General features: G+C 38.9%; 2 protein-coding genes and 1 long non-coding RNA gene across 6 annotated transcripts; 1 reads left to right on the top strand and 2 right to left on the bottom strand.

Annotated features, from left to right (window-relative positions):
* The first annotated feature begins 12786 nt into the window (after positions 1–12786).
* Positions 12787–17601, top strand: LOC104117229 (uncharacterized). The gene is made up of 2 exons (XR_691034.4): positions 12787–13078; positions 17179–17601. It is a non-coding gene; the product is annotated as an uncharacterized lncRNA (long non-coding RNA).
* A 2400-nt stretch (positions 17602–20001) lies between these two features.
* On the bottom strand, positions 20002–22115 carry LOC138906970 (uncharacterized). Its single transcript, XM_070196715.1, has 5 exons — positions 21977–22115; positions 21528–21865; positions 21353–21423; positions 21198–21262; positions 20002–20550 (listed from the first exon to the last, which is right to left on the bottom strand). The coding sequence occupies exons 2-5, from the start codon at positions 21534–21536 to the stop codon at positions 20369–20371; spliced, it is 327 nt and encodes a 108-aa protein (XP_070052816.1). The 5' UTR covers positions 21537–21865; positions 21977–22115; the 3' UTR covers positions 20002–20368.
* Positions 22116–22144: 29 nt separating this feature from the next.
* LOC104117227 (zinc finger CCCH domain-containing protein ZFN-like) lies at positions 22145–39663 on the bottom strand. 4 transcript variants are annotated; one of them, XM_033661560.2, is made up of 7 exons: positions 39314–39660; positions 37494–37651; positions 32023–32085; positions 26681–26800; positions 25509–25781; positions 24126–24455; positions 22145–22662 (listed from the first exon to the last, which is right to left on the bottom strand). In XM_033661560.2, exons 1-7 carry the CDS (start codon positions 39366–39368, stop codon positions 22378–22380), a joined length of 1284 nt encoding a protein of 427 aa, XP_033517451.1. In that variant the 5' UTR covers positions 39369–39660; the 3' UTR covers positions 22145–22377. The 4 variants fall into 4 exon arrangements, with proteins under 4 accessions (XP_033517451.1, XP_070052814.1, XP_033517453.1 ...); XM_070196713.1 differs by lacking the exon at positions 37494–37651 and having other exon boundaries at positions 39314–39663; XM_033661562.2 differs by lacking the exon at positions 32023–32085 and having other exon boundaries at positions 39314–39662.
* Between the last annotated feature and the right edge of the window lie 32426 nt (positions 39664–72089).

Here is a 72089-nt window from a genome sequence, read left to right as displayed (position 1 = left end):
ACTTAGGTTTCTAATTACTAATTCCTATAGTCAAACTAAGGAAAGAGGGTAAGGAAGTTGGGCCTAGTCTTATTGGGTTAGAGAGTAGATATACAACATTAAAATTTTGGGTTGGGCTAGGCAGTGTAGGAAGCATATGAAATTATTTAAAAATTTGATATTTCGGTATACCGAAATTTCAAGATCTTAATACCGAGGACCGTACTATTATACCGAAATACCAAAAATTTAATACCGAATTATACCGAAAACACCGAAAATACCGAAATACCGAATTAATTTGGTCCGGTTCGGAATTCAATTTTTCGAATTTTATGCCCACCCCTACTTGTGCAGCCACAGTGCTGCTTCTGCAGCTCTGCACCTGTGGCCAAAACCTCGCAGGTGTGGTTACACCAGATATGTTGCCACCAGCCTTCTCATAAGGTCAAATTCAATCCGTTAACCATTCGGAATCCACCCAAGGCCCCGGGACCTCGACCAAATATATCAACCAGTCCTAAAACATAATACGAACTTAGTCGAGCCTTCAAATAACATCAAACAATGCTAAAATTATGAATCGTACCCCAATTCAAGCTTAATGAACTTTGAACTTCAAACTTCAACATACGACGCTGAAACCTATCAAATCAGGTCCGATTGACCTCAAATTTTGTACACAAGTCATAATTGATATCACGAAGCTACTCCAAGGCTCGGAACCCCAAACGAATATTGATAACATTAAAATCCTATTTCAAACCAAACTTAGGAATTCCTTAATCTTTTAAAATATCAACCTTCCATAATGAGCGTCGAAACGCTCCCGGATGATCTGATACTCAACCCGAACATACGCCCAGGTCCAAAAATATCATACGAGCCTATTAGAACCTTCAAATCCTGATTCGAGGTCGTTTACTCAAAAGACACACCTTAGTCAATTCTTCCAACTTCAAGCTTCCGAAATTAGAATTTTCTTTCCAAATCAACTCCGAACTTCCCAAAATTCAATTCTGACCACACGTATAAGTCATAATACCTGAAGTGAAGTTACTCAAGGCCTCAAATCATTGAACGACGCACTAGGACTCAAAACGATAGGTCGGTTCGTTACACTACGTACCAAGGTGCTTGAACTGAAAATAATTATGAGTATACGTATCCCGTAGTTCAATGTAGATGAATGAATCTAACTTCATTATATTACTTATTTTCTTTTCTTTTTGTTTGTAATTTTTGTTAATTAACTGAAGTTGTCATACTATACAAGGTATTTTTCATGTCTTATGGAGTATCTTGAAGAAAGGGTACGAGATGAAGGTGATAGTTTTCTGAATTAAAGCTTAGTATGGAAGTAACTCCTTACCATATAGACAGGGATCTGTAAGTAGGATTTAAGGTCAATTGCACGTGAGCATTTAAAATATACATCATATTTTTCATGAAATATTAGAATTTAAAATATCCCATGGTATTGCTTTCACCATTACAGTACGTAACAAGTACTAATATATAGTGTACTTCTTACGTTACAATTTGTTTAGCAGTTGCGTTTGTTGTAGAGAGAATATGGAATAATTATGTTTTTCTTTCTCCAACTTCCTCAAAATGTTCTCTTAATTTGTTTGTATTTGTAACTGACAAGTTTTTAAGAATTTGACAGAATGAAGCACAAAGTAAATGATAATCCGCTGGCTGACTGCACTTTGGAACGAATAAGTACCAAAACTTGCTCCTAGCAGTTGTTAATTTTTCTCATTGAACTAATCTTGTAATTTTTAAAATGACAGGTAATATTCAGGATGCAAATCTATCATGTAGTGATACGAAGAGTGACATTATTTGAAGGGTATAATGGTCCCCAAGTATATGATGACTGTCACAACCCAATTTCTCACCCGTCGTGATTGCACCTATCTCAATACTAGGCAAGCCGAAAATCTCAATAAACCGCAATTTCTCTTAAGTTTGAAAATATAATATTTTAATAAAATCCACAAATCTTACAATTACCGATACAACCACTCCCAAAACCTGGTGTCATTGAGTACATGAGCATCTAATATGAATACAAGTCTGGAAAATACGGTCCATAACAGTCTGAGACCAAATACTGTAAATAAGGAGATAGGGAAGGAGAGGCAAGGTCTGCGAAACACGGCAGCTACCTCAGAATCTCCGTAAAATTAGTTGTGCGAGAGAATCAACACCCGCTATGACCGGAAACACCTGGATCTACACACGAAGTGCAGGGTGTAGTATGAGTACAACCAACTCGACAAGTAACAATAATAAATAAGGAACTGAAGATAATGACGAGCTACCCAGTTACAGTTCATTTTCAGTAATTCCAACAGAGAGTAGGTATGCTTTCAATTCCAAAAGTTTAAGCCAAATCAGTTTTATACAGTTCAAGTTCAGGTAATCAGGATATAAAATCTTTCAGAAAATTTCACAGCAATGACAGATAGCAACTAAGTGCAACAACAAATGAAAGCAAGTACAACCTCTCAGGACAACAATCACTCACTGGGCTCCCAGCCCTCAACACTCACACTCAATGGGTACCCGCGCTCACTGAGGTGTACAGACTCCGGAGGGGCTCCTATAGCCCATCGCTATAATCTACACGGACAACTCACGTGTTGCATTGACAACTCACGTGCCATAATATAAATATCTGGATCTGCACGGCCAACTCACGTGTTGCACGGCCAACTCACGTACTATAGTATAATATAAGGATCTGCACGGCCAACTCACCTGCTATAGTATAATAAAAGGATCTGCACGGCCAACTCACGTGCTATAGTATAATAAAAGGATTTGCACGACCAACTCACGTGCTATAGTATAATAAAAAGATTTGCACGGCCAACTCACGTGCTATAGTATAATAAAAGTATTTGCACGGCCAACTCACGTGCTATAGTATAATATCTCACAATCAGGCCCTCGGCCCCACTCAGTCATAAAGCTCTCCAGTCTCTAGGGCTTTCAACAATCATGAAATCAGCCCAAACAACAATGATATGACACATCAATAATTAACACTGACAAGTAGGCCGGTCCAGGCCCGGGACCGGTCCGGGACCGCGGGCCAAACGAGCCAGGACCGTTAGAACCGATTTTAGTGGGTCTAGGCCGGTCGTGGGCCGGTCCTATGCTTTGGACCCGTCAGGACCGGGACCATTTGGCCCGCCAGGGACCGGTCCCTTCGTGGGACAAACGGTCCCAACGGTCAACTTTTTAAAAAAAAAGTGTTCTATAAGATGTAGTACTATATATATTAATATTTAAGTTTTAGTAACAACATATGAATATAACATATATTAATATAGCATATGTTAATATAGCATTAATATGTTGTTGCTACAACTTAAGTATTATCTTTAATTATCTTTTAACTTTCTGACTGTGTAAATATTTCATGTAATGGCAGTTTTTGAATTCAAAGTTCAAACTCTTCTTAAATACAATATCAAAAGGTAATTTAAATAGGAGTACTAAACTTGAAAATGGTTGCAGGCTAACCGAATTTAAGTGAATCATTTCATATCTTTTCTTAAAAGCATCCAAAGAAGTAGAGATTTTCTAAAAAGAATAAGATGTTAAAAATAGTAAAAATAAGGAAAAAGTAAGTTAAAAAGGTTACTTTACTTAATTGATGTCTAATTGTTTGCTGAAGTGTGAACAATTGCAACCATTACCTCGTAAGTCTCATCCTTAGCATGTGTTAATTAAAGTCTCACAGGGCTCTAAACATTATTATAAAATAATTTGCAAAGCACAAGAATTTTCTTGATGGCTCTATAAGATTCTCAAGATTATTGTTAATTATTAGATAAATGTCTTCTGTCCACCAACCAGCAAACATGATATAGTTTAGCATTAATATGTATATGTTAATATAACATATGTATACATATCTTGTTGCTACAACTTAGATATTAATATAGCACTACATCTTATAGAACTATATATAACTTTAACATCCTTTTGTCTCTAATTTCTATTTAATTTTAAAAAAAAAAATTCGTTGGGCCCACTTAACCCATTTAGCCCGCGGGCCGGGTCCGTTTAGCCCGGGACCAAATGGTCCCGGTCCCGGACCGGTCCCTACAAAAAGATCATTTGGCCCGTTTAATTTGGGATCGGCCCGGGACCGGGACCGTTTGGACCGGCCCACTTGGCCCGTTTAGGCCCAGGACCGGCCCACTTGCCACCCTTATCAATAATGAACAATAGAGACTGAGACAAAATAATCAAGTAACTATGACTGAGTACAAAATAATAATTTAAGCAAATAATTCAACATGTACACAACCTCTCTAGGTCTCAACAATACCAACATATAGCCTAAACATGATTTTTAACATGACTTATAGTCAAATTTCCACAACACATAGAGAACACATAATTATCAACAAGTTATTCAACTTTACAGTTTTCACGGGACGGACCAAGTCACAATCCCCTCGGTGCACGCCCACACGCCTGTCACCTAGCATGTGCATCACCTCCAAAATAATCACATGATACGAAAATTCGGAATTTCATACCCTCAGTACCAGATTTAAAACTGTTTCTTACCTCAACCCATGTAATTCTTTATTCTGCTATGCCCTTGCCACGAGAATTGGTCTATGAAAGCCTCGTATCTCTTTGAAGCCCTAGTAAAATCCTTGTGAAATCTTCAAACCTTGAACAAGAATTGATGGATAAATGACTAAGTCTCCACTTTCTCTCTCTAAAATGCTCTCACCTCTCTCTAAAATATCAAGTAAAACCCTTCAAAATGACCCTCAATAGTGTTTTATAAGAATGGGATCGGGTTTATAAAATCAGAAAAATGAAGCTCCGGAACAGGTTCTGCGGTCGCATATGCGATCGCATAATGGTTATGCGGACCGCATATCGGTCGCATAATCGGTGTCCAATATTGGCAAACATTTGTTTGTGTATGCGGTCACTATGCGACCCGCATACCTGTTCTGCGGCCGCATAGTGACCGCAGAACTATTATCCGGTCGCATAGTCGACCGCAGTTTTCATCCAAACTGGCCCTCTTCTGCCTCACTTCTACGGCCATTATGCGGCCCGCAGAGTGATTATGCGGTCGTATAATGGACCGCAGAAACGTGTTTTTCCGCCGAAAATTTTCTTTATTTTCCGGTGCATTGTTCAACCTAAAAAGTCCGAGCCGTGGCTCGCAAGCTCGCCGCGAGAAATTTCTACAACCTTTGTACTAATTGATCTACCTCGACACCACACAACCTTAATTTCCTTAGCAAAAATTCTCCGGGTCACTACATATACGTCAACATCTGGTCAACCTTTTCAACTAAATTTTGAAACCTTAGAACTAGGTGTTCCAAATCATTCAAAAACCTCATCGGACCTGAACGAATTACCCCCGGCAAGTCATATAACAAATATAAAGCATAAATTGAGCAGTAAAGTGGGAAACGGGGCTGTGATACACAAAACGACCGGTTGGGTCGTTACAATGACAGATATCACAATATTTGCCTAAATAACTCGAGTGTAAGAATTTGTACGATATATCCATCAGACACATCTTATATATTCGTAGTGCTAGAAAGGATTATATTATGCTTGGCTTACCACACTTCTTCCTTCAATTAATTTTAGAAGGTCTTTCATGTCAATAAGGTGTTCTGAGCATTTACAAGAGTTTTCTTGATCTCACTCATCAAATAATAGTCTAATTTGTATTGCTAACTTTTTTTTAAAGGATATAATATGTATATTACCCTTAAATTCTCTTTATTCTCCTAATTGGAGGATTAATCATATTCCATCTTATTTACTGAATTTTATTAAATATTCATGACTAATTGTTTAGTTTCATCCGTTACAAAATGTCCTCTCTATTTATTTGAGTACTCTTCATAAATCTCATAGCCATTCACATCCCCTATCACCCCAAGTTTGTGTGGGTCGAGAAAGAAAAATATATGTCATGTGAAATGTGTAATTCATTTATAATTTTAGGAGTAGAGCTAGAGATTTTTTGGTTGTCGAATCAGAATATGAAGAAAAAAAAAAGTAGGTTTGAGGTATGCAAAGGAAAAGAAGAACAAAAAGTGATCCAATTAATATCAATGACAAGTTACATTTAATTGTTTTTCCTTTTTCCATTTCTTCTCTTTGTCTATTTCCTTTTGTGTCCTCCCCTTTTTAGTTTCTTTTTTCTATATCTCGAGAAACGGAACAAAAATGTGAATCATGTGAAGCATTTCATGGATTCTGTTTTATAAAAAAACTAGTGGGAACCAAGGGGAAGGCTTATTCATAAGAGGTAGATCCAATAAAAAAGATTCAAGTAGTGAGAGACCTAAATCAAGGTCAAAATCCAGATACAGAAATATGATATGCAAATATTGTCATAAGAAAGGTCACATTATTTCTAAATGTTTTAAATTGAAAAACAAAGAAAAACATACAGAAAAGGAAAATGAACACAAAAATACTGATACTGCCGAAACAAGTGTAGTTGCTGATGAGACTGGGGGAACTATGTTTTAGCAGTTAATAATAGTTTCAAATCTAACAATGAGTGGATTTTAGATTCGGGTTGTTCTTAACATATGTTTCCCAATCTGGATTTATTTACCACATATGAATCTATTGGAGGTGGAGTTGTCTTGATGGGCAACAATGCTGCCTGCAAAGTTATTGGAAAAGGTACAGTCCGAATCAAAATGCACGATGGTATGGTGAGAACTCTCATCGATGTTAGACATGTTCCTGACTTGAAGAAAAATCTCATCTCTTTGGGTACTCTAGAATCTCTTGGGTGTAAGTACACAGGTGAAGGTGGAGTTCTGAAAGTTTCTCATGGTCCTCTTGTGATCATGAAAGCACGCAGATCTGGTACGTTGTATACTCTATTAGGATCTACTGTTACAGGTGCTGCTGCAATTTCAATATCAGATAAATCAGATTCTAACATCACCAAATTGTGGCATATGCGACTGGGGCATTTGAGTGAAAAAAGTCTTTCCATCCTCAGCAAAAAAGGTCTCTTATGTGGCCAAAGTACTGGAAATATGGAGTTCTGTGAATATTATGTGTTCGGGAAGCAGAAAAGAGTCAGCTTCAAATCTCCACCGATTCATTGAACAAAAGATACTTTGGATTACATTCATTCAGATTTTTTGGGTCCTTCATGTACCCCATCAAAAGGTGGTGCCAGGTATATGTTAACTTTCATTGATGATTATTCAAGGAAAGTTTGGGTTTATTTCCTGCAAAATAAAAGTGATGTTTTCTTAAATTTCAAACAATGGAAAGTTTTGATTGAGAAGAAAACAGGAAAACAGGTTAAGCGTCTTAGAACGGATAATGGCTTAGAATTTTGTAATGATGAATTCAACGAATTTTGTAAGAATGTAGGAATTGCTCGACACCGTACTATGAGAATGACACCTCAGCAAAATGATGTGGCAGAAAGGATGAATATAACTCTTTTGGAAATGGCTCGTTGCATGATTTCAAATGCTGGGTTGACACAAACGCCTTTTGGGCAGAAGCTATCTCTACAGCTTGTTATATTGTCAATCGAGCTCCTTATACACCTTTGAACTTTAAGACTCCAGAGGAAATGTGGTCAGGTACTCCTGCTAATTATTCTGATTTAAAGATATTTGGTTGCCCTGCATACATACATGTAAATGACGGAAAATTAGAGCCAAGGGCTAAAAAATACATTTTCCTTGGGTATGTATCTGGGTGAAAGGATACCGACTATGGTGTCCTGATCCCACGACACCAAAATTTATAATTAGCAGAGATATAACCTTTGATGAATCCTCTATGTTACATTCTAGAAAAGAGTCGTCTAGTTCTTGTAATAGAGATGGAGGAAAGAGAACGCAAAAGCAAGTCGAGGTTGAGATTGGCATTCCTTCTGAGCCAAGCTCATCAACTTTGGAGCAAAATACATTTGAAACTCCTTAAGTTGAGCCAGAAGCTGAAATTTCTGAAGTTGAGACTCCTGAAGTTGAACCAGAAGAAGGGGAGTATTCTATATCCAAACATAGACCAAGAAGAGAAGGTAAACAACCATTAAGGTTTGGAGATTATATTGCATTTGCTTTTTCAGTTGCACAGAAAACTGAAAAAATTGGAGAACCATCAAAATATTCAGAAGCAATTTCTAGTGCTGACTCAGCCAAGTGGCTGATTGCAATGAATAAAGAAATTGAGTCTCTCCACAAGAATGGTACTTGGTCTCTTGTGAAGCCGCCATCAGAAAAAAGAATTGTTGGTTGCAAATGGGTCTTCAAGAAAAAGGATGGCACTCCAGGGGTTGAAGATGTGAGGTATAAGGCACGATTAGTTGCTAAGGGCTATAGTCAGGTACAAGGAGTTGATTTTAATGATATTTTCTCACATATTGTTAAATATAACTCTATTCGTGTCTTGCTTGCCTTTGTTGCCATATATGATTTGAAATTAGAATAACTTAATGTTAGGACAGCTTTCTTACATGGAGAACTTGAGGAATAAATATGCATGCATCAACCCGAAGGATTTGAAGTTGAAGGAAAAGAAGATCATATTTGCTTGTTGAAGAAATCCTTGTACGGATTAAAGCAGTCTCCAAGACAATGGTACCTTTCCTTTATGTTGGGTCATGGTTATTCGAGGAGCATGTATGATAGTTGTGTTTACTTCCGGAAGTTAAATGATGGTTCATTTGTGTACTTATTACTTTATATTGATGACATGCTCATTGTTGCTAAGGATTTAACAGAAATTCACAATTTAAAAAGTCAGCTGAAAAGTGAATTTGAGATGAAAGATTTGGGAGCAGCTAAGAAAATCCTTGGCATGGAGATCGAAAACCCAACAGGCTATTCCTGGCCCAGAAGAAGTACTTGGAGAAAGTCTTGGAGAGATTTGGCATGAAAGATGCTAAACCAGTTAGTACCCCTCTTGCTGCTCATTTTAAGTTATCAGTTGCTCAGTCCCCGCAGTCAGAGGAAGAAGATAGGTACATGGAACATGTTCATTATTCCAGTACAGCCGACAGTATTATGTATGCAATGGTTTGTACACGTCCAGACATTTCACAAGTAGTAAGCGTGGTAAGTCGGTATATGACTTGCCCTGGTAAAGCACATTGGCAGGCTGTGAAATGGATTCTCATATACTTGCGAGGTACTTCAAACACACGTTTGGGGTTTGGGAGAAATACTAACACTTTGGTTGGTTTTGTAGACTCGGATTATGCATGTGATCTTGACAAAAGAAGATCACTGTCAGGCTATATATTTTGCATTGGTGGTTGCGCTATTAGTTGGAAAGTTATATTATAATATATAGTAGCTTTATCTACTACCGAAGCAGAATATATAGCAGTGATCGAGGCAATCAAAGAAGCCTTATGGTTGAAGGGTCTATTTGCAGAACTCAGTTCATACCAAGGTGGTCTTACCATTTTCTATGATAGTCAAAGTGCCATTCACTTGACTAAAGATCAGATGTATCATGAGAGGACGAAGCACATTGATATAAAGTATCATTTCATCCGAGAAACTATTGTTGAAGGAAAAGTCTCTGTTCAAAAGATCAACACTAGAGATAATCCTCCTGACATGTTCACAAAACCTCTTCCAGTGTCCAAGTTCAAGCTTTGCCTGAACTTGATTGGCATTTATGAAGAATGATTTTGCCCATTGGGGTTTTTGCGGAGAAGGTGGAGTAAATTTACTATAAATAAGCCGAAATTAGGCCAAGGTGAAAATTTGTAATATGACCATTAATTTGGCTTCTTCTCAAGTGGGGGCCAAATTTTCATGACATTTGTCATGACATAATATCCACTATAACAAAATTTGTGGACCATGACATTTGCCATGACATAATATCCACTATTAGGCTAAGAATTTTTTGCTATAAATAGAGGAGCTTCTCCTCATTTGAAAACACACCAATTCAAGAGCTTTTCACTCTTGTCTTTCTTTCTCTTCATTTAATTCATTATAGAGTATTTTATAAGAGAGTGAGTGTTGGGAAACACTTGTGTGAACCCTTTCTTTGGAGTGATCTTGTGAGATTATTCTCTTGGGGTATTTGGAACTAATTAGAGTATTTGCTCTAATTTTGTACTCTCTTTTGTACTCTTGTTGGTATAGTGAAATTGCTTCTCTCCGCTTGTGGACGTAGGTCATCTTGACCGAACTACGTTAAATTTGTGTCTTCTTTATCTTCTTTAATTGTCATTATTATTAACTTGCATTGTCTTTGTCATTGTCATTATAATATTGTTTGGCTAAATTTCGCACTACCCGATTAACGATCTTAACAATATTTATATTTATTCTTACAATATTAAAAATTATAATCTTTGAGTTCCTTCCTTTACCTCAAATATTTTCTGTACATCAGATATTAATATTTCAATAATTCAAATGAAAAATTGGATAAGCAATTTACAGTGATATATACAAAATAATAGAAATATTAAAGGGGCACAAAGATAAATTATTTAATTTAAAACAATAAGACTTTACATTGCATATTAGTTTTTGCGTGTCGACATTGATCAATTTGAAACTTATCTTATCTCGAGAAGCTATAAAAAGTGGTGACTGTTAATGAACTGCAATTTGCTTCTTTTGACCATGCAGAAAGTTCCCACTTATAGATTACTAGAAAATTCATCTCCGCTTCGCGCGGTAATAAAAAACATTTTATCTTATAAGCATAAAAATTATAAATTTACTGGAAAATAAACTAATAAATAAAAATTAACGTTAATAAGTAAAATAAATGAATAGGAATTAATCATCGCATTTAAGTAGCCTAAGAGCATTTATTTCTAGCAAAAAAGTGAGATTTTACGATATATATATATATATGCGTCAAATGTACGGCTAACTTGCCAATAAGCAAGGAAATGAGATTGTTATTGTTTTACAATATAAATGCGTAAAAGTTGAACTAACATGCTAATTAGCAGGAAAAGTATACATCTATTACGGAAAAGAAATACAGAGAGAAGGAAAAATAAGAGGAAAATAATTAGTAGCATAACATAATGAAATTTAAGATAAAGAATAAATATTTAAAAAAAAGTGTAAACGAAATAGGTTGGATGGGAAGTGTAACCAACCTTGTTCTTGTTTTCATATATGAAACCCATCAGAATAGAAATTGGATTATTCAATATCATTCAAAGAATTAACTTATCGGAATGAAAAGATAATCACAATACCTCTTTAGTCTGGCCAAAAGCAAAGCCGAGATGTCACTCGCGTTTTTCATCTTCCTAATGCGAGAGAGATCACAATTGGCAGGAATAAAATATATAAAAAGAAAGATGCAGGTTATAACACATTATACGATTGGGGCTTATGGACTTGAAAAGTCATAATCCCCATAAAGAGGTGTGACCTATGGGTTTGGACTTTTTAAAATAGGATAAATGGAAAAAGTAAAAGGAAAAAAATAAATAAAAGGAGGGAAAAAATAAATAGGATTTCTACACCACAGAAGATACCACATCACCTCTCTTAAATAAAGATTAGATTTTTACATATGTTTGTCCTAGTTTCATATATATAGATTTTTGGGGCTGGGTGAAAATGAAGAAAATGATATTTCTTCAACAGGGTAAAGAGATGGGGGTTAACCCTTCGTTGGCAGAAAGAGAAGTAAGAAAGGAAGGGCAATTAATGAAATTTAAGTGGAAATATGCGACGTTCCAGTTTCTATTTTGTTGGTGTAAATGCGTGACTTTTCAGGTTTATTTTTCAGAGCACCTAAATTGGAAAATATCAAGGAAAACTAAAAAAATTGAGGAAAAAGATAAACCCAAATCCTTGCTTTTTTGGGTGTAAAAATACCATATTTTTGAATATTAGGAATGATTATACTAAGTGAACACACACACTCACTCACTCTCTCTCTCTCTCTCTCTCTCTCTCTCTCTCTCTCTATATATATATATATATATATATATATATATATATATATATATATATATATATGTATAGATAGATAGATAGATAATAAGCGTATCTGAATGCTAGGAGGAATAGGTTAAAAATAGTACTAAGATTTTTTAGAATTTTTCAGATAATAGGCGTATACGATAGATAATAGGATTGTTGATTTGATTATTTAAGGAAGAATAATGATTTCTGGTTTACAGAAGAATTAAAGAGTGAAATATTAGAAAATAAATTAAACAAGAAAAAAAATTAAAAAAATGTATTCTAGATACAACTTATACTATATTTTGTTAAACATTTAAATGTCTAACCTTTATTTTTAACTTCTAATTACTTTTATAAAGAGATGTGTGAGAGAGAGGATGAGGGGGGTATAATTAAGATTATTTAAAAAGTGATTTTGGACTTTTTTATATAGCACAAAATATAATATACGAAAAAAATGATCAAGAGAGAAAAATGACTTAATTAGTAATAGGAGAAAGGGGAATTGACTTAGATTATTTAAGGAAGGATGTGGAGAAATTGAATGATATGAGTATGAGAAAAAAGGAAGAAGAAAATTAAAAAGGAAAGCAAGGTGAAAAAAAATGAAAAGAAGCTTAGGAAAGGTCGGAACGGGGAGATAATATTGGAATGAATTAAAATAAATATAAGGTGTACATGAAGAAAATTATCAAAACAAAAAATGATAGGAAAAAAGGGATGGATTATTAAATGTTTAATTAGTAAAGATTAATTTTCTTTATAAAAGTAATGATATTAAAATTTAACTTTATATTAATTCTTTTAACGACCACAATGGAAAATTACCCATAAACTTTCTCATTAAAATACAGAGAATAGTGATTTTGTCTCAATTGTCACGTTTCCAAATTTATCAAAGGGCTGCGCATTTGCGTTCGTCCATTTCTTTTCTGTGGAAAATTAGGAAAGAAAGAATGGGAAAGAGGGTAGGGAGAGGTGGAAGAAGGGACGATTTGCCGTCGCCGTCGATCTTGAGTCGATCTGTAGACTCCGTATTCGATTTCGTCCGTTTTGCTGAGTTCGAGATCCTCTTCGTCCTCTTCTTCGTTGTAGCTTTTGTCATTTTCAAGGATCTGGTTAGCCTTCTTTCCCTTTATTACCACTTCTTTTTTGTGCTTTTTATTTGCTACTGATAAGTCTCTTTTTGAAGCCGGGAGGGGTAATTTTGATTGTTGTGACTCACTGACTTGTGATTTGTGGTAAGTGTTTAACCCAAAAATAGTTTCAGGAATAAGCAATTAAATTTATTTTTAAGAGGTCACTAGCAACAGGTTCGAATCAAAGTCTGATAGAATGAAGCAAGAGATTAAACTAAAAAACGCTGTGTATGAAGTAACGAAAGTAAGCAAGAATAAGTAAGAATGATCTTATTGATTTCAGCCGTAAGCCACAGTGCTTGCAAAGTGAAAAGGGATTGCCAGATGATAGTACAATAATCTTTTTTTAAGAGTGAGTACAGTGAATTCTCATGGATGTTACTAGCAAATAGAATAGGGGTATTTATAGCCTAAACCTAACGCTAACATGATCATCCCCACTTCCACACGCCGCTCCAAGTGGTTAGCAGATTCCGAGATCCTCGCCGGTTGTGGGTAATGAATTCGGCATAATGGGCGCAGATGAATCCCTGATATTTCGGGACCCGTTGAGGACCAATTCAAGCCCCGGGCCACAACCTTATTGATAGATCCCCGGAGCCGTCTTAGAAGCGATCCTCCATGACCCGATGCTTGCCTCCCTGTGAGTGAGTCACCGAACCACGCATATTTTCTATGCAGGTCGAACTTTGTGGCCATCTCATTCCTGGAATAAGATGTTGTGTCATCACGCGATCTGTCCACGTGTCAGTGTCGATTTTTACCAATACCATATGGATCTGCCAAGGTAAGATTACAAATGACCCAAAAGTATATCAGAGGGTAAAATCAAGATATTTCCATAGTAGAGCTGTAAATTTGGAATTTTTTCCCTCTACATTGATAGCAAAATAGCGTAATGAATGGTTTCAGATCCCAGCTGTAACTCAGTGTGAGCACTCGGCTCCAACTTTGATGCTTAGATTTACCCGCCACCTATGATGCAGGCACTGCCTGGTCGATTACTCATGTGCCTAAGCTGGCACAGATGTAATTGTCATTCATAAATTAAAAAAAGGGCGTAAAATAGTAGGATGGAAAACCCAAGCTATATGCCAGTGCTTCCTCTTGTTAAAAATACCATGCCAATTTGCAATTTTTCTTCTTTGAAGCGCCAACAATTTTAGCAATCAAAGCATCAGTTGGTTGTTGTTGTGGTGGTTGGGGGGGGGGGGGGGGGAGACTGTTTCTTGTATTGTTTTCTAGACAGAACAAAATAGATAGTAGGAGCAAGTGTGAGCTTCCTGAGCCAAGGTAATAAAGTTCTCTCCTTTAGAGATTTGCAGGCACCTGTTTAACTTTCTAGATCCTAAGACTCTAAATTTCTCTAGATTGGATAATCCTAGGCATGTATTTGCACAAATGCTTCAGATCAGGGCATAAGAAGGATAAGTGAAGCAGATTAAGAAGCATTACAGAGTTCACGAAACCATGTTGAATGAATCCATGATTACTGTAAAGTTATAGCCTTTGGGCCTAACTCAACCCAAAAGTAGAGGACGATTGTCTAAGACCATATAAGGAAACCACAACCAATTACCTCAACCAATGTGGACTTGACAACCCCCCCCCCCCAACCAACACACACACACCCAGGACCGGACAACTGGAACGTGGATAACATAATAGGGGGGCTTAACATTGAGAAACACCAGGATCAGTGAGTTTGGCTCCAATATCATGTTGAGGAATGGAAAACATGACTTATAGTAGTGCATAGTTGTAAAAGTTTTTGTTGATATAGCTTTACCTTGTTTTACTTCAGGTAGATTACCCTTTCAACTGCAGCTATCTCATAATAAATGGCTTTAATTAACCAATGGAGCTAAATTAGTTTTCTTGTCAGTTCAACTTATATTCACTTCCAAACACAATATCTACTCCCTCTATCAGATTAAACCAATTGTTCATATCTGTAAACATCGACTATGAGCTGCAAAACTTAACATGAGTTTTGTGTTTGACATGGATGAACACGTGAACATATCATCTTTAGAAACAAAGATACAGTCAGAAGACCTTTTAGAATTATGTGGGGGAAAAGATATAGACATTTACCGTTTATAATGTATCTGTCAGTGTATGCCAAATGAAAAAAAAAAGGTTGTCATTAGAAAACATTATTATCAGGCAAGTAGGAACATCTGATATTCCGCTTTTCCTTTTTTTCAATTCGGCTTTCCCGAAATTTCTAACTTGCGGTTTCATCCACCCGCTAGAACAAGAAAAGCAGAGTACTCAAACTGTGTATTTGAGGACATAACAATCCGATGGTCAGTGTTGCAATGATTTTAGAATTATGTGCTTGTTTCTTCTACGTGAAGTTAGGCAGCTGATGGTCTTGAATATTAGTTTATGCAGCATCCTGGCTCTTTTTGTTTAGGGGACATAAAAGGCAGCAAGTATTGAGATACTTATCAAAAAGAAAAAAAATGAAGGAAGTATTGAGATTGTAAAAAGAAACATGAAAAAATAAATTTTTGAGAAAATCTAAGTGGGAATGAGAGGATTTACATTAAATGTGTGACCTTCAATGAGCTTTCTAGTTGTTCATCCTTGTTCTCTTCCAAGGATTTTATTGAGAAAAAAGGTCCTTAAATTTTTCCCCCCTCCGTTTCTTTTCAATAGTTAGTGGCACATTAAGGCTTCAGAAAGAGTGAGGAGACTGCAGGATGGAGAAGTACTTATGGGTGACTGTGGCAAGTCCATACTAGTTTTAATTCCCCCTACCTATTTTGTTGATCGGGCATGCGTTTTATCTAACATGGGGCGAGGGGTAAGCCTTGTGGGTGTTTAATTTTTAATGTCATATAAATAAATAAAATACATTAAAATTGTAGAAAATTCAAGAATGTATATATCTAGTTAATACTCTAGTTCCTAGTAATTCAAAGAATAAAAATGACAATAACATAAAGTTGTTTGAAAACCTACAACTGGAAAAAAAATCACAAATACTCATTATAATACAGTAGTCGAAGTAGAGTCTTTAAAACAATATTTAAAGTAGAGTGCTAAAAATCTAAAACCAAAAACTAACTTGAAAAGAATAAATTAAAGAATGCAACAAAAAAACAAAACTTGAACAAAATAAAGCTTAAAGAAGGAAGTTGCAAGCGAGGAAGTAGAGTAAGTGTTGGAGGACAAAAACAAAGGTCGAAAGAGTATTTGTTACTCTGGAAACGACAAAGAGAAAAAATTATGAAATTAGGATAAACAATTAGAAAAGACCTTTAACTTATGAGTTTTTTTAGTTTAGGTTAAAAAAAAAATTACTAAGTAACTTTAGCTCAAATTTAAGAAAGTTCTCCGGACTTATGCCCCAAATGAATGCCCAAAACGTTAGGACTTACGCGTAAGCAAACGCCCCGAAGTTCCGAATTACCCCCCCCCCCCCCCCAAACTCCCCCACCCCCCACCCCAACTTTTTTGCCCCCAACCAATGTGCCTCAGTGCATTTTTGGTACGCCTCACGCCGAGGCTCGCCTAGAAAACGCCTTTTAAAATACTGATGCTGATGTCTAGGGAAGCAATGGTACAATTAATTTGGGATGATGTTAAGAGTAATAATTAGGATTTTTCACCCTACCTTTCTGTCCCCAACCTTTTTGGGACGGAAGGTAGTTGTTTATTTGGAGGAGTAAAGTATTTTGATGTTACACTCTTGCTACATCAGTGCTTAGAATTGGCTATCCAGATCCAACCATGACTTTAGAGATGGTTTAGCTACAGCTGCAAAAGTATTTCTGGAAAATCTAGGGGTGATAACAAGGAAAACTTGGAGATTGGTGAGCATTGTGATTCAAAAGGATGGAAGAGTTTCAATGTCAATTAGACTCAGCTTATGAGGCTTTTCTGTTTATAGTCTCATTTGAAATCTCATTGGTCCTGTAACTGAGATTCAAAATCGTGAAAGAATATGAATTAGTTAGTTACAATTATTTCTTTGTTAATGCAAGATTGATATGCATTTTCCGAGTTTAGTAATTATACATATACACTTTTGTCTTTAGAATTTATGTTCTTTCTTCTTTTCCCAGACTTCAAGGCCGGAGTATAATCAGATCATGGTGACGAAGCCAGATTGGTGGCCTTACTAGATAGACAGTAGACTGCACCTGCAGGGTGTTTTCCTTGTCTACTTCAAGTGTATGGATTGCTCTGTACATTCTTTTCTAAAGTGCACTCAGATGTCTGGATCCGATTTTGAGATTTACTACTCCTTTCTTTACCTTTATTGCATATGTTGTCTCAACTAGTTAGTTATATGGGAGAAGGAGATTTCTTTTACCATTGAGCTTTTTGTTCTTTGAAATATGAAGAATTAGTGGAGTGTAGTTTTCTTGTTTTGTCCCTTCATTTTGCTTTGGGGGTGGAATGAGGAATTGTTGATTGATATTGTTAACAGGAAGTCAAACTTTGAAATCAGGATTTTATGGGAAAGAATTCCACCAATTTAAGTAGTCTTGTTTGTCATACTGAAAATTCAGCAAATGCATATTGGGTCTGGTAATATATGTACTCCCTACGTTAACTTTTATTTGTACACTTTTGACTTTACACCCTTTTTAAGAAAAAATAAAGGCAGAAATGTTCGGGACCCCCTAGACTTGGCCAACTTTTGTTTAGTCTCCCCCTGACTTTCACGTGGTCTTTAATACTGCAAATTTGATAGTCTTGACCCCCCTAGATGCTGATGTGGCAAAGAGCGTGAATACACTCTCTTTTAAGCATGTGGGAGGGAAGAAAAATTGAAAAATCAGCATAAACTTTTGACTTTACACCCTTTTTAAGAAAAAAATAAAGGCAGAAATGTTCGGAACCCCTTAGACTTGGCCAACTTTTGTTTAGTCCTCCCTAAATTTCACGTGGTCTTTAATACTCCCATGAACTTGTAAATTTGATAGTCTCGACCCCCTTAGATGTTGATGTGGCAAAGAGCGTGAATACACTCTCTTTTAAGCATGTGGGAGGGAAGAAAAATTGAAAAATAAGCTTCCAAGTAAGATATTTTTTAAATATGAATTGCCACATAATCAAATATAATGATTTATTTGTTCCAATTGTATTTATCGTTGTTTCTTCTTAATATACATTGCATATTTTATCTCAATTATATTTTTTTAGATACAATGAATATATGTTTCAACTATGTATTTCTTATCTCTTTTTTTTCGGTCCAAAACTACAACAGTTAGTTGAAACTCCATTTATTTTAGCCAAATTAAAAGAAAATTTAGCCAAGGTAATGAAATTCAAATGGTGTATTTTCTACAAAAAGAAAAAATTAGTGTATTTATTTTTCATGCAATGACTATTTATTTAAACTATGCGTTTCCTTTTTAGAGTCAAATTCGCAAGTGTTTTGTCAATTTTACTATTTTTAGCTAAAATATTTATTTAGACAATATATGGAGTTCCAACAACGTTTGTTTAGATGCGATGATAATATGTTCTAACTACATATTCCTTCCTTTCCTGACCAAATATGTAAAAGTAATTTAATTAAAATATCATTATCTTTATATAAAAAATTGTAGTCAAATTAACGTTGTTTCAATTTATTTATTTATTTTTACAGATTTTGGCACGAAAAAAATTATTTAAATAGTTGGTGGACTTAAAAAGATAAAAATATATATATTATTATTAAAAAAATACCACATGGATTAAAAAATTTCATGTGGCAACACGTGTGCCACTCCCATGGATTATTAGCGTCCAGAGGGCTGAGGCTATGAAATTGCCAAGTTCAGGGGGGTATTAATGACCACATGAAGTTTAAGGGGGAACTAAACAAAAGTTGTCAAGTTTAGGGGGTCCCGAACTATTCTGCCAAAAATAAATAAAGTATGTATTTTACAATCTTACCCATAATAATGATAGCAGTTTAAAAAATCTTGAAAAATGATTTGAGTAATAAGTAGTTAACGATAAGGGTAAAATATGAAAAAAATATCTTTCTCTTGATTTGTTAAAATGGACAAATGAAAATATATTTTTAATATAATGGACTAGTAAAAATGAATTAAGAGAGTGTTATCTTATTCAGCAATCAACATGTAATACCATCTTACATCTCTTGGATGTTTGACATTTATGGGAGCTAGATTTGTAATTGGAAATAATACCTATATTAATCCTACATTTGAATGCTATTTTTAATTCCCCATATTAATGATCTTTGATTAGTTATATTGCAATTGGTAATATTATATTTTTAATGAATTCACTAAGGAATAGAAATAAACGTGTGGAGAAAACCTTAGACCAAGATGCATGCAACAAAGCATGTCAGTTTATTCGGGTCAAGCTATATATTTAGGCAAGAATACATTTAATTAATTAAATGATAAACACACGAATAAGACACATAACATATATTTATTAGTTGACTGCACTAGGAATAAATATTTTTCATACATGTATCAGTAATGTGTATTAGATCATGCAATGGATAAAAAAAACCTTTACAACTTGACTAGCTAATCATTTTCTTAGTAACTAATCTCTCCATCTAAATAATGTTAATAGTATTGGTCTAAACTAATAAGGAAATGTTCAAATAAAATTTTCACATTTAAAGGTGGAATGTAATATTTATTTATTTATTTATTCTTCTCATACGTTTGTGTATGTCATTTTAATTTTCCTCATAAAAATTGACAGTCATTATTAACACAATCAATCTTTTTAATTTAGATCCCTAATTATGTTATGCTGATAATTTTTAATTGCATATGATAATAAAACCAATACTAAAAAGGATAATTGATACAAGCATCTATTCAATTCAAGAGCAAACATATTTTTGAATGATATATTGCATATCTAGAATTTTAATACGATTTACTAACATCCAATAACAAATTATAATAGTCCAGTCAATATTAAGCACCGTATTATAGTATCTGCATTACATTGAAATTCTTATGCAATTACATCCATAATCTAACTTCACAGACGAATTAAGAGAGAATCAATACTAAGGTTCGTACCCTGGAACAAGTAAATGTATAACTTCCTCATTACATGGCCAACACCAACTGTTCCATATATATATACTCAATCTAGCCTATCGAGCTTGACAAATGAGCACAAAAATACATTGTCTTCTCTTCTCTTTTCTTTTCTAAAAAAAAGAAAACACAAATTTCTTTTCCTATCTTTTCTTTTCTTTTCGTTGTTTATTCTTTTGTTTGATAGGTAACATAAATACCTATCCCAAGTTCAGCTAAAAGTCATTTGAACATAAGGACTCTTAGCACAATTGCTGAAGTTGCTGTACTTCACATCTGACCTGAGGCTTATGTTGCTCTTAGCAATAAGAGTGTCAGTGGATTGCGCACTTTGATCACCAACATCAGCTGCTTGAGCTCTTTGGTTTGCAACACAAGCAGCACTAACAGAACCTGTATTAAAGAGATAATACGCTCTAATCAAACAAGGTCACGTAATTGGGGTAGGACAGTAACAGACAACTTCTATCTTTATATACTTTAGGTGCTTCAGCTCTGGTGGCACGTTTTAGGGGCTCTTATCACGAAATAGCATATGCTTCATCAGGTGTAACTCACAGTACTTTTTCATTTTATCAACAGATTCAAGGATCAGAGAAGGGAAGTAGTTTTAACTTTCATTTATCTTTCACCAGTAAACCAATATAGTCCCTTTCTTGTTTAGTTGAAGTCGGTAATGACTTCTATAATAAGTTATCCCAATACTTGTACCTGAGAGTTCGAGACTCATTACAGTTTTCATCTTCAGGGGAAATCATCCTTTGATTCGATCAAATTACAGGGCTTTACTCCAAGTTAATACTTCTTAACTGGTAGAAAACACGAAACTACTACCTATCATCATGACCATAATTCATTTCGTAAGGTAAACCTCTTAGACATTTAATGGGTCATCAGAAATCTGTAGCTTCCAACTAATTAATTGCACAAATGTTGGCTATATTACTGCAGTTAAAAAGAACAATAGCTTCGTGATAATTAGTTGCATAAGTTGTCATTCCAGCACAAATACCTAAAGCAGTTCTTTTTTAATGAAGTACCTCGAACAGTTCTTTGGAGTAATTTTGCAGAGCCTCTTGGCTGACAATTGTAGTAATCTTGCACCCTATCATATGAAATTATATGCATATATAAAACGCAGTATAAACTGGTATTCAGGTTTGTACAAACATGCCATTATTTCATTAGGAGATACCTAAGAAAGGGAAATCCATCTTCATAGTTATAGAAACTGAACTTGTATGATCTTTCTAGAATACTTCCACTCTGTTTTTGAGACATAAATATGCATAAGATCAACGAAGAAAAATGAGATACACAACAAGCAATGAGAAGATAGAAAGACAGAATTTCAAATTTAAGAAAGTTACCTTTACCATCCTGAACAGTTTTCCTAATGTGAATGGCTGCTGAATAAATGTCTTTACTCGTTGCTTACTTCACTACTATCAAGTCATAGCGGACTGTGAAACAAGCTTCCGCATATCGGGAAAAGAGATATTGTGTCTCTGATGCATACAGTCTTACCTCCCTACATACCATGTCTTTGTTTAAGTAGGAATATTCTAATAATCCCAGCTCCATGCATTTAATGTTATGCACCAGATAACACTGAACCTGAGGAGAACACAAGAGCCCTTAATTTCACAGAATTATGTTCTGCAGTCACCAGAATTTGCCTTGCGACAAACCTGCAATACTAGTACATCTGCAGAGAGAGAGAGACAGCAAATAAATTATCAGAAATCTGCAAATGGATAGTAATTAATTACAAAGACATATAGAATTGCTTTAAAACACTAGAGAATGAATAACCAACATATGTGCAAAGCAACTACGAGGCAAATGAGCAAGCATCAAGATCATGGCCTCCATTTACCGACTATCAGCACGTCTACCAGAGAGATAGATGCAAACCTTCAAAGAAAACATTGCTTCATACAGGAGATTTGGAGGTTAAATTGTTTCTGATAAACAAGGCAGAGGGTTCTTGGGAGATGATAAATAAACAGTTAATTCACCAATTGTTTGCAGACTTAACATATTACAAAGTGACAAGTCAACCTTGTCAACTGAAATGCATATTCAGAAGAACAAAATGACTTTGAAGGATGCTGTACATATCCAACAATGAAAATAAATCTACAGGCAACTGTTATTGATTTTCAAAAAGGTAGTAATTATAGAAATGAGGATGCTGGCTGGTAGTTCAGGACAAAATCATCCCTCTCTGTCAAAGTTATTATCACCAGGTGGCATCTTTCTTGTTTCTGATAATGATAATCGCCTGGGTGTTGTGGAGGCTGCTTCAACAATCCCTTCTGAAGTCAAAGTCAACGCACCAGTTCCTGACGATGAACCCAACAGACGCCGAACAGAAGGATCATCAGTAGAAGATGAAGCTGAGATATTATAAGTGAAAACCCGCATTGGGTGGTCAAACTTGCAACTCGGTCCAAATTTGCAGATCCCATATCGGGAATAGAAAATACACATTGGTTCTCCCTAGAAAACAGTAATAAAACAAAACAAAAGAAAAAATATTCAGCACAATCAATGCCCATGATTATCGAAAAAGTTCAGAGAACGAAATGGCAGGAACAATTCTACTTTGCCTTCCCATTTCAACTTAATCGTTATCCTACTTCTACTTCTTTACTTTTCTTTGTTATTTTTCAATAATGATCAAAGTGGCCACAGCACAGATGCAGGTACAAAAGCTCACACAGAATACCGATAAGCTAATATGTAAATCCAGGTATTCTGATATAACAGAAAAAGGCAAACAAAGAGTTCAAGAAAAGACAGATGAGATTGAATGCTTCAATTGTCAAGGAACCAGAGATTATCAAAAACTATGCCGATTATTGTCAAGGATTCTGACGGGGACAAGGCTCCTGCCCTAGAAGGATTCACGTTAGCTTTCTTCCAAAAAGGTTGGGAGGTTGTTAAAACAGAGATCTTGAATGTCTAGTTCCTTCCACCAGAGTGGATCCTTTAATGCCTCATATATAGCCCTAAAGAAGAATGACAGTGAAGAACTAAGGTATTACATGCCCATCAATCCAGTAGGAGCATAGAAGATATTTTTAAGCGAGGTTGAAGTCGGTGACTGCTAAGTTGATCTCTAATACTCAGAAAGCATTTTCAATGGATAGACAGATCGGAAATGGCTGCTCAGGGATTCTATGTATATTGGACTTCAGGAAAGGCTTATGACTATGTAAATCAGAGTTTCTTAATAAATTTGATTGACAACATGGTTTTTGGAAAGAGATGGATGAACTGGATTAGTTCTTGCATCTTTTGAGTCCAATTATAAATCTTGATAAATCGTAGCACTGACGAAATCTTCCCAGCTCCAAAAAATCTTAAGACGGGGTGATCCTTTGTCTCCATTTCTGTTATAATTGGTAATGGAAGGCTTAAACTAGATGATCAATACTGCCTAGGCCTTCAATGGATTAGTAGCTTTTCAGTTGGATCTGGAAACAAGTACATTTTGTTGAATATATCATGTATCCTTTATGCTAATGATACTCTTTTCTTTTATGAATGAATTCACACACGAATAAAAGAAGTAGAGAAAAGAGAATTGCGGAGACCACCTTTCCATAGTTCGTTGAAAAGTACGCCAAATATAAGAAAGAAACAGACACCACTTAATCGTATAATTTGATCAATCCAGCTTTCATGCATGATATAGAATCAAAATCTCTAGACCAATTTAAAATTTTAAACCAACATCTTTATCAGAATGAAAAGCATCCAACTACTAAGTCCATCAACGGGAATAGTCTAAATCTATTTCAGAACATAAGCCACATCAGCGTCAATAAGCAATTGCGTGAAAGGGCATCATATTAGAAACTAAAAAGTTGACACACAACAAGCATGGAAATTTAGATAGAAAACTAATATTTAAACTGACGCAAATATTAAAACAGATGGCAAATGTTTTAACTCACAGGGCGCAGAGGGAGACCAATAGGACTCAACAGACAATCAGGAGGAGGAAGGAGCCTTTCCCTTGGATGATGGAATCTACAAACAGCACCAAACTTACAGTCTCCGGTCTTCATGTAAAACTGGCATTCAGGCTGGCCCAGTCGTTCAGGGAAAACATTTTCTCCCTCCAATGCATAATACCCCACAGGTAAAGAACTGGCACGATATGAGGAATTCATTCCTTCTGATCCCATGGTTGCTTTATCACTTGAACGTGAACTCCCATAAACCTGGTTGTTTCCTGCTGTCTGTTGCTGGTCCTCAGCGGATGAAACTGCGCCGAGCTGACCCTAGAAAAAACCATCTCTAAGCAAATTCAGAATCAATGCAAGTATCAGGCCACATATTGGATACAGCACTCACAAGCTTGTTCAATACAAGAACATATGAGACAACTGTGAGGATATGTGATTGCAACACCTTTGCTTGAATATGTAACAATAAGAAGACAAAGACATTAGTTGAATTTGTGAAGACTCCGACTTGTTTTGAGCTCAGAGGGCTCTCCTTTCCAATCCAGGTTACATCTCCTATTAAAAAAGGGATATTGCTAAAGAGCGACATATTCCCATTGTTTATGCCAACCACATTCCCATTATCATTCCGATTAGTGTAAAACATAATCTAGAAAAGATATATAAATATAAATACGAATACGAATATAAATATAAATATAAATATTATTTGAGAGTATTTGATAAGTCAATCCACAAGATATATTTAAAACCATAATACTGTAAGAAGGAACCTTTTACTATTTCTAATAAATTTATAAAGGTAGGCAGAATCTTCTTCAAACTACTTCACAAAATCTGTATACAAGAACAGAATTTGTTCACTCAAATGGAATAAAAAGGACACAAAGACTAGCTAAATGACCCCAGAAGTTATTCACTCAAGGAAGAATGAACTCAGCCACTAGTAAGATTAGACAAACAGCATCCTCAAGACCAACAAAGCAGATCTAATCCCAGGAATTACAATTATTTATATATAAATACAAGTATTGCTCTACCACCTAACAAAGACGGCATCACAATTCTCTGTTGAGGTTGGATGATTTTGGAGCAGATTGAAGTTGAGAACAGAACTTTTTGGGAAAAATAAGAAGGTTTAGGAGACGAAAGTGGTAGGATAATGGATTTGGAATTACAGTACATCTAAAAGACTTTAAGTACAAAATTATACAACTACACAACAGCGAAAAGACAAGGCAACAAAGCGAACATCGAACCCATACCAAAAACGCATCCAGACTAAAAACTCTTCAAGATTGAAGCAGGATATTCCAAAATTCCAATTAGACATAACAACCAAATGCTAGGAATCATGGCAAAGCTTACATTGTATGTAAATCCTGGAAAAGATACCACTCCCTGAAGCACTGGCAGTGGAGCATAACTTGAAGAACCTTGCCAGCGTGCACCAGAAATAAAAGAAGCTCTGGACAAGGGATAGGACATCTGACCAGGAGTTGTAGGAGAAGGACCGGGAGGATAAACAGGAGAACCACGTGAAGAGACCATCATGTTAGAAGGTTCGGGATGATGAAATTTACAAGTACTTCCAAACTTGCATTGTGCAGTTCTCATGTAATATGTACATTCATTCTCATTCTGCAGGTAAGAAAAATAATATATTATAATATTATCTGAATAAGATTCATAGTGCGACATGAGCAAAGAAAGGCAAACTGTCAGCTGCCTCGAGCCTTATTATGACCATAACACACTTAGAACATCCAGAGAAACAATTGCACATCTAGAATGTAAGGACAAAAAGTCCATTTGTTAGATGTCTCCTCTGAATTAAGCTTACCTATTCTTTTGTCCATGTCCATTAAAAAGGCTCACAAGTATGAAGGGTCACCGTAAGCTACCCCCCCCCCCCCCCCAAAATTTTGGCTGTATTTAAGTGTTCATCTTTGCAAATAAAGCAACATCTAACCAAAATAACATTATAAAGAAAAGGAACAAGAGGAACTAAAATTCACCATCAACTTAGAACTTTTTGCCTACATTGGGTAACTATTTCAGTTAATTTGACAAATAGAACAGGTATATGTCACAATCACGATGAGGATGTGCACCATCTGTTACTACATTTCCGGCTATCAAGAGAGTTTTGGTCCTTGGTATATTCCCCATTTAGTATGACGGGTACCTCCTATAATAGTGGTGGAAGTGATGGTGAGATGAGGGCAAGAAAGATGGATTTCAAAAAGAATGAGATATGGAATACAGCTCCTTATTGCATATTTTGGATGATTTTGAGAGAAAGAAGATTAGAGCTTTTGAAGGAATTGAAATTCACTATGGAAAATTAGAAGTTATCCTTTATATGTATTTTGGTGTAAAAAGAATACAATGTTTTGTATAAATTGCTCTTTTGGAGGGCTTAATTTCTATCCTTTTGTATCTTTTGTAAAGTTGACACCGTCTTGATATCAATAAAAGACCTTTTTGCGTAGTAACAAAAACAAATTTTGACAAACAGAGAGGCAATGAGGTCAAACCGGGCGAAGTGGATAGCCCAAGACATTTAGGGTAACTCTTCCAGCAATTCCAGCCTTGTCTCTAGGATGGTGAAACTTGCATGTCGCTCCAAACTTGCAAGTTCCAGTCTTCAAGTAGTACTGGAAAATAGTTCAATAATTCAAATTGTGAGTGAAATAGGTTAGAGGAGATTAATGGAAAGAATGGAAAGTCATAAGAAACCAATTACCACACAAAATAGGAACATCAACAGCTATAAAATAGACACCCAATTTAAGACAAGTTGATACAATTAATTTAATAATTCGTTCACCTCGATAAAACTACAGATACTAAGATGTTCATATTTAAAGATAGTGAAGCAGATAAGAAGTAAAAAAAACAATTTAGAAGGTGAAAAAAGGTCAAATAAAACAGTCAGATCTTCATTATGAATCTTCTAACAGTGGGTTTATCAACATATCCAAGAAGGTGAAAACCTTCAAAGTCTAAACAAGCACCACATAGTACGGCCATATTTTCAATAAAGAAACCAGCAGGTGTGAGTATTTTACAATACTTGAGCCAAAGACATAAAAATAACAGCTCAGATCTAATGAAAGAACTCAAAATTCTTGAAAATTGTTGCATAATGAACGTAGACATATTCTGTTACTTAATGAATGTAGACATACTCTTATGTAATGTACATAGCAGAATTATAGGGATTCACAACAAATCTATAGGATTTCCTTTTTGATTATTTCTATAGTTAGGGCTCTATGTACTTGTATATATACTTGTTACCTCTCGACATAATATACATTGAAATTGCTCAATCCTCTATGTATTTTACATGGTATCAGAGCGAGTTCTCTAGCTTTACCGGAGTTAGATAGAGAACTTACAAGAACTGTTAGTTAGGGTCAGAATATTTTTGAAGGGTTTGGAACTAGAAGTTTAACCATCACCACCAACCTAGCAAGGACCGCCTACCCCAAATCTACATAACCCCAGAATCTGGTGGTCGGAGTAGGCACGAGTGGATCTCACGCGCCGACAAAGCATTTCCGACGCAGTTTATAGAAGTAGCGTGTGGAGGCGTGTGGGTTATCGGAATCAAGTGCAGCTTGGTTCTCCGGCATCGACTTGACATTTTCGTCCGGCTTATGGTGTTTGTTTGTACAGCAAACCCCGGTCAGGAAAATCTCTGACCATCCCAGGTTCGGTTCATAGTGTCGAGGTTTCGTCACCTTTTCTCTGTTGTGTTCAAATTTTATTTCCTTCTGTGATTGCTCGATCCTTAGTAGTGAACCAACTTTGTGTGAAACTTTGGCCCTTTTTTTTTAGCTTTAAGATTAATCTGTTGGTTAGTGATTCTTGGTTACTGGTTCTTACCACTATTGGCCGGACTTTTGATTGGTTATTGCCCATTGGATTGGCTCTATTGGAGTTCTGTTTCTTTGTTTCATTGGGTGTCTTTCGTTTGTTGTTTCGTTGGATAATGTTATTCTGGTGGAGAGCTTTTGAGCTTTATTGGCTTTTCTGACATTTATATTGATACTTTAGGGATTTTTTGGAAAGATGACCATAAATAGTAAGCAGGAAGGAAATAATACTACAGCTCTTAGCCCAACAATTTTGGTTTCGGATGAGTTTCTAAAATTTCTTCAATATCAAAATTCAATTAAGGAATCTCCTTCAGTTACTGTTTTTGCTAGATCAGATAAAACATGTCTTATCACCTCTTCAAATAAATAAATGATTGATTCAGGTACAACAAATCACATGACAGGTAATCCAAATATTTTTTCTAGCTTTCGGTCACACAAAGCACCCTCTCCAGTTACTGTAGCTGATGGATCAACTTGTAATAGTGTTGGATCTGGAACTGTTAAACAACTTCCTCTATTACCTTGTCATCTGTATTAAGTCTATCAAACTTGGCCTTTAATTTGATTTCTGTTAGTAAAATCACCAGAGACCTTAATTGTTGTGTCGCGTTCTTTCCAGATCATTGTTTGTTTCTGGATTTTGCAACGAAACAGGTTATTGGTAAAGGATATCTATCTGGTGATCTCTACATTCTTGATGAATGGGAGCCACGGTCTGTTGCATGTTCCAGTGTCGTGTCTCCTTTTGAAGCACATTATCGATTGGGACATCCCTCTCTACCTCTGTTGAAGAAGCTTTGTCCTCAGTTTCAGAATATTTCTTCATTAGATTGTGAGTCATGTCGATTTGCAAAACACCATCGCATCTCATTAGGTCCAAGGGTAAATAAGCGAATTGAATCAGCTTTTGAGCTAGTTCATTCTGATGTTTGGGGATCATGTCCTATTGTTTCCAAAATTGGGCACAAGTATTTTGTCACTTTTGTAGATTTTTCTCGAATGACTTGGATTTATTTTATGAAGAGTCGTTCTGAAGTATTTAATCATTTTTCTGCCTTCTGTGCTGAAGTCAAAACTCAATTCAATGCTTCGGTGCGTATTCTAAAAAGTGATAATGCTAAGAATACATATCAGAGCTATTTCAGTCCTACATGAGACAACATGGTATATTACATCAGTCTTCATGTACACCCTCTCAAAATGGAGTTGCTGAGAGGAAGAATAGGCATCTACTTGAGACAGCTCGGGCACTTTTGTTCCAAATGAAGGTTCCTAAACAATTCTGGGTTGATGAGGTCTCTACGGCTTGTTTTCTGATTAAACACATGCCATCTACCGTGCATGGTGGTAATGTACCTTATAGTATTCTTTTCCCAAATAAATCATTATTTCTGGTGGAACCTAAAGTATTTGGATGCACATGTTATGTTCGAGATGTTCGACCATCTGTTACCAAGTTGGATCCCAAGGCATTGAAGTTCTTGGGCTATTCTCGCCTTCAGAAGGGGTTTCGATGTTATTCTACTGAACTTGGCAAATATTTGGTGTCAACTATCTTCAGAAACTACACCATTTTTCTATGCACCTCCGATTTCTACTAATCAGGGGGAGGAAGACGAGTGGCTACTATATCAGGTTACCCGTGCTTTAATAGAACAACCGGACGATGTTCCTCCCGCTCATAGTTCTTCTACTGAACACCAATCAACTAGTGTACCTTTAACACCTGCTCCAACTGTGTTAGCAAGACCGCCAATTGTTCAAGTTTACTCGCGGAGGCGAGAGACAAATGAGACATGTCCTGCAACAGTACCTTCGTCATCAGATCCTCATCCGCATAGTCCTCCAGAAGACCTTGACCTTATTGCTCTTCGCAAAGGTATACGTACTTGCAAATCCACATATTCCATTGCTAATTTTGTTTTCTATGACCGCTTATCCTCTGCGTCTAGATTTATGATTGCTTCTCTAGACTCCATCTCGGTACCCAAAACAATGAAGAAGGCTTAGAATCATCCTGGGTGGTCTGATGCAATGCTTGAGGAAATACATGCCTCAGAGGAGAACCAGGCATGGGATTTGGTGGATTTACCCAAAGGAAAGAAACATGTGGGATGTAAGTGGGTCTTCACAGTTAAAGTTAATCCAGATGGTTCTGTGGCAAGACTTAAGGCTAGACTTGTGGCTAAAGGGTATGCTCAAACTTATGGGGTGGATTATTCTGACACCTTCTCCCCGGTTGCCAAACTCACTTCTGACTGCTTATTTATTTCTCTGGTTGCTTCTGAAAATTGGCCTTTACATCAGTTAGATATAAAGAATGCGTTCCTTCATGGTAACCTTCAGGAAGAAGTGTATATGGAGTAACCACCCGATTTTGCTGCTCGGGGGGAGTATGGGAAAATCTGTCATTTGAAAAAGTCCTTGTGTGGCTTGAAGCACAGTCCTCGAGCTTGGTTTGGCAAGTTCAGTGAAGTAGAAGGGAATTCTTTTGTCTTAGAGAAAGTATATTCTTGACTTGCTTGCAGACTGGAAAGTTGGCAGCTAAACCCTGCAACACTTCAATGGTTCCTGGTGTACATCTTATGAAAGATGATGGCTAGCCTTTTAATGATCCAGAGAGATACATGAGGTTAGTCAGAAAATTAAACTACCTCACTGTGACTCGTCCAGTTATTGCTTTTGTGGCAAGTGTTGTTAGCCGGTTCATGTCTGCACCAACGGTCAAACATTGGGTAGCTTTGAAACAGATTTTATGTTACTTGAAAGGAGCTCCTGGACTAGGCATATTATATAGCAATCACGGCCATACTGATATCGAGTGTTTTGCAGATGCTGACTGAGCTGGATTCAAAATTGATAGAAGATCAACTACAGGGTATTGTATCTTTGTTGGAGGAAACCTGGTATCGTGGAGGAGTAAGAAGCAAAGTGTTGTATCTCGATCCAGTGCAGAATCTGAGTACAGAGCTATGTCACAGTCTACGTGTGAAATTATGTGGATACATCATCTTTTGACTAAAATTGGGTTGGAGCATCCAATACCAGCAAAACTCTGGTGTGACAATCAAGGTGCCCTCCATATTGCGTCAAATCCGGTATATCATAAAAGAACTAAGCATATTGAGGTTGACTGCCATTTTATTCGTGAAAAGATTCAGGAGAACTTGACTGGCTACGTGAAGACAGGAGAGCAACCAGCCGATTTGTTCACAAAAGCGTTGAATCGAATTCGAGTTGATTATCTTCGTAACAAGCTGGGCATAATCGATATCTATGCTCCAGCTTAAGGGTGAGTGTTGCATAATGAACGTTGACATATTCTGTTACTTAATAAATGTAGACATACTCTTATGTAATGTACATAGCAGAATTATAGGGATTCACAACAAATCTATAGGATTTCCTTTTTGATTCTTTCTATAGTTAGGGCTCTATGTAATTGTATATATACTTGTTACCCCTTGACATAATATATATTGAAATTGCTCAATCCTCTATGTATTTTACAAATTAAAGGACAATATAATCAAATCTCGTATCACATGCCTCAACCAGTGTATTACAAAAGAAATAAGCGCTTTCAAAGATGTTAGGTACTTTCCAGAGATATTAACCTTTTTTTATAAGGATTTTCCAGAGATATTATTTAAACCACAAATTTGCCAAATATTCTGACTAGAATCAAGATTCAATTATCAACCTCCACAAGAACAACGGGAAGAACCAAATAAGGCAGTAGATCAAACCATAATGGAACAGGCACCCTAAATGTTAAATGGGGACAGCAATTAGCATCAAATCATACATGTTTATTTAAGTATTCTCATCCATAATATAGATATGTTTATTGAAGTACTTCCATTCATAAGGATCAATTTTTTTAATGATGAGCCATAAGGGTCAATATTGTTACACTTCTGTTAATTACTTTTTGCACTTTCCTCTACAACAAGCAGATGTAAGACCTATGGACCTGGCAACCGTACCTGGCATTCTAGTTGTCCTATTCTTTCTGGATATTCTCCGTTCATACTTGCTGCGGCAAGGGCCTACATCAAATACTTCTCCACATCCATAAGTACACAATGTGAACAAAAGGATATATACAATTCCATAATCATTAATATTACAATTCCATAATCATTAATATTAAGGATCCGTGTAAAGTCAAAGTTTAAAGACACAAGTTAAAATTATTGTAGTGAGATGATGCTCGCATTTGTACATTTAATATTGGAAAGAAAAATATGATTCCGACTTGATATCACATACCGCATCACATACAGAGAAACTTTCTTTATAACAGAAAATATGTCATGATTAGCAAGTCCAAGGTACAAATCATATGGTGTAGATTTTGCACTAGCCTAACTTGTAACATCTGTCCCTCCAGCTGCTCTCTCTTCTTTTCTAATATAATAAGAGTTCTCCATTAACCAAAAGAATTATACTAGGATCTTCGCTCCTCAATCCATTATTCAGATAACTCGAGTTTTGAAAATACAGAAACAACTTAACAACTGAAATTTAAATGGGAAATTTTGACCTTCAAAAGCTTTCCATACAGACCAACAAGGGAAAGAAAAAGAATCCTCTATAACATGTCCCTTTACATGCCTTTCTGTAAAAAACATATAGGCTTACAAACAGCATCACCATGTCATGAACCATTGGAGAAGGAGAGACTCATAGCAGAACTTCTCCTATGTAGTTTTCTAGAGCTGCAATCTTGGGAGATTCTTCAATGAGTTCTTTGAATTTAAAAAAAATAGGCTGACCAGTTCACAGTGACTTTATGCTGACCCCTGGCCCCAAATCTTTTCATGGGTCTTCCCTTCATCTCAATAATGGAACTCTGAGTAGTGGACAGAGTCAACCAAAGAGAAAGGAAAAGATAGAGAAAGAGCCAAAGGAGGTGGGAAGTGTACAAAGATTAAGAGAGGCTGAAAGGTGACAAGGGGCCGCCAAGCGATTTCCTCATATGACGTTTAACTAACAAGAGTACTAAGAGAGTATGTATCTAGATTCACACAAGTACAAAATCATTGAACTCGAGTAAAGAGAATATTATAAAATATTCCATAGAATATGTTAAGATATTATGTATTTTATTAGAGAATATTTACCTACCTTATTAATATTAGGCACACGAAATGATTACCTACCATATAATAAGTAGGTTAAAACTCTTACGTGAGAAGCTCTCTTATATATGTTAATTGAAAATTAGAAGTTTTCATTTCTTTCTTTCACATCGTAACATAGCCTCAACAATCTTAAGTAAATTCTCAAGTAACTTCCACCTACGAGTGGGCGCCCTTACGATGATTGCCCAAGCAATATTATTCTTCTTTCCTCTTCTTCTTCCGACCAGCACCGCTCCTCTCTCCGGCAACTGACATCCTTCTCTCTCCAGTGACCATCCCGGTGCCACTTATCTCTTTACAACTAGCCCCATCCTCTCTATGATGACTTCATCCCTCCTCTATATGGTGCTCAGAATCTTCCTCTAAATCTTGAATCTCTTGTCATTGTTCAGCCAACTTTAAGCTATGTTGATCGTGTCCTAGAGATTTGCAACACCATACCTTCTTCCCATGGCTCAGACTTTATTCCTTCCTTCCTGTGCAGTTACTAGAGACTTCTAGGAGGAAAGAATTCCAGCACCACTACTTTAAGAGATTTCAACAGCGTATATGTTCCGAAAATAGGCAGACTCTAGTAGTTTCCCACTTTAAGTTTGAGAGGGTGTGTTGAATATTAAGAATACACAGTTATCACACATATCTAGATTCATTAAATTTTGAGCAAGAAATATATTATGAAATATTCTATAAAAATATGTTAGGATATTATGTACTCCCTCCGTTAAAACTTTATGTGAAGGTGTTTGACTGTACACGAAGTATAAGAAATTAATAAAGACATTTGACATGTAAGCCAAATATATACAAAGTACCAAAGTGATTGAGATCTCCACATGTCTTTTCATGTTCCCTCTTCTTAAAAAAGAATGAACTTTTAAATTAAGAGGATCCCAACAAGTCATGTCACTAAGCATAAAATGGGGATGCTAAGATTTTTTTGATAAGGTAATAAAATTTAATTAATGAAAGGTGAACAAGCACCCTAGTACAAGTACACCAAAAAGTAGAAAATGTTATAAAAATATGTGATTTTCTTTCAACAACACCCAATCTTCTTTACAAATAGGAACCTCATGGGTGCACCAACAAGAAATTAGAGGAAAGAGATTATTCCTCAGGTGTACAAAGTCCTTCTCTACCCCATCAAAAGCTCACATATTTATCTCTTTCCATATGGTCTACATAAGTACTAGTGGAGCAACGTGCCAAGCCCTGTGTCTTCTCTTTCGTCTTCTACAGTTCCAACAGAACAAATCTTCTTTAACACAACCTGGCATCACCCATTCAAATCCAAACCATCTGAATATTTCCCCCTTCAAATGGAACGCTATCGAACAATGTAATAGGAGGTGATTCATGTCATCACCCAAGCTTTTGCACATGAAGCACTGACTGAGACATTAATCTTCCTCTTTCTCAAGTTCTCGGCTGTCAATATCACCCTCTCGCAGCTAGCCAAGTGAAGCAGCACACCTTTCTCGTACCCTAGGAATCCAAACGGAGAGATATAGAAAAACTGACTCCTCCCTAACCAAAAGTTTCTCATAATAGGACTTAAGCAGTAAACGCCCCATTATGTACCATCCCTCACCTCCATGTATCATGTCCAACCTGAGTAATTCTTTGATACTGGAGCAACTCGACCAAATTTAGAAATTCTACAACCTCTCAATCTTGCAAGTTCCACCTAAACCTCAAGTCCCCGTGAACTTCTCCACCTTGTAACCTTTGTATTTGTTGGACTGGCATCTCCTTTTGGCATGAATTTGTGAACATGTTTAGAAAGATAGCACTCAAAAGTGTTGTTCCTGCACCACATGCGTCCCCAAAAACTTACTGTACTCTCATCACCCGCCCTAAAAGGTACATTCCCATTAAACTCTTCCCACTCTTTCAAAATATTCCTCGATAGCCCACACCCGTAAAGGGGTGTGATATCTTTTGTCCTCCACCCCCCCCCCCCCTCCAAAATCCCATATTTCTCTATGATCACCTCTCTTCAAAAAGCATTCTTCTCTACCCAAAGCCTCCCCAACCACTTTCCGAAGCCTTATTGAAAACCTTTAAGTCTCTAATCACAAGCCCAACCCATCTCTTTGATGTTGTGACAGTCTCCCAATTTACCAAGTGAAACTTCCTATCCCCACTATGACTTCAAATGAGAAAGGTGTCATTCTTATTGAACAGATTGAAAAGGAAAGTTTGTCACATAAAATAGGACACAAAGGGAGAATTTAGCTATAAAATGTTTACTTAACTTATTAGGCATATGGAATAATTACCTAACATACTGTAAGTAGGTTAAAACTTCTTGTATAAGAAGCCTGCGTGAACTTGTTAATTAATCAAGTTCATCAAAAGCTCTCTTCTTTTTCTTCTTCAGAAAGGGTAATACCATCTACCCAAGTCATTAAATTGTACAGTGAACTTAAGTTATAAACTGGAGAAGAGGGGAAATCCAAACCATATACAATCACAAATGAAATACACAAAATCAATGACTTAAGTAATTATTTCCTATAGACAGATTATTCGTCAAAATCCTTTTAAGTTTAACTTGCATGTTCATCAAATAAGTGAAACTAATCCAGATGACTTAATCTATGTATAAGTTAATTTGGCATTAATGTTTCCATCCAATACAAGATTGATGCAATGAATATTTGCCACCTCTTAGGGGCATCCAGTGTTCAACTAGCAATCATATATTTCCATGAAAGGGGCCACTATATCTCCTAAAGATTACAATTATCATCCACAGCAATACAAATGTTAGTTTCCTATACTCTAGGTCATTTGAGTTACAAATAAGAGGCTAAATTTCTCCTGTTAGAAAGGGGACAAAGGACCCAGTTTCTTACCGTATATATTATGTTGGTGCTGAAGGATAGCTAATTGCCTTTACAGGAGATAGTGTCCCCTCGGTTCACCCTGCCCTCCTCGCTTCAATCTTTGTCTTGTTTAGACTTTCAACTTATGTTTTTGTTGCTTAATGTATTAACAATTTGCAATATAAAAAATGCTTATCTCACCTACAAATGTCTTGGGTCAACCTACAGATGCACCGGTCCGCATGTGTGGAAATATGGTGAGTGAAGGTGTTGGAAGGGAATGGGATAGACCTAAAATCGCATGGAAAGAAGTTGTCTCAAAAGGCCTACAAATCTTTGGAATCAATTCAAACTTAGCTAAAGATTGGACAAAATGAAAGAAAAAGATCCATATAGAATACATGAAGGTAGCAAGTTCGCAAGGTACCCATTTTTTCTTTACCCAAAATGCCATGTTAATACTCTAACTAACTTTTCCAACACATTAAAGACATGGGCATTTTCGTCTTTCTCACCAAATCCCCAAATTTCTTCCCACTTCTCTTGATTTTACCTGAAATGTTCACTCTATAATCCATGGCGGGAAACAGGGAGCTAATTCAGCCATGCTTCTTCTCAAATACTCCAAGTTTCTTTTTCAAAATCCTTTTATTTTCTTCCAATGTCGACCAGCATTTTCACTTATCATTTCAAAATTTTGAAAATTTGAGGTTGCCGCCATTAAATCTTCCATGACCTCTTTCCTCAGGAGAACTCATAGCATCTTGTGGAAAGTTTACCCTGAATTCTTGTTTCTGCCGATTAATATCTGTGTTTGATTGTTGAAGAAGACGCTGCAGATATTAAATTTCTGTAAAAATATAATGAATTGGTTGCATCCTTTTTAAATTGTTGTATAAAGAGTGGGTCTTAAATTTCTTTGGCGGGTTACAGATTCATGCTTGAACTTTGTGAGATGAAATCATATGAGGGATTGGGGCAAAAGAGAGAGGAACAAGGGAACCGGTTCGATTGTAAAATGACAATTTTGTTTAAAATTTAGCAAGGAGATGGAGAATTAAGAATTCATATAGCCAACCCTAACTTGTTTGAGACTGAAGCGTAGTTGTTGTTGTTGTTGTTATCTTACCTACAACCTGCTGCTAATTCAATACAACAAACATAAGATACAAGTCATCATATCCCATCTATAATACCTCTTAGTCTCTTCCAAACAACTGACATCCCTAATCACATCATAACAATCCTCTTTGAATGACCAAATAATCATAATCCCACCAAATCATGAACACAACAAAATGATAGACTGACTACACTAACTGGTGTTCTCTTAGTGAGAGGCTAACAACAAAATGAGGCATGTCACCAACATTTCAAAGACTATTAAAAAGTGAATTTACCCAAGCCAATACATTTCTTGTCATTTTAAATTTTCTCGTTTTCTTTTTTTCTCTCTATTAACAGATATGCATTCCTTACCAGTTTCCTATTAGGTGGATGGTTGAATCGGCAAGTTGATCCAAATCTGCAGAGACCAGTTCTGATGTAATAAGAACAATCTGGTTCACCTTCACGGACAGGATAAGGTCCAGACTCCATTGATTCCATTGATCTCAAATTCATTTGCCATAAAGAGTCTGAAATACCAACAGTATGGAATAATATAATGGTATTAAATGTTGCACTAATCTAACTCAATTATCCTTTAATACCAATCTCACTACCATACATTTATTATTCTGTAAGATCTGCATCGTGTTAAATCAGTAACTATACTACACCTCTGACCAGTATTACAAACAAAATAACTTGAGTTCCTCCAATATAGAAATTATCAAATGCCAGTATGTCTCTTGAACACATTGACAAGATATACACTTTTCTCCAAAAGAAAGAAAGAGTTTAGAATATATACATATAACGACAAAACATAAGTCTTGCAAGTCCAGCTGACATGTTAGTCCTTGAAAGTCAATATAAAGGCAAGTTGACAAGCACTATAATACGTAGTTTAGGTTCACTACAAGTAAATAAGTTTTTCAATGCATGAGAAAAGCATCATAGTTGATCAACCTCACATCCCTACTTACGTCACACTTCGACATGTACTACTTTTTTTCTTTCTTTCTTTTGATGAAAAGGATAAGAGTTCTATTAATTATGTACCAACTTTCTTTTAGCCATATCTGAAACTAATCAATGCATAAACATAAAGCAGATTGGCAGTTCCCTATGAAATTTACTTTCCTCATACGGTCTTACTGACCAATTGTTCTACTTGGTCACTCATACTTGGTTCTGGGTCAAAAGAGGCAAGTATTAATACTACAAAAGTAGGTAAACAAAAGGAGGGATGAAAAATAATTGTGGAATGTCTCTCTCACGCACACATACTTGCACATACAAGTATATATAATAAACACACAAACACGCATACTATACATACACATGTAGCACGTATATGTAGAGGCAGATGCAGCATTTCGGCACCGGATTCATCAGAACTTAATATTTTCGACATGGAGCATAAATTTATATTAAAAACTCACTAAAATTGTAACAAATATTAGATCGGAACCCAAAATTTAAAGTGCACAATAGGTCAATGCTAAGAATCTTAAAGGTTGAATCCATCAAGTTTAAATCCTGAATCCGTCGCTCATATATGTACGGCATAGTTGTAATTGGTTGTTTGCATACATATAAGATGTGTGCGCTATATATTATATAAATTTGATAATTGTGGTAATCCGGCTAACTTGCGGCCCACCAGGACTATTCCACCAAAACTTAGAATCCTCCACCAGTACAGCTACCACTTCGTGGTTACTTTATCCATTAAGACGAAGGCAAGACGTAAAAAAAAAACATATAACTAGGATTTCAACCCTAGTCTCCCAAGATCTTCATTCAAGCTTCATCAACACCCTTAGGTTTTATATTATGTATGTGTGCATGTGATCTTAGAATTAAAACAAATTTATTCGTGTATCAACTTTACATAGGGGAAAGAAACAGCTCTTTTCTAATTTAAAAAAAAAAACAGACATCAATGCAAAAACAGAATATCCAAGTTATAGCTTATGAAGACCTTTTGTCTCGGTTTACATCTACTTCAAACTCAAATTACTGATTAATACGTAGAATAAAAGACAGCTTTTAATTTATATCACAACAGTGCACATTAACTTCAACAATTACATTGATCATCCCAAAATTAACAGAATTATCGTACGTGCGTGTCAGAGACAGAGGAGAATGAGCGCGTAGAGCAAGAAGGAGGAATAAGAAAGGAGGACCTTGGCGGAGAGACGGTGACAAAGAGGGAGGTCCTTCGGACATAGAAATATCCATGGCGATGACGATTCATCCATTAGCAGCGCGTGAAGATAACGAATTTCGCCGGAATTTCCATTGATTCCGAGCTCCCACCACTCTCCCTTGATCAAATGCAACAAACCAAACAGGCAAGAGAGAGAGAGAGGGAAAAAGAAAATTCAGAGACAAACAAAAGGTGAGATACAAACAAAGGGAAAGGAGAGTTGCTCTCCTCTCCACACAAAAACAGAGTCCTTTTTGCGAGAGAGAGAAGAGAGAATAAAAATCAACCGTCCACTCACAGGAGAAAAGAGGAAGTTTTTTTTTCACCTACAAACCGACGCCTTTTGTCCACCTTTACTCCCGCGCGTACCTTGAAACTAGCGGAATATATGTACTTTCTCCTTTTTCAATACCACGTAACACCACCCCCACCCACCCACACAAAAAAACCCACTTCCCCATATGGTATTCGGGTTTCCCGGCACAACATTTTATTTCTTCTTCTTCTTTTTTTGATTTTTCATTTTATATATTTGATTTTACTTTAGAATTCCCTATTACCAATTTTCATCGTGTAAGATTTATAAAGCAGAAACACTTTTTATTTAATTAAAAATAAAGTATCTTAAGTCGATAATACAAGGCAATTGAAAGATTAACAATGATGACACAAATCATATTAAAATGGATGAACGGAGGCTCACATTTGGTGTAAGAATGTGCCGCCAAAACTTAAAGACAAGTTCTATAAAGTTGTTGTAAAATTGATTATGATGTATGGGCGACGTGTTCGCTAGTCAAGAATTCACGTGTCCAGAAGATAAAAGTGACGAAAATGAGAATATTGAGATAGATGTTGGGTATACTCGGAGAGATAAGATCATGAATGTATATATTTGCCACGGGGGAGTAGCTTCCGTGGTAGATAAAAAGCGGGAATCGAGACCGAGATAATTTGGACATGTGAGAGGAGAGGCCCACATGCCCCGATGGGGAGGTGTGAATAGTGGTCTATAGTGAGTTTTAGGAGATGTAGAGGTAGACCTAACAAGTGTTGGTGATAGGTAATTAGGTTGAACATGGCACATCTTTAACTTAGCATGGACATGCCCCTTGATAGGATGGTGTGGATGTCGAAATTATGGTAGGAGGTTAGTAAGTAGTCGAGCGTTCTTCTTTTCCATGCTAGTAGTATTAGCACATATTTGCGTATTTTCTTACTCTTAGGTTCCTATTACTATCCGTTGGTTCTTTCATTTCAGTCATCATAATATCTTGTTGTTGTTACTGCTTTATTTTTATGGCTTTTACACTATTATTTTTCTTTCCTATTACTGTTGTGTTTATGCTTTTCTTGAGCCAGGTATCTATTGGAAACAACCTCTCTATCTTCATAAGATAGGGGTAACATTTATATATACACTAAGTTCTCCATACTCTACTATATGAGATATCGTTGTTGATTAAAGATTTTAAGTAATCTTATCCATTTCACTCTAAAACCTTATCCAATGAAGGGATTTTTTTCATTTCTCCTTATATTGCATTAGAAGTCCATTTGCCCTTATTGTTAGAGTATGTTATAGTATTATTATTTTAAATAAATTATTCTTTAATGATATTCTTTCAAATAGTTCATAAAAACTTCAGTACAAAATTTGTGATGCATAATACTTTTAGAAATTGGGGTAGGATGGATGAAGTGGAGGTTAGCATCTGGAGTCCTGTGTGACAAGAGAGTGCCGCCGATACTCAAAGGTAAGTTTTATAAAGTGGTAGTTAGACCGGCCATGATGTATGGGGCTGAGTGTTGGCCCGTTAAGAACTCACATATCCAGAATATGAAAGTAGCAGAAATGAAGATATTGCGGTGGATATGCGGGCACACTAGGATAGATAAGATTAGGAATGATGATATCCGGGAGAAGGTGCATGTGGCTCCCATTGATGACAAGATGAGGGAAGCGAGGCTTAGATGGTTCGGACATGTTCAGAGGAGAAGCCCAGATGCTCCGGTACGGAGGTGTGAGTAGCTGGTTGTGGCTGGCACGAGAAGAGGTAGAGGGCGACCTAAAAAGTATTGGGGAGAGGTGATCAGGCAGGATATGGCGAGGCTCCAGATTTCCGAGGACATGACACTTGATAGGAAGATGTGGAGGTCGAGCATTAGGGTTGTAGGTTAGGAGATAGTTGAGTCGTGCTTTACTTCGTACCATTGTGAGACTAGCCATGTAGGATTTTTGTCTAAGATAGCTATTGGCAATGTTTTGACTTACTATTTCGCTTTTCAGTACATGTACTATTTACTAGCTATCGCTTTTGCTTTGCATCTTTCTTCTAGATTTCACAGTGTTCCTATTTTTCTTATGATTGTTGTGGTGATACTAATATTTACTAATATTGTCTCCCTTTGCTTTGCATCTTTCTTCTGAATTTCATGGTGTTTCTATTTATCCTATGATTGTTGTTGTGATACTAATATTGTTTCCTTTTTGTTATTTTGTCATTTTGTCTTTTTATTTTTTTGAGCCGAGGGTCTTTCGGAAACAACCTCTCTACTCCTTCGGGTAGGGGTAAGGTCTGCGTACACACTACCCTCCCCAGACCCCATTAGTGGGATTTTACTGGGTTGTTGTTGTTGTATAATACTTTTAGAAATTATAAATATTTTTTTTTTTGAAAAATCTCGAGTTAGATGATCAAATTATGACAAACTAATTTTATTTGGGATTCTTTTCATAACATATGGAGTATTAAACTAATTGGAGGGCCTGAGCGGACCTTTTGGAACAAGTATTCTATGTAGTAGTACTACTTTAGAAAGTGTAACTACTTCAAAGTTGACTTGGCTTGCATTCTTGTTCTGGAAGCTCACATGAACGCTCCAACCCCCTCCCCCCACCTCTTTTTGCATTGAGACAACATTTGGATGTTCAGAAAGGAAAAAAAAAATTGAAGTTAGAAGTTGACAAAAAAAAGTAACAATTGTATTTGTATTTACCCGTAAAATAATACAGTTGAATTTATATGTAGTTTATAGACAAGTGAATCGATTTGATCCTAAAACAATAGATGAATTAGACAAAAATATAAGACTTAGCGTTGAAATTGAGATAAAACGGCAGATATCTTAGTCTCGGGCGCAAGGTTTCTGAAGGCAGTAAGTGCAATATAAATAAGCAAGAAAGTAAACTAAAATTGAGCTTTTGATAGAATATAGTGTGTGCTTGTCAGAAAATCCGTATCGTTTACAATGATGGTAGAGTTCACTATTTATAGTTATACCTAGGGAACAAGGTCCTAGGATCAAGCCCCTCTTAAATGACAATTATGAGGGGCATTAAAGAATGTGTAACGGTAGACAGTGAATGACATTTTTTCTGTAACGGACCATGCACTTAATGCTATTGTAACGACCATACTGGTCGTTTTGAGTGTTGTAACTCTGTTCCCCCATTTTACTACTTATTTTATGCTCAATTATTGTTATGTAACTTACCGGAGTAGTTGGTTTGATTCTGGGGATGTTTCGGAATGAATTGGGATACTTAGTCCCAAGGTTGAAAGTCTAAGTTTAAAGAGTTGACCAGATGTTGACTTATGTGTAAATGGCTCTGGAATGGAGTTTTGACGGTCCTGATAGCTCCGTATGATTATTTTGGACTTAGGAGTGTGTCTCGATATTGATTTGGAGGTCCGAAAGTGATTTTGGCTTGAAATGGCAAAAGTTGAAAAAATTAGAAGTTTGGAGAGTTGACTTTGTGGTTATCGGGCTTGGATTTTGGTTCAGGAAGTTGGAATAGGTCCGTTGTATCAATTATGACTTGTGTGCAAAATTTGAGGTCAATCGGAGTTGATTTGATAGGTTTCGGCATCGATAGTAGAAGTTGGAATTAATTAGTTTTTATAAAGCTTGAATTGGGGTGCGATTTGTGTTTTTTATGTTATTTGATATAATTTGAGGCCTCGACTAAGTTCGTATCGTGTTTTAGGACTTATTGATATATTTGGTTGAGGTTCCGGATGTCTTGGGAGTGATTCAGATTGAAATTGGATTGGATTTTGGAATTTTAGAGGAGCTGTTGTGATCAAGTCTGGTGCAACCGCACCTACGAGGGATAGGTCGCAGGTGCTGAGCCGCAGAAGCGGCTAAGGGGGTCACAGGTGCGGTCCAGCGTGTGATGGCCAGTAGTCGCAGGTGCGGTGAATTTTTCGCATCTGCAAGCCCCCAGATGCGGCATGGTCTCTGCAAATGCGGATTTTGGGAGGCAAGGTTAAGGTCCGCAGAAGCGGAAGTTTTCTCGCAGAAGCGCACCCGCAGATGCAGGCTTGGGACCGCAGGTGTGTGAGGACGGGCGTCCAGCATTTTTCCGCAGGAGCGGAGAAATAGGGCGCAAGTGTGAGACGTCAGGGCCAAATTTAATTCGAAGGGTTTGAGGCTTTTTTCTCATTTTTAAACTTATGAAGCTCGGTTGGAGGTGATTTTTAAGAGGGGTTTCACGAGATTTCTTGAAGTAAGATACTTTTAATCATTTTTAGTCATTAATGTTGAATACCCATTAAGTTTCCCACCTAGTTTATGTATTTTTAAGGTGGAATTTTGGGAGTTTTGGGCCAGGGATTGGAGAGTATGAATTGGAAATTTGAGTGGCGATTTGGTATCGGATTTGAGTAATTTTGGTATGGTTGGACTCATGGTTGAATGGGTGTTTGAATTTTGTAACATTTCTTAGATTTTGAGATGTGGGCTCGGGGTTGACTTTTTGAGTTTGTTAGTTTACAGATATGTATAGTGTAGTCTTGTCCCACATTGGAAGAGGAATAATATCTCCTTGTAGTGTATAGCTATAAATAGGGACCTCTTGTATTGTATTTATTATCCAATATTAATAATATATTTTCTTCCGTGCTTTCTCACATGGTATCAGAGCATTAGTGAGAAATCCGTCGATGTGCATCATTCCAGCGACTTCCGGGAAGAAAGACCTCTTCGCCGTGTAATTTTCCGGCGACTTAGAAGGCTGTCCGTAAGCAAATTACTATTTGTTGGTGTTGTGCAAAAACCAACACCACCACAAGACTCCTCAGGCTTTGGCGACCAAACCCCAGTCAACCCCACCGGAAAATACACGTCCACGCGCCCTCACGCGCTTGGAAAAAAAAACATTTCCGGCAAGATCTGACTCACGGGCCGGCGCGTGAGCACTATTTCAGCCAGATTTTGAAAAAGTTACAGTTGAACAGCAGGATCGCTTGGTAATTTCGATCCTACCCTCACTGGTTTTGTTTCATTCCGACCACTTTGAGTTTTTCCGTCAGCTACAGTGGATTCCGGCGAGCTACAGTGTTTCCAGCGTGAACCGTGTTTCCGGCGCAAAACAGTGTTCTATTTTCCTGCTGTAAACAATGTTTTTCAAGCTTTTTCTTCAGTTTTTTCATAGGAGTTAATTATTTCCACTATTTCAAGTTAACCATACTACTACAAATTGTTGCGACATGGGAACCGATGCTTTGAATAGTCGGATGGTTTCTTTAGCAGATTATATTGAATTCCTTCAGTACAAAGCATATAAGCAGATATCTCGTAGCGCCATGGTAACCGATGCTTTGAATAGTCGGATGGTTTCTTTAGGAGATTATATTGAGTTCCTTCAGTACAAAGCATGTAAGCAGACATCTTCTAAGATAGCTTCCGTTGTTCAAACAGGTAATAGCGTGACTTGTTTCTCCCAATCTTCATCCTCTAAGTCTTGGGTCATTGATTCAGGTGCATCAAATCATATTTCTGGTAACAAATCTCTTTTCACTACTATTTTATATTCTCAATCTCTTCCAAAAGTCACGATGGCCAATGAGTCTCAAAGTGTGGTAACTGCAATAGGTCAAGCAAGCCCACTTCCTTCCTTAACTTTAGATTCAGTCCTTGATATTCCCAGTAGTCCTTTAATCTCATAGTTGTTAGTCGCTTAGCCAAATCACTTAAATGCATTTTTTATTTCTTGATGACTATATTTTTATACAGGAATGCAGTACGAGGCGAATCATTGGTACCGGGCGTGAATCAAACGGACTTTATTACCTTATCCTTGCTAAATCACATGGACTCGCATCTTGTCTTCCTTTTATAACTTGTCCTGTTACTGATTCACCAGATTTATTACATAAACGGTTGGGACATCCAGTTTGTCAAAACTTCAGAAAACAGTATCTGGTTTATGTCACTTGTCAGCTCTAGAGTGTGAGTCATGTCAGCTCAGTAAGAATACTCGCTCTTATTTCCCTCGGCGTCTTGATAATCGAGCAGGGTCACCTTTTACTTTAGTCCATTCAGATGTTTGGGGTCCTAGTCGGGTCAGTTCCACCTTGGGATTCCGCTACTTTGTCAGTTTTATTGATGATTATTCTAGGTGCACTTGGATATTTTTGATAAAAAAAATTGATCTGAGCTGTTTCTATTTTCCAGACCTTCCACGCTGAAATTCAAAATCAATTTGGGGTTTCTATTTACACTTTCGTAGTGATAATGCCCGAGAGTATTTATCTTCCCCATTTCAGCAGTTTATGAAATCTCATGGGATTATTCATCAAACATCTTATCCATACACATCTCAACAAAATGGGGTAGCTGAAAGAAAGAATAAACATCTTATTGAAACTGCCCATACCCTACTCATACAATCTCATGCTCCGTTGCATTTTTAGGGGGGATGCAGTTCTTACATCTTGCTATCTTATTAATCGTATTCCATCTTCAACTATCCAGAACCAAGTTCCATTCTCTGCCATGTTTCCCTACTTACCTTTGTTCTCTCTTCCACCCCGTATATTTGGAAGCACTTGTTTTGTCCATAACCTTACTCCAGGAACAGATAAGTTAGCTTCGCGTGCTCTTAAGTGCGTATTTCTGGGTTTCTCGAGAACACAAAAGGGGTATCGATGCTACTCTCCTGACCTTCAGCGGTACCTTATGTCCGCTGATGTTACCTTCTTTGAAACCCAATCATACTTCACAGGTTCAGGTCATCACTTAGATATTTCTGAGGTACTACCAGTTTCATCTTCTGGAGATTCAGTCACTCCAGCTCCACCACCTTCAACTCCAGTTGTAGCTCCACAACCTATAGCTCAAGTTCTACCACCTACAACTCCAGTTGTAGCTAGGGGTGTCAATGGTTCAGTTCAGACGATTATTTTCTAAAATCTGTACCATACAAATTTTTCGGTTATTCTATTATATATAACCAAAATTAGACTTTTCGAAACCATCCCAATCATGTCGGTTTCTCTTCGGTATCGGTATGGTTCAATTAATTTTCGATATTTTTTTAAAATATCGTGTAAAAGTCACTAGTAAAAGTAGAATGCAATAACATACTTACTTTTATAGGACTTAGCAAACTCTCTAGATATTTTTACTCTTTAAAGGGTGATGAATTAAGAAAATATTAAAGAAGGCCAGAGTATAGATCCATCAACTATTCTACAACAGCGTAAAAGAAACTAAACAAAGATATTAACCGAGTGAAAAGATATTAACCAAGTTAGAACTCAAGAATAAAGTTTATAGAAGATTAAATATTTAAAAAGATAAATCTAAATCATATGAAAGGAAACATATTCAATACCTTGTAGTTTGCTACTAATCGCTAGAATAGCTTGTGTCTTGCTAGTGAATATGTTGGAAATAATTTAGTCTCAACAGGAGTAGTATTATAGGTTTGGGAATTAAGATTTTGAGTTTAATTACTTGTTTGCTTGTAACCGTTTTCACAATTTCAAAGCCCAAGAAAAATTTTAATACATTATTACTCTTAAACTTAATATATAAATCTATTTTTTACATGTAAATTTATTCGGTACAGTTCAATAATTTTTTGGTTTATTTTTATAAAATAAAAAACCTACCCTAATTATTGGTATGGTTATATATTTATATAAAAACCTACGATTTTATTTAAAGAAATCTAAAAATTGGTTCGGTACGGTACAGTTCGGTCGGTTTAGTCGGTTTTTAAATATTCATTGACACCCCCAGTTGTAGCTCCACCACCTATAGCTCCAGTTCCTCCACATAATCCAGTTCAACCTTCTGCAGCTCCACAACTCTTGACTTATCATCGTCGTCCACATCCAACATCAGGCCTAGGTGATTCACGCCCCACATTAGATTATGCACCTACTGCAGACTTGTCTCCTCTTAGTCAACCAGTCGCGCTATGCAAAGGTGTACGATCCACACTTAATCCTAATCCCCACTATGTCAGTTTAAGTTATCGCCGTCTGTCGTCACCTCATTATGCTTTTATATCTTCTTTGTCCACTGTTTCTATCCCTAAGTCTACAAGTGAGGCACTATCTCATCCAGGATGGCGACATGCTATGATTGACGAGATGTCTGCTTTACATGCGAGTGAAACTTGGGAGCTTGTTCCTCTGCCTGCAGGTAAGTCTACTGTTTGTTGTCGTTGGGTTTATGCAGTTAAAGTTGTCCCGGATGGCCAGGTTGATCGGCTTAAGGCTTGTCTTGTTGCAAAAAGATATACTCAGATTTTTGGGCTTGGTTATATTGATACTTTCTCTCCCGTGGCTAAAGTAGAATTTGTTCATCTCTTTTTGTCCATGGATGTTGTACTTCATTGGCCTCTTTATCAGTTAGACATTAAGAATGCTTTTCTCCACGGTGATCTTGAGCAAGAAGTTTATATGGAGCAATCACCTGGTTTTGTTGCTCAGGGGGAGTTTAATGGTTGTGTGTGCAAATTGCACAGGTCACTATATGGTTTAAAACAGTCCCATCGAGCTTGGTTTGGTAAGTTCAGCACAATTATTCGAGAGTTCGACATGACTCGTAGTGAAGCTAATTACTCTGTATTTTATCGGCATTCTGCTCCTAATATATGTATTTATCTAGTGGTTTATGTTGATGATATTGTTATTACTGGCAATGATCATGATGGTATTACTAATCTGAAGCAACATCTCTTTCAGCACTTCTAGACTAAGGATCTGGGCAGATTGAAGTATTTTCTAGGTATTGAGATCGCTCAGTCTAGCTCAGATATTGTTATTTCACAGCGAAAATATGCCTTAGACATTTTTGAGGAGACTGGAATGATGGGTTGCATCCCTATTGACTCTCATATGGATCTGAATGCTAAGCTTCTGCCTGGATAGGGGGAGCCTCTTAGAGACCCTACGAGATATAGGAGATTGGTTGGCAAATTGAATTACCTCATAATGACTAGACGTGATATTTCTTTTCCGGTGAGTGTTTAAGTTAGTTTATGGATTCTCCCTATGATAGTCATTGGGATGCAGTTGTTTGCATTCTTCGGTATATAAAGTCAGCTCCAGGTAAAGGATTACTATTTGAGGATCGAGGCCACTAGCAGATTATTGGGTACACAGATGCTGATTGGGTAGGATCACCTTTTGATAGACGTTTTACGTCTGGATATAGTGTTCTAGTATGACGTAACTTGGTCTCGTGGAAGAGCAAGAAACAGAATGTAGTTGCTCGATCTAGCGCCGAAGCCGAATATCGGCCCATGGCTATGGCGACGTGTGAGTTAGTTTGGGTCAATTAGTTGCTCAAGGAGTTAAAGTTCGGAGAAATCAACAAGATGGAACTAGTGTGTGATAACCAACTTGCTCTTCATATTACGTCAAATCCGGTGTTCCATGAGAGGACTAAACACATTGAGATCGACTGTCACTTTGTCAGAGAAAAAAATACTTTCAGGAGATATTGTTACAAAGTTTGTAAAGTCGAATGATCAACTAGCAGATATTTTCACTAAGTCTCTTACTGGTTCTCGTATTAGCTACATGTGTAACATGCTCGGTACATATGATGTGTATGCACCGACTTGAAGGGGAGTGTTAGTTTACAAATATGTATAGTGTAGTCTTGTCCCACATTGGAAGAAGAGTAATATTTTCTTATAGTGTAGCTATAAATAGGGACTTCTTGTATTGTATTTACCATCAAATATCAATAACGTATTTTCTCATGTGCTTTCTCACCGAGTTGACCTTTTGAATTTTGTTAAAGAACTTAGATTTTTCATATGGAATTGATTCATATAGCTTGAGTTTATTGTATCAAGTTGTTTGCGGCTAAATTCAAGGCGTTCGGTGGCCGATTCGCGAGGCAAGGGCTTATTGGGGTAGATATTTGCACAATTTGAGGTAAGTAACACTTCTAAACTTGGTCCTGAGGGTATGAATCCATGAATTGCATATTATGTGATTGGTGTTGAGGTGACGCACATGCTAGTTGACGGGCGTGTGGGCGTGTACCATAGAAATTATGATCTGGTTGATTTAGTGGTACTGTATAGTCATCAAACCTTGTAGCCATTCATGTGATCTCGATGTGTTAGAGTAATTGAGCTGTAGATTCATGCTAGAAATCATGTTAAGCTATATGCATATCCTGTTGAGACCCACTGTGGTCATTTCTGCTATTGAATTATTTGCGTAGATGGCAATTTTGTACTCAGTCACATCCATCATTTGCATATCATATCTCAGTCTCTGTTACTATTTATTGTTGCGTTATATATCATTGTTTGGACTAATTGGCATGAGATTTGTGAGCCCGAGAGACTGGAGAGATTGATGACTGAGTTGGGGCCTGAGAGCCGTGTTGTGAGTGAGATTTATGGATTGGGCTGCAAGCTGCAGCAGGCCTTATGACTTATATATGGATCGGGCTGCACGCCGCAGTATGCCTTATGACTTATATGTGGATCGAGTTGCATGCGGCAACAGTCCAGATTGGCTTATTATTAGCGCTTGGGCAGGATCCGCCCCTCTGGAGTCTGACATACCAGTAGTGAGCGCAAGCATCGTACGGTGACTGAGTGTGATGAGCGAGAATTGAGATATGTCTATTTGAGTACTCTAAGAGTGTGAGTACGTGGGATTTTTATTGTATTGCATCACATGTGATATGCACATTGGCATGTAGATATATAGATGTAATATTCCTTATATCAGTCATACTTGGCATATTTTATATGTATTAAGCTTAACTGTTAAACCTGGAAGCATGTCTACATTCTTGTATTGTGTACCAACATATTATGAGTTTATCTGAGATATAATTATCATATTTACTGTCATTTCCATATTGTTAAACTCTGTTTTTGGACTGTATTGGTTGAGCTTGTCACTGCTTTCAATCCAAAGGTTAGTCTTGTTACTTATTGAGTTGGTTGTACTCATACTACACTCTGCACTTCGTGCAGAGATCCAGGTACTTCCGGGCACAGAGGTTGCTAGTGTTGGAGCTTATTCAGTTCAGAGACTATCGAGGTAGCTGTCTTGGTGTCCGCAGACCTTGATTCTCCTCCTTTATCTCTTAATTTTATTTATACTGTTCTACCTTCCTAGACAGTGTTTCAGTTGTCAGACCATGTCATTGTATAGATGCTCGTGTACTGAGTGATACCCGAATTTTGGGAATTTTTGTATTGAGTTGCAGTGTTTTCATCTAGTTATTATGAGATTTTATTTACTTAAACCTATTTCAGTATGTTTTGGAATAAAGATGCTTGTATTTGTGAGTTGTCGGCTTGCCTAGTATCGCGATAGGAGCCATCACGGCACATGTGGTTTTGGATCGTGACAAGTTGGTATCATAGCCTAGGTTACATAGGTCTCACGAGTTATGAGCAGGTTTAGTAGAGTCTTGCGGATTGGTGCGGAAATGTCTGTACTTATCTTCGAGAGGCTATCAAACCCTTAGGAAAACTTCACTTTCTTATATTTTTGTCGTGCGAATTTATTGATTCCGAATAATAAACTTCTGTTATTTTATTCTCTCATAGATGGTGAGGTCACATGCTACCAGACCGGGCGAACGACCACTAGTACCACTAGCTAGGGCCATGAGAGGCCGGGGCCGCGGTGGAGGCCGAGGTGGAGCTCGTACCACAGCTAGAGCAGCACCTATAGAACCACTTGTTGCTCCAGCTCAGGAGCAGATTCCAGATGTGGTTGAGCCGGTGGGGGCAGCTTAGGCACCAGCTGTGCTTATTGTGATTCCAGGCCTTCAAGAGGCTTTGGCTCAGATATTGACTGTTTGCACTAGCCTTGCTCATGCGGTTTCAGTTCAGGCCTCACCAGCCACTTCTCAGGCCAGGGGAGGTGCTCAGACCCCCGTCGCCCGTACTCTAGAGCATATGGTGTAGGGATTTCAGACATCGGGGGTACTACCAGGCCAGCCGGTTGTAGTTGCTCAGGCCCAGGTGGGTCCCGTTATGAGTTATGAGGAGCAAAAGAGACTAGAGAGATTTGGGAGGCTCAAGCCTCCATCATTCAGTGGGGCTGAGTTAGAGGATTCCCAAAACTTCTTGGATATGTGCCAGTGGATTCTTCGCACCACGGATATTTTGGAGACTAGTGGGGTCTCATTTTCTACTTTTCAGCTGATAGGGGAAGCTTTCAGATAGTGGGAGACCTATGAGCGGAGCAGGCCAGCCGGTGCTGCACCACTTTTATGGCACGAGTTCTCCGTTCTCTTCTTGGAGAAATTTGTGCCACTGACCCGCAGGGGGAGTTGCATAGGCAGTTTGAGTAGCTACGCCATGAGGGTATGTTTGTGACCCACTACAAGATGAGATTTTCAGAGTTGGCTCGTCACACGGTCTGGTTGGTTCCCACAGAAGGTTCATTGATGGCCTCAACTATGGACTGTGCTTTGTTATGATCGAGAGAATGTATCAGGTGCTATGTTCGATGAGTTTGTTGATATTGCTAGGTGGATAGAGTTTGTCAGTAGTCAGGAGCGTGAGGAGATGGAGGCTAAGAGGCCTCGTGGATCGGGTGGTTTCAGCAGTGTTTCTTCTGGGGGTCAGTCCCACCACAACAGGGGTTATCCTTATAGGCCCGATCAGAAGGCTCGTCCAGTTCATCATTCGTATCAGCTAGCCATGGTTCATACAATGCTTGCCCGAGTCAGTCATCACTCAATGCCCTCCCAGCTCAGAGTTCATCTCGTGCTCTATTAGTTTAGGGTTCATTTGTATCGGGTTCTTCTAGCAGTTATTCTGGTTCTCGGGGTCCGATAATCCTCGCCATTATTGATGGATCGGGGTTGTTACGAGTGTGGGGCGCTTGGACATGTGATGAGGTATTGTCCCCGTCTCTTGGGAGGTCCAGTTCAGCAGAGGGGCCAGGCTATGACTTCTGCACTAGTTACTTCACCATCCGCTCAGCCAGTTCGGGGTGGGGCTCAGGCAGCAAGAGGTCGCCTTAGAGAGGGAAGGCGATCAGGTGGCAGTGAAGCTCGATTCTATGCTATTCCTGCCAGGCCAGAGGTCGTTGCTTCAGACACAGTGGTCACAAGTATTGTCTCAGTATGCCACAAGGATGTTTCTATATTATTTGGCCCTGGTTCCATTTATTCGTATGTATCATCATATTTTGCTCGTTATTTGGATATACCCCGTGAGCCCTTAGTTTCACCTGTTCATGTATCTACGCTGGTGGGCGATACTATTATTGTGAACCATGTGTATCAGTCGTGTGTGGTGACTATTGGGAGATTGGAGACTAGAGTTGATCTCGTATTGCTTAGTATGGTTGATTTCGATGTGATTTTGGGTATGGATTGGCTGTCCCCATGTGTAACGACCCGGCCGGTCATTTCGAGAGTTATAGCCCCGTTCCCCCCCATCTATGCTTATTTATGTGTTGTTCAGTTGTGTTGAGTTGTATCGAGTTGGTAGGTTTGGGTTCAAAGTAGTTTTGGAGTGAAATGAACACTTAGTCTCTTAGTAAGAAAGCTAAGTTAGAAAAGTCAACCGGATGTTGACCTATGTGTAAACGATCTTGGATTTGAATTCTGATAATTCTGTTAGCTCTGTCAGGTGATTTTGGACTTATGATTGCGTCCAGAATGTGATTTGGAGGTCCATGATAGAATTAGGCTTGAATTGGCGAAATTAGAAATTTAGCGATTTCGGTCGGAAGTGAAAAATTTGATATCGGGGTCGGAATGGAATTCCGGAAGTTGGGGTAGGTTCGTAGTGCCATTTTTGATGTGTGTGCAAAATTTAAGGTCATTCGGACATGGTTTGGTTGGTTTCGGCATTTGGTTGCCGAATTTGGAAATTTAGAAGTTCTTAGGCTTAAATCCAAGGGTAATTTGGTGTTTTGATATTGTTTTGAGTGATTTGAAGGTTCGACTAAGTTTGTATGTTGATATATGACTTGTTAGTATTTTTGGTTAAGGTCCCGAGGGCCTCGGGGTGATTCCGGGTGGTTAACGGATTTATCGAAGTTGGAAAATGCAGTTGAAGCTGCTGCTACTGCTATTTCCGCACATGCGGAAGGAGGAGTCGCAGGTGCGAGGTCGCTGGTGCGTTTGGGGAAGCCGCAGATGCAGAAATGAAAGGCCAAGGCTGGGAACACAGGTGCGAAGAATGGGCCGCATATGCGAGCCCGCAAGTGCGAGGCCTTACGCGCAGATGCGAAGAGGAGGATTTTGGGCTGGCTTCGCAGATGCGAAGAGTAACATGCAGGTGTGCAAGCGCAGGCGCGCTCTTTGGGCCACAGATGTAGAATATGGGCTCTTTAGTGAGTTCCGCACCTATGATGGAAATTTCCGCATGTGCGGCTTCGCAGAAGCGGAAAAAGAGGCCGCATGTGCGATTGTGCTGGGCAGAAAAGCCCTAGTTCGTGGTTTTGTCTTCATTTTTCAATTTTGGATTTGAGAAACTCGGGAGAGAGGTGATTTTTTGAAGGTTTTCAAAGAGCAATGTAGGGGTAAGTGATTCTAACCCATAATGGTATAAATTTCGTGAATCTATGGCTTTGTTCATCATTAATCAGTAGGATTTTGGAGTGACAGTAGGGGGCTAGGGCTTGGAATTTTTAAGAGTTAAATTTAAGGATTTGAGGGAACAAACGATGTCGGATTTTGATGAATTTAGTATGGTTAGACTCGTGAGTGAATGAGTTTTCTAGTTTTATAAATTTTATCAGATTTCGAGACGTGGGCCCGAGGGGCGAGTTTGAGCCAATTTCGTGTTTTGGCCTAATTTTGTAGCTTTTCTTGTAGAATGCATTCCATTAGCGCGTATTGATGGTATTGTACTGATTGTGAATAGATTCAGAGCATTTGGAGACCGAGTCCAGAGACGAGGGCTTCCCGGAGTAGGATTGTTATGCTGTTAAGGTAAGCAACTGTTTTAACTCTGGCTTTGAGGGTATAAACCCGGAGAATTTGATATTGTGTGACTGTTTGGAGGTGATACCCACACTAGGTGACGGGTGTGTGGGTGTATACCTCGAGGGATTGAGACTTGGTGTGTCCCGTGAGGCCTCATGGCCATCATCTGTGTTTACGTAGTTACTTGTTGTTGAACTTGTCTGCCTTCATGTTAGAGATCATGCTTAGGCTTTATTCATGCTCACATTATTGGTACTCAGTCATAGAAATTATTGTACATGTTTACCTCAGTCTCTGTTATTTGCTAATATGCGGTGATACTTGATGTGGGCTGTATTCCCTTATTTGTTGATGATGGTGAGGCTAGTGAGGTATATGATTGAGTGAGGCCGAGGGCCTGGTTGTGAGGAAATTAATACCATAGCGCGTAAGTTGTCCGTGTAGCACGTGAGTTGACCGTGCGGGTCCAGGTATTGATACCATAGTGCGTGAGTTGTTCGTGCTTAGCGCTTGGGCTTTGGGAGCCTCTCCGGAGTCTGTGCACACCCCTAGTGAGCGCAGAGTGTTGAGTGTTTTGATATTGAGTGCTGAGTGCGAGTGATGAGTGATGGAGTGACACTACTGTGAGGTTGTATATATTTGTGTTGTTGCTTCATTTATCTGTTAAACTTCTTTGTGGCATTTACTGAGTTATGGAATTTACCTGTTTATTTCTGTTTATTTTTAAATTGTGAAAATAAATAATTGGACTGTTTTACATAGATCGTCACTATTGCTCAGTTTCTTAGTTATTTTTGTTACTTGCTGAGGTGGTTGTACTCATACTACACCCTGCACTTTATGTGCAGATCCAGGTGAGTTAGAGCGCGGTGATCGTTGAGTTCAGGCCGGCTATCTGTGGAGATTGCAAGGTAGCTGCTAGCGTCTGCAGGACCCTGTTACTCCTTTTATCATTTCTTATTTTGGACTGTATTGACAGCTAGAAAGTTTTCATTTCTTAGTTCATAGATCTAGACGCTCATGACTTAGTGACACCCCGATGTTTGGGGCTTGTTTACGTATTTCTAAAATTATATTTAGAGTTGATTTAGTTTATGAGAAATTCAAATGTTGGAAATATTTATTATATTCTTATAATCGGTTTAGTAGTAATATTTTGGAAAGTAGGCTTGCCTTGTAACACGATAGGCGCCATCACGACCATGGTTAGATTTTGGGTTGTGACAAGTTGGTATCAGATCCTAGGTTACATAGGTCTCACGAGTCATGAGCGGGTTTAGTAGAGTCTTGCGGATCGGTACAGAGACGTCTGTACTTATCTTTGGGAGGCTGCAGAACCTTTAGAAAACTCCACATTCTTGAATTCTTGTCGTGCGAATCTGTTAATTCTAGTAACTAAACATTTGTTGTTTCATTCTCTCACAGATGGTGAGGACACATGCTACCGGTCAGGAGGGCCAGCCATTAGTACCACCAACTAGGGTCGTGAGAGGCCGAGGCTGCGGTAGAGGCCGTGGTAGGGCCAGAGGTGCAACCCGTACAAGTTCCAGTTATTGATGCACAAGCCCAGGCACCACCTGTGCCTATTGTTATTCCAGGCCTTCAGGAGGCCCTAGCTCAGATTCTGACAGCGTGTATCGGCCTTGCTCAGGTGGTCTCTATTTCGACGGCCGCAACCACTTCTCAGGTTGGGAGAGGCACTCTGACTCCCGTCGCTCGCACACTCAAGCAGGTTGTTCAGGGACTTTAGACACCGGAGGCACCACCAGCCCAGTCGGTTGCAGCTGCATAGGATTATGTGGTTACTGCTATGCCTGAGGATGATCAGCGTAGGTTGGAGAGGTTTGGGAGACTCCAGCCGCCACTTTTCAGTGGCACAGAGAGAGAGGACGCTCAGGACTTCTTGGACAGGTGTTAGAGGATACTCCGTACTGCTGGTATTCTAGAGACTTGTGGGGTCTCATTCACTACCTTTCAGTTTTCTGGGGCTGCACTCAGATGGTAGGAAACTTACGAGAGGCGTAGGCCTGTTGGCGCAGCAACCCTTACATGACAGTAGTTCTCCGTTCTCTTTCTAGAGAAGTTTGTACCTGAGTCCCGCAGAGAGGAGCTGCGCATGTAGTTTGAGCAGCTTCGCCAGGGTGAGATGTCTGTTACACAGTATGAGATGCGGTTCTCCGAGTTAGCTCGTCATGCGGTCTGGTTGGTTCCCACAGACCGAGAGAGGATCATGAGGTTTATAGATGGCCTCGGTTTTCAGCTTCGATTGCTTATGACCAGAGAGAGAGTATTTAGGGTTAAATTTGATGAGGTTGTCGACATTGCTCGACAGATTGAGATGGTTCGAGGTCAGGAGAGGACTGAGAGGGAGGCTAAGAGGCCTCGTGGTCAAGGTGTTTTCAGTGGTGCTCCTCAGGGAGGTCAGTTTCAGCAGGGCCGGTTTCAGCAGAGTCAGTCATCATTTAGTGCATTGCCAGCGCAGGATTCTCATTACGCCCCGCCCGCTCAGGTATCATCGGGTAATTATTTTGGGTATCAGGAGAAGCAGTTTCATCAGAGGAGGGGTTGTTTCGAGTGCGGGGATTTTGGTTACATTGCGAGATATTTTCCTAGGCTGTTGGGTGGGACTCCACAGCGGAGTACTCGGCCAACAGCACCAGCACCAGTTCCTCCACCAGTCGCCTAGCCAGCTAGGGGCGGAGCCCAGTCAGCTATGGGTCTCCCAGGAGGGGGAGGCTAGGGCTGCTTATTGGGCGAATTGGGCGATTATTTACTCTTAACAGTTTGGCTTATCAGTTATCGGCTTTTAAATGTATTAATCTGCTAGTCACCCGATAAGATATCGGATGGATTGGTATTGGTTTAGCTCTTATCGGGTGGTTATCGGGCGGTTTATCGGATTGTTTGCTGACCGCTGTGACTTAAAATAAAATTCCTATGCTCAGCAGACTACATTCCAGTCTATAGAATATGGCACCTAAGAAGAGAGCTAAATAGAAAAAATATAGAGCTACATTCCAGCGTATTTCCCAGTAGAATCATCTCTGGGGATGAGCCTATTAACAACTTATAACTATCAAAAGAAATAGAAGAGAACACTGGGTATAACACATGACATCAAAATTATCTAATAGTAACTAACTGGAATAGTAAATTATAACTAAATGTCTAATAGTAAATTAGTAATAGATAGAGTATTGGAAGTGGAAGAAGGGTTTTTGATTATTTAATATATATATATATATATATAAGCTAATAGCTGGAAGAAGTGGAAGGGTTTTTGATATTTAATATATATATATATATTCTTAACGGATTAACGGATTATCCGTTAAGAAAATTGAATAATCCGCCCCCAAACCGATAAGCCGTTAATAAAAAAATTTCAATCCGTTCCCCATCCATTAAACCGTTAAACCGATACCAATAAGCCATTAAGCTTCGGTTTCGGTTCGGTTTTCAATTTCGATTCGATTTTGAACACCCCTAGGGGAGGCAGATCAGGGGGTGGTGAGGCCCGTTTCTATGCCCTCCCAGCCAGGCCAGACGCTATTGCTTCAGATGTTGTGATTTCAGGTATGTTCTTCTGTTAGACTCATTCGAGGACGAACGTATGTTTAAGAGGGGGGATGTAACGACCCGGCCGGTCGTTTCGAGAGTTATAGCCCCATTTCCCCCATCTATGTTTATTTACGTGTTGTTCATCTATGTTGAGTTGTATCAAGTTGGTAGGTTTGGGTTCGGATTAGTTTTGGAGTGAAATGGACACTTAGTCTCTTAGTTAGAAAGCTAAGTTAGAAAAGTCAATCGGATGTTGACCTATGTGTAAACGATCTCAGATTTGAATTCTAATGGTTCTGTTAGCTCTGTCAGGTGATTTTGGACTTAGGAGTGCGTCCGAAATGTGATTTGGAGGTCCGTGGTAGAATTAGGGTTGAATTGGCGAAATTGAAAATTTGGCGATTTCGATCGGAAGTGGAAAATTTGATATCGGGGACGGAATGGAATTTCGAAAGTTGGGGTAGGTTCGTAGTGTCATTTGTGATGTGTGTGCAAAATTTGACTTCATTGGGACGTGGTTTGGTTGGTTTCGGCATTTGGTTGCCGAATTTGGAAATTTAGAAGTTCTTAGGCTTGAATCCGAGGATAATTTGGTGTTTTGATATTGTTTTGAGTGATTCGAAGGTTTGACTAAGTTTGTATGTTGATATATGACTTGTTGGTATTTTTGGTTGAGGTCCCGAGGGCCTTGGGGTGATTCCGGGTAGTTAACGGATTTATCGAAGTTGGAAAATGCAGCTGAAGCTGTTGCTACTGCTATTTCCGCACCTGCAGAAGGAGGAGTCACATGTGCGAGGTCGCTGGTGCGTTTGGGGAAGCTGCAGATGCGGAAATGGAAGGCCAAGGCTGGGAACACAGGTGCGAAGAATGGGCCGCATCTGCGAGCCCGCAGGTGCGAGGCCTTGCGCGCAGATGCGGAGAGGAGGATTTTGGGCTGGCTTCGCAGATGCGAAGAGTAATGCGCAGGTGTGATCTTTTGGCCGCAGATGCGGAATATGGGCTCTTTAGTGAGTTCTGCACCTGTGATGGAAATTTCCGCAGGTGCGGCTTAGCAGAAGCGGAAAAAGAGGCCGCAGGTGCGATTGTGCTGGGTAGAAAAGCCCCAGTTCGTGGTTTTGTCTTCATTTTTCAATTTTGGGATTTGAGAAACTCGGGAGAGAGGCGATTTTTTGAAGGTTTTCAAAGAGCAACGTTGGGGTAAGTGATTCTAACCCATAATGGTATAAATTTCGTGAATCTATGGCTTTGTTCACCATTAATCAGTAGGATTTTGGAGTGAAAGTAGGGGGCTAGGGCTTGAAATTTTTAAGAGTTAAATTTAAGGATTTGAGGGAACAAACGATGTCGGATTTTGATGAATTTGGTATGGTTAGACTCGTGAGTGAGTGAGCTTTCTAGTTTTATAAATTTTATCGGATTTCGAGACGTGGGCCTGGGGGCGGGTTTGAGCCAATTTCGTGTTTTGGCCTAATTTTGTAGCTTTTCTTGTAGAATGTATTCCATTAGCGCGTATTGATTGTATTGTACTAATTGTGAATAGATTCAGAGCATTTGGAGACCGAGTCCAGAGACGAGGGCTTCCCGGAGTAGGATTGTTACGCTGTTAAGGTAAGCAACTGTTTTAACTCTAGCTTTGAGGGTATAAACCCGGAGAATTTGATATTGTGTGACTGTTTGGAGGTGATACCCACGCTAGGTGACGGGTGTGTGGGTGTATACCTCGAGGGATTGATACTTGGTCTGTCCCATGAGGCCTCATGGCCATCATCTGTGTTTACGTAGTTACTCATGCTTAGGCTTTATTCATGCTCACATTATTGGTACTCAGTCATAGAAATTATTGTACATGTTTACCTCAGTCTCTATTATTTGCTAATATACGGTGATACTGGATGTGGGCTGTGTTCCCTTATTTGTTGATGATGGTGAGGCTAGTGAGGTACATGATTGAGTGAGGCCGAGGGCCTGGTTGTGAGGATATTAATACCATAGCGCGTGAGTTGTCCGTGTAGCATGTGAGTTGACCGTGCGGGTCCAGGTATTGATACCATAATGGGTGAGTTATCCGCGTAGCACGTGAGTTGACAGTACAGATCCAGGTATTGATATGATAGCACGTGAGTTGTCCGTGCTTAGCGCTTGGCTTTGGGAGCCCCTCCGAAGTCTGTGCACACCCCTAGTGAGCATAGAGTGTTGAGTGTTTTGAGTATTGAGTGCTGAGTGCGGGTGATGAGTAATGGAGTGACACTGTTGTGAGGTTGTATTTATTTGTGTTGTTGCTGCATTTATCTGTTAAACTTCTTTGTGGTATTTACTGAGTTATGGAATTTACCTGTTTATTTTTGTTTATTTTTAAATTGTGAAAATAAATAATTTGATTGTTTTACTTAGCTCGTCACTATTGCTCAGTTTCTTAGTTATTTCCGTTACTTGCTGAGGTGGTTATACCCATACTACACCATGCACTTTATGTGCAAATCCAGGTGAGTTAGAGCGCGGCGATCGTTGAGTTCAGGCCGGCTATATGTGGAGATTGCAAGGTAGCTGCTAGCGTCCGCAGGACCTTGTTACTCCTTTTATCATTTCTTCTTTTGGACTGTATTGACAACTACAAAGTTGTCATTTCTTAGTTCATAGATCTAGACGCTCATGATTTAGTGACACCCCGATGTTTAGGGCTCATTTCCGTATTTCTAAAATTATATTTAGAGTTGATTTAGTTTCTGAGAAATTCAAATGTGTGAAATATTTTATTAAATTCTTATAATCGGTTTAGTAGTAATATTTTGGAAAGTAGGCTTGCCTTGTAACACGATAGGCACCATCACGACCATGGTTGGATTTTAGGTCGTGACACAATGTCATGCTATTCTGGATTATCACGCTAAGACCATGACGTTGGCGATGCCGGGATTGCCAGGATCGAGTGAAGAGGTTCTCTAGATTATGTTCCCAGCTGGGTGATTTCTTATCTGAAGGCCCAATGAATGGTTGTGAAGGGGTGTTTGTTATATTTTGCCTTTGTGAGGGATGTTGGTGCTGATACTCCTACTATTGATTCTGTTCCGGTAGTGCGAGATTTTTCGGATGTGTTTCCTGCTGACCTGCCAAGCATGCTATCCGACAGGAATATTGATTTTGGTATTGACCTGGTCCCGGGCACTCAGCCCATTTCTATTCCTCTGTATTGTATGGCACCAATAGAGTTGAAGGAATTGAAGGAGCAGCTTTAAGAGCTTCTCGATAAGGGGTTCATTAGGCCTAGTGTGTCGCCTTGGGGTGCGCCGGTTCTGTTTGTGAAGAAGATGGACGATTCTATGCGGATGTGCATCGACTATAGGCAGTTGAACAAAGTTACAATCAAGAACAAGTATCATTTGGCGCACATTGATGATCTATTTTACCAGCTTCAGGGAGCGAGTGTGTTTTCTAAGATTGATTTGAGGTCTAGATATCACCAGTTGAAGATTCAGGACTCGGATATTCTGAAGACAACATTCAAGACCCGTTATGGTCACTATGAGTTCCTTATGATGTCATTTGGGCTGACCAACGCATCTAATGAACAGTGTATTTCAGCCATATCTTGATTCGTTTGTCATGGTATTCATTGATGATATCTCGGTATACTCAGGTAGCCAAGAAGAGCATGCACAATATTTGAGGATTATACTACAAAGGTTGAGGGAGGAGAAGTTTTATGCCACGTTCGCCAAGTGTGAGTTTTGGCTTAGTTCAATGGAGTTCTTGGGGAATGTGGTGTCCATTGAGGGATTAAGGTGGATTCAAAGAAGATAGAGACGGTTCAGAGTTGGCCCAGACCGTCTTTAGCTACTGAGATTCAGAGTTTTCTCGGCTTGGCCGGATATTATCGTCGCTTCGTGGAGGGATTCTCGTCCATTTCATCACCTTTGACCAGGTTGACCCAAAAGGGTGCTCCATTTAGGTGGTAGGATGAGTGTGAAAAGAGCTTTCAGAAGCTCAAGACTGCCTTGACCACAACTCCAGTTCTAATTTTTCCTTTAGCGTCAGGTTCTTATACTGTGTATGGTGATGCTTCTCAGATTGGTATTGGGTATGTCTTAATGCAGGAGGGTAGAGTAATTTTTTATGCTTCGCGCCAGTTGAAAGCCCATGAGAAGAACTACTATGTTCATGATTTGGAGTTGGCAGCCATCGTTCATGCATTAAAGATTTGGAGGCATTATCTCTACGGCGTGTCTTGTAAGGTATTTACGGATCATTGGAGTCTCCAGCACTTGTTCAAACAAAAGGATATGAATTTGAGGCAACAGAGATGGTTGGAGCTGCTAAAGGACTATGATATTACCATTTTGTATCATCCCATGAAGGCCAATATGGTAGCCGATGCCTTGAGTAGAAAGGCATTGAGTATGGGTAACCTTGCATTTATTCCTGTTAGTGAGAGAACAAGGCTTTGGCCAATCAGTTCGTGAGATTTGATGTTTCGGAGCCTAGTCGGGTTCTAGCTTGTGTGGTTTCACGGTCTTCCATATATGATTGCATCAGAGAGCATCAGTATGATGATTCCTATTTGCTTGTCCTTAAGGACACAGTTCAGCATGGTGATGCCAATGAGGTTACTATTAGGGATGATGGGGTGTTGCGGATGCAAGGTCGGATTTGTATGCCCAATGTGGATGGGCTACGTGAGTTGAATCTTGAGAAGCCCACAGTTTGCGGTATTCCATTCATCCGGGTGCCGCAAAGATGTATTAGGACTTGAGGCAGTACTATTGGTGGAGGAGTATGAAGAAAGATATAGTGGGGTTCTTAGCTCAGTGCCTAAATTGTTAGCAGGTGAAGTACGAGCATCAGAAACTAGGCGGATATCTTTAGAGGCTTGAGATTCCGGAGTGGAAATGTGAGCATATCACCATGGATTTTGTAGTTGGGCTCCCACGGACTTCGAGGAAGTTTGATGCTATTTGGGTGATTGTAGATCGGTTGACCAAGTCCGCGCATTTCATTTCTGTTGGGACTACTTATTCTTCAGAGTGGTTGGCTGAAATCTACATCCACGAGATTGTTCGCCTTCACGGTGTGCCGGTGTCCATCATTCCAGATCGGGGCGACGAGTTTACATCATAGTTTTGGAGAGTAGTGCAGCGAGAGTTAGGCACACGGGTTGAGTTGAGTACAATATTTCACCCTCAGGCGGACGGACAGTCCGAGCGCACTATTCAGATATTAGAGGATATGCTACGTACTTGTGTCATAGATTTCGGGGGTTCTTCGGATCAGTTTCTGCCGCTTGCATAGTTTGCCTACAACAACAGCTACCAATCGAGCATTCATATGGTTCCATATGAGGCTTTGTATGGGAGATGATGTCGGTCTTCGGTGGGTTAGTTTGAGCCAGGTGAGGCTAGGCTATTGGGTGCTGACTTGGTACAGGATTCTTTGGACAAGGTTAAGTTGATTCAGGATTGGTTTCACACGGCTCAGTCTAGACAGAAGATCTACGCCAATCGGAAGGTTCGCGATGTTGCCTACATGGTGTGAAAGAAGGTATTACTCAGAGTTTCACCCATGAAAGGTGTTTTGAGGTTCAGAAAGAAGGGCAAGTTAAGCCCTCGGTACATTGGCCTGTTTGAGGTGCTTGAAATGATAGGAGATATGGCTTATAGGCTTGCATTGCCGCCTAGTCTATCGAGCATTCATCTAGTGTTTCATGTTTCCATGCTCCGGAAGTATGTCGGCGATCCGTCTCATATTTTGGATTTCAGCACGGTTCAGTTAGATGGTGATTTGACTTATGGTGTGGAGCCGGTGGCCATTTTGGATCGGCAGGTTCGAAATTTGAGGTCAAGCTTCAGTGAAGGTGCAGTGGAGGGGTCAGCCAATCAAGGAGGCTACTTGGTAGACCAAGCGGGAGATGCGGAGCAGATATCCACGCCTATTTGAGACTCCAGGTATGATTCTATATCTGTTCGAGGATGAACGTTTGTTTAAAAGGGAGAAGATGTAATGACTCGGACGGTCGTTTTGAGTGTTGTAGTCCCGTTCCACCATTTACTGCTTATTCTATGCTCAATTGCTATTATGTGACTTACTGGGGTAGTTGGTTTGGTTCCGGGGATGTTTCGGAATGAATTGGGACACTTAGTCCCAAGGTTGGAAGCCTAAGTTGAAAGAGTTGACCGTATGTGACTTATGTGTAAATGGCTATGGGATGGAATTTTGATGGTTCCGATATCTCCGTATGGTGATTTTGGACTTAAGGGTATGTCCGGATATTGATTTGGAGGTCCGTATGTCATTTTGGCTTGAAATGACGAAAGTTGAAAAATTAGAAGATTGGAGAGTTGGGAAGTTTGACCGAGAGTTGACTTTGCGGTTACCGGGCTCGTATTTTGGTTTCGAAAGTTAGAATAGGTTTGTTATATCAATTATCACTTGTGTGCAAATTTTGAGGTCAATCGCAGTTGATTTGATAGGTTTCGTCATCGATTGTAGAAGTTGGAATTCATTAGTTTTCATTAGGCTTGAGTTGGGGTGTGATTCGTGTTTTTGATGTTGTTTGATGTAATTTGAGGCCTTGATTAAGTTTGTATCGTGTTTTAGGACTTATTGGTATGTTTGGTTGAGATACCGGGGGCCTCGGGAGTGATTCAGATTGAAATCAGATTGGATTTTGAAGGAGCTGGTGTGATCAGGTCTAGTGCAACCGCACCTGCGAGGGATAGGTCGCAGGTACGGAGCTGCAAAAGCGGCTAAGGGGGTCGCAGGTGCGGTCCAGCGTGTGATGGGTAGTGGTTGCAAGTGCAATGGATTTTTCGCATCTGTGAGCCCGTAAATGCGGATTTTGGGAGGCAAGGCTGAGGTACGCAGAAGCGGAAGTTTTCTAGCATAAGCGCACCCGCAAATGTGGGCTTGAGACCGCAGGTGCACGAGGACGGGCGTCCAACATTTTTCCGTAGAAGCAGAATTTGACCGCACAAGCGATATCGCAGAAGCGGAGAAATAGGGCGCAGTTGCGAGACGTCAGGGCCAAATTTAATTCTAAGGGTTTGAGGCTTTTTCTCATTTTTAAACTTTTAAGCTCGGTTAAAGGCGATTTTTGAGAGGGGTTTCACGAGATTTCTTGAGGTAAGCCACTTTTGATCATTTTTAATCATTAATATTGAATACCCATTAAATTTTCCACCTAGTTTATGTGTTTTTAAGGTAGAAGTTTGGGAGTTTTGGGCTAGGGATTAGAGATTATGAATTGGGGATTTGAGTGGCGATTTAGTATCGGATTTGAGTAATTTTGGTATGGTTGGACTTGTGGTTGAATGGGTGTACGAATTTTGTAACTTTTGTTGGATTCCAAGATGTGAGTCCGGGGTTGACTTTTGTTAAAGAATTTAGCTTTTTCATATGGAATTGATTCCTATAGCTTGAGTTTATTGTATCAAGTTGTTTGTGGCTAGATTCGAGGCGTTCAGCGGCCGATTCGCTAGGCAAAGGCTTATTTGAGTTGAGATTTGCACGGTTTGAGGTAAGTAACACTTTTAAACTTGGTTCTGGGGGTATGAATCCCTAAATTACGTGTTGTGTGGTTGGTTTTGAGGTAACGCACATCCTAGTTGACGGGCATGTGGGCGTGCACCGTAGAAATTGTGATCCGGTCGATTCCGTGGTACTGTGTAGTCATCAAACCTTGTAGACATTCATGTGATCTCTATGTGTTAGAGTAATTGAGCTGCATATTCATGTTAGAAATCATATTAGGCTATATGCTTATACTGTTGAGACCCACTGTGGTCATTTCTGATGTTGATTTATTTGCTTAGATGACAATTTTGTACTCAATCACATCCATCATTTGCATACCATATCTCAGTTTTTGTTATTATTTATTGATGTGCTATATATCATTGTTTTGGCTAATTGGCAAGAGATTTGTGAGCCCGAGAGACTGGAGAGATTGATGACTGAGTTGGGGCCTGAGAGACATGTTGTGAGTGAGATTTGTGGATCGGACTACACGCCACAGCATGCCTTATGACTTATGTATGGATCGGTCTGCATGCCGCAACATGCCTTGTGACTTATATGTGGATCAGGCCGCACGCGACATCAGGTCAGATTGACTTATATTTAGCGCTTGGGCAGGATCCGCCCCTCCGGAGTCTGATGTACTAGCAGTGAGCGCAAGCATCGTACAATGCTGAGTGACTGAGTGTGATGGGAGAGAATTGAGACAGTCAGATTGAGTACTTTGAGAGTGTGAGTACGTAAGGTTTTTATTGTGTTGCATCACATGTGATATGCACCTTGGCATGTAGATATAGAGATGTAATATTCCTCATATCAGTCATACTTGGCATATTTTATCTGTATTGAGCTTAACTGTTAAACCTGGAAGCATGTCTACATTCCTGTATTGTGTACCAACAGATTATGAGTTTCTCTGATATATAATTGTCATATTTCATGTCATTTCCATACTATTAAACTCTGTATTTGGACTGTATTAGTTGAGCTCGTCACTATTTTAGCCCAAATGTTATTCTTGTTACTTATTGAGTTGGTTTAACTCATACTACACTATGCACTTCGTGTGCAAATCCAGGTACTTCCGGGCACGGAGGTTGCTAGTGTTGGAGCTTATTCAGTTCGGAGACTATCGAGGTAGCTACCTTGGCGTCTGTGGACATTGACTCTCCTCCTTTATCTCTTAGTTTTATTTATACTGTTCTACCTTCCTAGACATTATTTCAGTTGTCAAACCATGTTATTGTATAGATGCTCATGTACTGAGTAACACCCGGCATTTGGGAAATTCTGTATTAAGTTGCATTTTTTTCATCCAGTTATTATGAGATTTTATTTACTTAAACCTATTTCAGTATGTTTTGGATTAAAGATGCTTGTATTTGTGAGTTGTCGGCTTGCCAGTATTACGATAGGCGCCATCATGACACATGTGGTTTTGGGTTGTGACAGCTATAGAATATTCTTCATTGAATGCTACCGGGTGGCAGGAATTTATTTTGCCTTTATGAACATCATTCCTTCCGATGGCAAGCAGGATCATTGCATCCTGGCCCGACTGTCTTCTGTCTTCGGCTCTACGTGTCGCTTTTTCATGCGATCATAAAATATGAATATATTTTACCCCATACAAATAGTCCCCCTACTTTCTGGTGGCATAACTTTGTGTCACCGGGTTGGTAGAGATACCTTTCTTGGCAGAAAATTCTCTAACCCCTTTTGAAAAATTTCTGACGGTTGATTAGACGCACGTCTCTCCGCATTTAATGCCCCGAACACGCATCATCCCACGATTTAGCATCATTTTTGCCGGTTATCGAGGTAATTATGACCACGATTTTAGCCGATTATTCCTTTACTTATACGCATCAAACTTCTTCATTTATACTTCCTAATTCTCCAAACTTTCTCAAACTCTCTTTAATCGGCTCGTACTTTGTCTTTAACCTTCTTCTTCAGAGAAACTCTTTCTCCATTTCTGATAAAAATAGCTTCTTCTTCTAAAAACCCTAGTTCCTCAAAGAACAAAGGTAAAACCGATGATACTGCTCCTCCTACGGTGAGCTCCATCATCCCAAGAAGTCTTGTCATAACTAAAGACATCGAAGAGAAGTTTCCTTCCGCTAACCCTCGTACATGGGCTGTTGGCGTGTACCCTTCTTCCATCCGTCCTTCCAGTATTCCTGTTGTGAAGGAAGACTGCCATTGCCAAGATTTAGACATCATTGCTCCTGATCTGGCAGAGCGGATAACCTTACCTAATAAGGGCTTCACTTATACGTATCCTTTTACTTTGGGGCCGTTCTCTCTGAGTAGGGAGCTTGATTCCATTATTGTGGAGCTTTGCATCCATTACCAGGTATGCCTGGTGTAAGTAAGTCCTTCTGTATGGAGGACAGTCACTTGTCTTCGACGTTTGTGCCAGGAGACGGGATAAGAGCTAACCCTAGCTCGATTAATGAATCTTTATTCATTGAAGATTTTTAGCGGGAGAATGATAAATTTCAGAAAATGTGGCCACCATGCTCTGCTAGCCAACATGGATGATGACAACGATCGTGATGGATGGAACAGTTCATTTTTTCCCTACCAAAGACATCATTCCGGCCACGACTTCATCCTTTCCGGAGTTGTGGAACCGTACTCGTAAGTTCATCGTGTGTCTCTTCTTTTAGTTAAAGATCACCCCATGCTATTATTGATTCCTTTTCTTTTACTTGTTTCACCAACTCGGTGGGTTCCACCGAGGGTTGAAGGCTTTGACCAATGGGTTCAAAAGATTTTGGATGTTACTACGCCCGAGACCCGTACGTGGAAGGAACTAGCCCTTAGATACAGGTGGAAGGCCAAAAATCATGGTAGGTTAAACTCATCTTGTTTTTCCCTTTTGTATAAGAAAGCTTCTTAACCCTTTTTCTTTTGTTAAATTCTGGTCTACCCCAGGGCTCAGTTGTCATCCCCGAGAAGGACGTTTTGGTTGATCCTACTGACGTGGCGAGGCTGCCGCAAGAGGTTTTTACCCGAACAGGCATCTCCGGGCCCGCTTATGGCGCAAGTGTTTCTTCCTGGAGTCCCCGGCCGGTGAACAAGAAACAAAAAGGCGGCGCTCCTCTTCGACCGCGGGCAAGAATAAAAAGGAAAACAATGTCGCGCCTGATCCATCCGTGGATGCTGTGGTGGGAAACGCCGCATCCGAGCCAGCTATAAACACCGTGGTGATTGATTATAATGGAGAAGCCAGTGATGAGGGGGCTTCTCTACATAGAAGACGACGACCTTCATCAACTCAACAGGATGCTCAACTTGTTGAGTTAATCACTCTAACTGAAGACGACGTCCAAGCGCTCTGGGGGGGAACATAATATAGTGGAAGATGCCAATTCTCATTTTCGAGCCCCAGTCGCAGTGTCTGGTACCGTAAGGTTGAGTACCGGGTCCCTTCCGTCTTCGGTTGATAAGGAACCAGCAACCAGCACTGCGTTCACCGCAATCGCTTCTCAACCTACAACGCTATCAGCTTCATTTCCTTCTTCACCAACTTTGTCTCTGCCACCAACAACTGCTACATCATCTCCACTAGCGGCCACTGTCTGAGAGGAGGATATCACACTTCCCCAGTCCCTAGTTTATAGGAATTTGGGGCAAAATTATGTTGTCCCATCTGAAGATCCCCAAATGAGGAGGAGTGTCACCCTCTCGGTCTCTGCCGGGTGCCATCTGTTATCCCGTCTGGTGGAACTTGTGAACTATTTGAAGCCTTTGGCTTCAGAAAAAGATAGGAAAAAGATACAAACTCTCTCAGGAGAGTGTGTTTTGACAATGCCATATACAAAGCAACATCGGTATGTTCTTCGTTTCCTCCGTTATTTCTTCTATCTTTGATATAGTAGGATTTTGAATTTGCATTTTTATTTTGTAGGCCAACTTCCTTGCTTCTGAGAGCCTTCAAAGGCTGATTCATGATAAGGAGGTACTTACCTCTAAGCGGGATCAACTTTTGGCCGAGCGAGATCAGACTCCTGCTCGCCTCTCAGAACTGGAAGCACAAGCTGCTGTGGCCATTGAGTTGGAAGCTCGATTGCAGCAAAGTGAGCAAGAAGTAGTGACCCTTAGCCAATAGGTTGCCCGTTAAGGGCACAATTTGAAGAAGCTAAGGCCAAATGGGTTGAAGTCCATAATGTCGTTCTTGTTGCATCCGATCGTAAGGCTGCCTTTGCTGAAAGATTGAGTAACTTGGAGGCAGCCTTAAACTACAAAGCTGAAGAACTTGCTGTTGCCGAGGAAAAGTATGCCCGGTTGGAGGAGAAGCATAAGAAGACCTTAGAGCATAATAAAATTTACATCTCCACTATCCGTGATTTTTATGACAACCTCCACTCCATGAGATTCGCGCGGGGCAACCTTTCTGCTGAAGTTGGCCGGCTTAAAGAAGAACTTCAGCGCCAAGCGGCTTCCCTTATTGTTGAAAAAACATACTCCGTGTACAGCATGAGGAGAAAAACCTTGGAAGAGGCTAAATCGGGTATCATTGACTTTGATGCCGAAATTGCTAAGGCCCGTGAGCTCGAGTTAGCTGCAAAAAGGGGTCTTCGGGCCCAGCCTGATGCTACCGATTCTTATGGCACTAGCATTTGAAGTACTTGTTTAACTTTCAGATGATAAAATCAATTCATTGTTCAGACAAGAAACAAGATAGAAATAAAAGGACTTTATTTTATTCCTTCCATTTTCAAAAGTACATAAGCATTCGTCGTGCTAAAAAGAAATTGCCATTTCTTGTGGCTAACTTGTACAACTTGTTTCTACAGGGCTGGCCGCGCAGTCCTCGGTCCCAATGATACAACTATGATTCCGATTTTTGTATTCCGATCGACGTGATAGTCATTATTGTCATATCCATATATCATCCCCCAGTGTTCGAATGCTTAGAATGCAAATTTGAACACTGGAAGTTTTGCTCCTTCGAGGATTCCACTAGTGAATTTCTAGATAATCTTCAGTTCGATAGAAAACTTCACTTCCCCTTAGGAATTTATGCTATCGAGCCAAAGATTATCTAATAATCCCCAGTGGCTTGCACTTGAGAATGGTCGGGTAATCTCTGTTCGACAGCAAACTTTACTTCCCGGTAGGAACTTTGCTATCGAGCAAAAGATTATCTAACTGCTCCGTAGTGGTTCTTTGCTAGTCTGCCTTTGTCATTTAAAGGTCTTATTGTTGCTATTGAAGCTTCCTTCGTAGTATGCTTTCCATTGCTGCCTCGTTAAAAACCTTGCCAGAAAAATCCAATTGGGACAAAAACTGGACGAAGGGAAAAAGAGCGTAACACCTCCACACTTAGCTTTTGCTCATCTAGGGCAAATCTAAAATGAAAATGCTCCTAATATTGCAACCATCTCAGACAAATGGCCGGCTAAATCAACTTGGTACCATCTTGGGGTCACATTCAACCTCAACCCTGGTCATAACACTCCACTAGTGCTGTGGTTCAATTGGCACCAAATCCTCGATACACCTCACAAGAAAGATACACCCATTCACACACCAATTGCAATTAACGGCATCGGGCGGTACACAACAATCGCTCACCCTCACAAAGAAGTGACTCATGCTTTTCAAAGTACCATAAGCTTGGATATCGTGTAACTCTCCACTAATGTAGGAACAACCTCATCTAGATCATGTAGGACTTTGTATTTGGTTGTGACGTAGGCTATGGTATGGGTTGGATATAATCTGTATATGAGTATCTACACCTCTCTAAGCACTTTAATGCCAACAATTTCATACTTGTCCTACTCCTTTTTCATTGACAATTGTCCACGAACTCCCCAATCAAAAGCACACCCCAATTCTCAATTCTTTAAGCACAACATACAAATATTTTACATCAGCAGAGGAACATTCACTTTCATTTCCTTACTCAACATGAGCAAAATTTTCTCTTTTTTTTTCTTTTCTTTTCTTTTCATTTTTTTTCATAACTCCTGCTCTCGTACCTCACATACATTCATGATGTTCCTTCTTTATTTTTCTACTTAATATTGATTCCACTCAAAACCAGCCCCCACCCCCACACTTATGTCTCTTCATATTTTAGCATTACACACAAGGCACTCAAGTGCTTAGGGATAGCTAAAGGTTCAGGTCGTACTGTGGTTGCTAAAGAAAGAGGGAATTAGGCTCAACTGGGTTGACTAGAGATAAATTATCAGTTCTCAGGAGGGTTCAAAGCAGTCGAAAAAACAAGAAGCTATCAAAGAAGGCCTACAGTCATCTCCAAACTCGAATATTACGTAAGATTTCGTCTTGAGTCACAACCAAGCCAAGTTCTAGACCCTGTCAGGCATGATCACTAAGCAAACATTTGCCTCACCCCACCTAGTGTCTCGAATAGGCACACAATTCAGACCATAGTCACCAATGGTCTATCTGACTTACAAGGGCAAGATCATGCATCCCACCAGTCAGGCACAGTCAACTTTGCCAATCACAACCAACTT

The sequence above is a fragment of the Nicotiana tomentosiformis genome, chromosome 3 (genome assembly GCF_000390325.3).
Source record: "Nicotiana tomentosiformis chromosome 3, ASM39032v3, whole genome shotgun sequence".
Lineage (NCBI taxonomy): Eukaryota > Viridiplantae > Streptophyta > Magnoliopsida > Solanales > Solanaceae > Nicotiana > Nicotiana tomentosiformis.
Note: the sequence above shows the minus strand (reverse complement) of the source record. Positions and strands in the feature narration are given on the sequence as shown.

Bases quoted from the DNA above. Each gene is read 5' to 3' on its own strand.
- LOC138906970 (XM_070196715.1), bottom strand. The intron at 21,263-21,352 runs GTATCTCCTAAT...TTCATATGATAG, and splicing joins GATGGATTTCCCTTTCTTAG to GGTGCAAGATTACTACAATT. The intron at 20,551-21,197 runs GTACTTCATTAA...TCTTTAATACAG, and splicing joins ACTCCAAAGAACTGTTCGAG to GTTCTGTTAGTGCTGCTTGT.
- LOC104117227 (XM_033661560.2), bottom strand. From the start codon at position 39,368: ATGGATATTTCTATGTCCGAAGGACCTCCCTCTTTGTCACCGTCTCTC. The intron at 37,652-39,313 runs GTCCTCCTTTCT...TTGGTATTTCAG, and splicing joins GTCACCGTCTCTCCGCCAAG to ACTCTTTATGGCAAATGAAT. The intron at 24,456-25,508 runs GTAAGCTTTGCC...GGTTTTTTCTAG, and splicing joins TTCCAGGATTTACATACAAT to GGTCAGCTCGGCGCAGTTTC.